Here is a 72,089-nt window from a genome sequence, read left to right as displayed (position 1 = left end):
CTTTGCCAAGAAAACCCCAAATAGGGTCATGAAAAGTCAGACATAATTGAAATAACGCAACAACAATAACAAAACATGCATCAGGCTACTTTAAACTCACCATTTGTTATTTCATTGATCTTTGAGACACCCACAATTTTGATTATTTAAAGATTGCAGGGGGCAGCTAGGTGGTGCAGTGAATAGAGCACCAGCCTTGAATTGAGGAGGTCCCAAGTTCAAATCTGGACTCAGACACTTAACACTTCCTAACTGTGTGACCCTGGGCAAGTCACTTAACTCTAGCCTAAAAAAAAAAATACAGCTTCTATTTTAATTAAAGGGGGGAGCTCAATGATTTCAATCAGAGTATAAATATTTTATATTTAATTTTCTATGTACATGCTATTTCCCTCAATAGAAAGTAAACCCATTGAGTACAAGGATATTTTGGTTTTTGTTCTTTTATCTTCAGCCCCTAGCACAGTGACTGGTATATAGTTGTGATAAATACTTCTTGAATTTAACCCAGTTAATCAAAAAGCACTTAGTAGGAAGTCTTCCCCAATCCTTCTTAATGTCTTCTAGTCTATCCTGTATTTAGATTGTTTTATATATTTTTGTTTGCCTGTTATCTCCACTAGCAAGGACTGTATTTTGATTCTTTTTGTATTCCCAGAACTTAGCACCAGACCTGGCATAGGGTAGATGCTTAATGTCGATTGATTAATTTATAGACAATTGATTTGCATTTATTAAGCATTTACTATATATCAGGCATTATGCTAAATCCTGGGAATATTAAAAATGTAAAAATAAAATTAATACCCCCAAGAAGTCCACATTCGAATGGGGAAGACAATATGTAAATAGCTTTGTAGGATAAGATATAGAATATAGATATGTATATGTATGCATGTGCATATTTTGTGTATATGTATGTGTGTATTATGTATACATACATCTGGTTGGTTGACCTTCATTCTCAAAGAGGAATATGTAGCTGACTATAGCTCAGATTAATTTGAGCTCAGCATGCTCTGCCACAGGTTGGACACAAATAGTCCCTAAGAACTCTCTAACTTTGTGCATCTTGTGTAAGCAATCTCAGGGACATTAGCAGTGAGAAGACAGAAAAAGCCTCCTGCAGAATTTGGCATCTGAGCTAAGCCTTGAAAGAAGCAGGGGAAGCAAGGGAGTTAAAGTGAGAAGGGAAAGCATTACAGCCATGGAGACAGGAGATGAAATGTTGTACATAGAGCAAGAAAGTTGATCATAGAATCATGTATAAGAAAACTGGAAAAGTAGGAAGGATCCTGCTTGGGACAGGCTTTAAAAGTCAAAAAGAGTATTTTATATTTATCCCTTAGGTAATGGAGAGGTATTAAAGTTTTTGAGTTGGCTATTGACATGGCCATGTCTGTCTATGCTATAGAAAAATAATTTGGGTAGCTACATGAAGGATGGAATGAAGCAAGGAGAGAAGTGGGGTAAGGAAGAGAAATCAAAAATCTATTGCAATAGTTCAAATGTGAGGCAATCCTTGTGGTGATTGATATGAATGGAGAAAAGGAGTTTTAATTGAGTTTTTGTAAAGATATAGACAAATGAAGACTTGGCAAATGATTGAATATATGTAAGTGAGCAATTGAGGAATTCATGTAGATTTTGAGCCTATGTGACCAGGAGGTTGACAGTAGTAGATTTTGGAAGAGAGAAGGGTTTTGAGGAAAAGATATTTATTTCTGTTTTAGATATCTTGAGTTGGCGATAACTATGGGAGATCTGGTATAAAATGTTCAGAAGATGGTTGGCTTTGTGAGACAAGAGCATAGGAGAAAAATTAGGGCTATTAAGCATTTATTATGTGTTTATAAACAATACTATGGATACAAAGATGAAAACAAAACAGTCCCAGACCTCTAGGAGCTTACATTCTAATGAGGAAGGCAATATATATATATATATATATATATATATATATATATATATATATATATATATATATATATATACAGGTTATTTTAAATTTCTTAGTGCAATTTTAAATTTTAATAGCTTAAATTATAAAAATGCTTTAATTAAATTATATAAGACTTTTGGTACACTGTATATAGGTATATACACAAAATATATACAAACTTCAGTAGTCACAGGGATCAGGAAAAGCCTCATGTAGAAAGTGGTGCTTGAGCTGTTTTGAGGAAATCAAGAATTTTAAGAGGCTGTGGTTCAGAGGGAGTCCATTTTAGCCACTGGATACTGCCAGTATACAGAATCAGACATATGAGATAAATTGTGGTGTGCAAGAAAAAGCAAGAAGGACCACAGAATACATAAAGGAAAATAATATTGATAAAGTTCGGGGTAGGATGAGGCCAGATTGTGAAGGGCTTTAAATGTCAAAGAATTTGTATTTGAGCCTTGGAAGAATATAGAGCTATAGTAGTTTATCAAGTAGAGGGTTGATATTATTAAACCTCTGTGTGTGTGTGGTATGTGTATATATATATATATATATATGTATATATATATATATATACATATATATATATATATATATGTATGTATGTGTGTGTATGTGTTAGTGGCTATGTAATAGATGGATTGGAGGGGAGAGACAAGGAAAATAATTGGAAGGCTATTGCTATCATGTAGGAGAAATATAATGAGGGGTAAGTTACTAAGTTACTAAGGTAACTGAGTAGAAAGAGGAAGATTTGTATGAGAGATGTTGTTGAGGTTGAAAAGGTAAGATTTAGCAAACATTGGCTATGTGTTATTGGGAAAAGTGAGAGGTCAAGGTTGACACCGAGGTTGAGAACCTGGGTGACTGGGAGGATAATGGTGCTCTCAACAGATATAAAGCACTGAATTAACTTAAGATCCCTGAGAGCATACTGGAATTGGAAAGATGGAGGTTTGTTTCTGGATAGCAGTTCGGCATCATTGGAAGCCCTGTGAAATTCCTCAAATGCAATCCTTCCACCAATCAATTCTGGGCACTTCATTGTTCATCCACTTCTTGACCAAGATATATGTACTTCATAAAATTGATTTAAACTTTGACAGGAATACAGGGGCATTGACAATAGAAGGCACTAGTTCATGCCCCTCTCCAACCCTTGTGCTTTGGATCAAGAGTTTTTAGTCTGTTGCCATCTCTCCTTTGTTTCCTATCTTTGTCAAAGTTACTTCACAAAATTGACATTGGTAATATGGAAATCTAGTGGTACTGTTGCCTTCTGTCTGATTACACAATAATCAGTCAATAAATAAGCACTTATTAAGCACCTACTATGTGCCAACCACTGTGCCATATGCTAGAGATACAAAAAATTTTTTTTTTGATTGTAAGAATTCACATTAATATATTAGTGAGTGACAGTATTTGTATATTTTTAAAGATTCCCATTAATCCATTACAAAGAAGGGAGAAAATGCTAGCCACGGAAAGGAAGTTAACCCTTACTGGGAATCAGCTCCTCACAGATGTTTCTGATTTGCAGTCTCATTCTGTCTTCTGTTTTGGGACTGACAGGTTAGAGATACAAAAATAAAAATAAACCAGTTCCTCTCTCCAAAAAGCTCACATTCTATTGACAAAAGAAGAGCCTGTGATGACCTCAAGTCTTCTAGGCTTCTGGGATACCTGGTGGGGCTTCAACACTGGCCCCCCTATCTTGTACTGATAGTACCAACAAGCTTCCAAGTAGGAACCAGGAGGATGACAAGCAGTACAATGCCTTGATGTACTAGGAACTAGATGGTCTTTAATCACTGAGAGCTGACTGTATATCAAATAACTGCTGACATTCAAAAAACCTTGCCTATTCTCTCATCTTGGGTTTCTAGCTGCCCGTCCTTGTCTTTGTTGATTTAAAATTGAACTGACTAAATTAATGGATGTATTTGCTGAGCAGCTGGACTATTTACATTTAACTTGAATGTAAAAGCATTAACCCACTGAATATGAATAAGAAAAATGTTTCATGTTACTTTTCTCTGAACAGAAAAAAATTCCATCAAATTAAATTCAAGATATCTGATTAAACCAAGGAGGGAAGCATGATATAAATCAGCACTGCAGGAGAAACACCATCAGAAATGAAAAAATAAATATATCAAGAGGTTTATTTTAATTCTAAATTTCAAGTGTGACTAGTAATGAAAATTAGCTTCTGATTGAGACTGATTTAGGGATACGCTAGCTGGAATCTAAGGAGGGAAAAATCAAACAGTAAATTGAACTACCATGAATTAGTCATCATATTTATACTTCACATACTGATTCACTAATTAATTATTAATTAATTGGTCCACTTAATAGCCCTGTAAGATGTTATTAATTTTTACATAAGATTACATTGGTATAGGGAATTCCCAATGAGGAAATTCCCCTAATGAACTGAGATTGTTACTTGTTCTACAATTTATAATTTTAGAGACTTGGCTTGTGGCGCTGAGAAGTTGGTTAAGTGATTTACTTGATTCCATACAAAACAGTATGTGTCCCAGTTAGCCCTTGAAACCAATCTTCCTGATCAGTTCCAAGATCAGTTCTTAATCCAGTACATCATAGAAGTATTAGCATTACCATGCTAACAAAAAGGAAGAAAGAGGAAGCATGGAGGATCTATGTAATGAATAAAGAACTGACCTCAAAACCAACAAGACTTGAGTTCAAGACTGCTCATAGTGGCCATGTGACCCCGGATCACATTATGCTCTGGGAAACTCTAAGACTCCAAGTTTATAAGAAGTTCTTAACTTGCATTGGTGAAAGGAGTTTCTTCTTCTGGGAGTTACCAATACCAATGAAAAACAAGTCTAGGCTCTATCCATAATAAGTCAAGTCTACAAGTATTTATTAATCACCTACTATATGCTCATACAGTGCTAGCTGCTGACAAGATGAACAAGAAGGAAACATGGCAATGGGAAATTAAATAATGTGCTTCAAGTCACAGATCATATAACCAGTTTCAAACTAGAAGGGACCTTAGAGATCATCTTAGAATGCAATTCCCTTCATATTACAGATGAGGAAACACGGCCAATGAGGTGAAGTGATTTGCCCAATATCACATAGGTAGTTAGTACCAGAGGAAGGATTTGAATCCAGGCCTCTGGCTCCAGTCTCTTTCTCTTCTACTATGCTTGTCCAAGGTAAGAGAGTTAATAAATGTTAAGGACAGCATTCAAATCCTGATCCTCTGACTCCAATTTTAGAATTATTTCCACTCACCCACATTACCTTTCCCAGAAGCAAGGACATAATTTAAGTCTTCATGACTGTTCTATACTTGGGCAGTCCCTCATTGCTGGCAAGGGCTATGTTTTGCCGCAGAAAGAGTTATTCAACTTAACATTAAGTGAGAAAGTTACTTTCACAATGTATTTTCAGAACAAACAGATGTAACTGCATATAATGTCTGGCTTCTGAAAGTCTTAAATATTTACAAAGGGCACCAAGAGGACAGAGAATAATAATTCAATGGAAAATATACACTGATCTTTATCTGCTGACTAGCTGCTCTTGAGCTGTTTATCTTCCAGTCTCTCACAAAGCTATCCCAGAGTTCAAAGTTAGAAACATATTTTCAAAGACCATGTAGGTGTTGCATTATTATTGTTGTATGCATTTTCGCAAACATTTTCTCTAAATATTTCTTTTTCTGAATACTCCCCTGAAAATGCCTTAACAATGTTTGGAATGTCAGGAACTGTATTAAGTGAACATTCTGGTGGAGATGAACATTCTGCTGTACTATAAAAGCTCTTTATTTCAGGATTAAGAAAACTGAAAAAAAAATAATCAGAATAAATCCAGAAAACTAAGGTATGAGCAATGTTCCTAATGAGTTGGCAGATAGACCATGAAATCCCATCTGAAGTGCTCAAGAAACATAGCTTAGCTGCTTTATCTTCATTCAAATTCATGGAAGAATAAACCAACGATGTTTGAAGCTGCTTGGAACAAATATGAATGTGACAGGCACTGGAGGAATTATTGGAGGGAAGAATTCAGCTTTGTGTGCTGGGTTTACCAAAATTCAGTTTATTCACTTTTGAACCATATAGGGAGAAAAGTATAAGCAGATGTTTCCTTTTTTTAAGTACATTTATAACAAGTATCACCAATGATTAAACATAATTGTACCTTGTATCCAGTACAAATTGCTGTTCTATTTTAAGTTTATGAATTCTTATGTAACTAATAACAACTTGGGTAAAGCACTTTTGTCCATTGATTTTTTTTTTTTTTTTTTTGCCGAGGCAATTGGGGTTAAATGACTTGCCCAGGGTCACACAGCTAGGAAGTGTTAAATGTCTGAGACCACATTTGAATTCGGGTCCTCCTGACTTCAGGGCTGGTGCTCTAACTACTGTGCCACTTAGGTGCCTCTTATCCATTGGTTCTTTAAAAACTGGGTTATCACAAAAGGAATTAGAATTTGCAGGAGCAATTTTACTTTTGACTACTATAGCAGGTTTGATGGAAATGTTCAGACCCTCGTCACAAAACAACTTTCAGCATTTCACAGGCAATCTTACAACCATGATTGTTCCATATATAGGCCCAGGAGTGTGCTGGGTAAGTGTTTAACATCTGACTCTGTGTTGGGGATTATACTCCCAAAATACTTTTAAGTTTAATCTCCTAGTAGTCATATTTTACCATCACTTTCTTAAAACTTGACAATAAATAAAACAAAAAATTAATCCCATATTGTAGCTTTTATGGATTTCTGAGGGATAAATGCTAAAAATGAAAATTTAACAATTGGTTCCTGGAAGCTGGTTTAAGCTGACTCTTGTACAAGCCTGTGTTAACTAAGTTTCATAGAGTTACTTGAAGATTTCACAGTTTGGGGGCAGAACTCCTTTCTTTGAGGATGGATATTTATGGGAAAGGGGAAAACCTTTAGCCTCTGCTAAAGATGCTTAATGCTATAGAAATGCATGGGCCCAGAATTCTGGGGCTCTCTAAAATTAAGCTTCAGTTTATCCTTTTATTCTTATCTCATATCACTCCCCATTACATACTTTAAGATCCAGCTAATATAGACACAATGATCTGCACATGAAATATTCTTTGCCCATTTTAATCAAATGAAATCTTTCCATACATAGTTAAAATGTTCCCATTCATAAAGTATTATCTGGTCCTTCACACTAAAAGGATTTTTTAAAAAAATCTGATCTCATAGCATTTTATGTTAAGAATTCATCATATTTTATTTTATCTTAATAATTTATTATGTTAATTTGTTCTAAACCCTCATGAAATGGGGCTCAGATCACAGGAATTTTTAAATGATTATTTACTTATATAATTAACTTTGCCTAGACCCACTTAGGAAACTGTGCTCTTGTGAAATAAACTTAAGTCAAGGCACTTAGACTCAGCATATTAATGGATCCAGTCATAGAATAGAAGGAAATATAAATGAAGAATAAAGCCACCAAAGACAAATTTAGCCAAGAGCAGGATGAGCAACTTCATTTCCCCTCAATGTAATTTATAATTCAAGCTACACCCAAAATTCTTAAGTAAATCATAATAGTCAAAATCTCAGTAACCTGAAGATATTTCCTCATTGGTTCCCAGACTGAAGATCATAGCAAAGGGCTAAGACCAAGCCTAAGCCATTAAGCACATGTTTAATGATTTCTGAAGTCTCCAAAGTACTACCTGGCCTAGTCTATCTGAGGCATTATTTGTTGCTCCCAGTTGTTCTCATAGTTTGCCAACTTTTGTATTCTCATTCCATTATGATGGATGCTCCAATAATCTTGGATTCCATGTTCTTGGATGTTACCATTGCCTCACAGTTATAAATCTGATAGAAAGCTTCATTCACACACACACACACACACACACACACACACACACACACACACACACATATATGTGAATGAAGCTTTCTATCTATATCTATATCTATCTATCTATCTATCTAGCTCTGTATCCATCTCTCTGACAAAATGAATCTATGCAGTGAGTACATATGGTCACCTGTTTCCCTGTCTATTTTGATATATAACTACACCAAATTACTTGTGTACATGTCCAGTCTTCTTTTATCAATATGAATGAGGTTCATCAGATGCTCTCTCCCCCTTCCTTCATATTTATATATTCTCATAACTGTATTCCAATTATGAGAAAAGTACAATTTCTCCTGCTTCTTTCTCCTTTCTATATTAGTGTATTCTTTTTATCTTGTCTTTTCTTTCCCCTCTTCAAACCCTCAGAACATAACCATTCTCCCCTCTAGAGGCTCTTTTTTTCTTATTTAACTCCCTCAATACCTTTTAAAGACATAAGATTCTAGACCAACACTTATTTATTCTCTTCCCCTCTTTCGCCAATTAGAATGGTAGTACTATATCATCTTACAGGTCCTTCAAATTTATCAAATATATTCATTCACCTTTCCAGATTTCTCTGGATCTACATTTATATTTCAGAGTCCCATCTCAGATCTGTTTTTTTGTCAGAAAAGTTTAAAAGTCCTTTCTTTCATTAAAGATTTATTCTTCCCCTAATAGTAGTTCCAGGGTAAGTTATTTTTGGAGGTAAGCCAAGATCTTCTCTCCTTTTTACTTGAAGCTGCCAGGACTTGTGTGATCCTGACTGATCATTGGAACTTGAACTGTTTTTAGATGTTTGCATTATTTTTTCTTTGAGCTCTGGATTTTTACACTTCTTGGACTTTTTTTTTTTTTGAAGGTTCCACTCAGGAATTCCTTTTAGGAGATCATTGATGCATTGTTTCCATCTTGACTTTGCTCTCTGGGAAGTCTTAATTTCTGATTTCTTGAAAAAAAAGTTAAAAAACTTTAAAAAAGTTTAAACTTTTTTAATAATGACTTTTATGAGGTCCAGTAATTCTTAAATGATAGCTTCTTGACTTGATATCTAGATTAGATGTTTCTAATATCAAATAGTTTACATTTTATTCTATTGTTTATGTCTATTGGAAAAAAAAAAACTTTTGATTTTGTTCTGATATTTCTTGTTGTCTTATTTAGTGCTATCTTATTTATTGATTCATGTTTTGTCTATTCCAGTTTCTACTCAATATCTTAGGTAAGGCTTACAACTTTCTTTTCTAAAGTATTTATTCTCCTAGTTTTTTTTCTCCAGTTCCCCCCCACATTAATATATTTTAATATTAATAATATATACCTATATAAATATTAATAATATATACATATATTGTGTGTATGGGTATATATGTATATATGTGTGTGTGTGTAGACAGATACACACACACATAAATGTGTGAAACTGCTTCATTTCTTCCATATATTGTTGTGGTCCTTATAGAAAAATCATTTTTTTTCATGTATTTATTTGTAATTGTTATAGTTACTTATTTTTTTCTTTTAGGGTATCTCTAGATTTTCACTGATTTTCCATATCAGCAATTTTTAAAAATTAACTAATCTTTCCAATTTAAGCTCCTGAATTAGAATTTTCTGCTAGAATTAGGTCAAATCTCTTGTTGAACTACAGAGTGGGATGATTGGCCTTGTTTGATCATATCTTGGGCTACTTGGGATTTAGGGATGATTTTCCAGCTCTGGTTCTAGGCCTCCTGGGTTCTTTGAGGTTTTATTCTGGATTTTCAGAGTGTATCAGGACAGAGCACACAGGATCTCAGAACTCTTGGCCTGGGCTGTCCCAGTATCAGTGCTACTATGTCATTACTTACTGATTGCTGCCTACTTCTCCAATCACCCACCTCCCTTATGGTTTCTAACCACCTTAGGATTTTCTCAGAAAAGCTTTCTGTTTGTGTTTCCTATAGACACAAAGCCATGAAGATTATATTTGTCCATCTCTGCTTCTACTGAGATTCTACTTTTTCCTTATGCTGATTTTGCTAACAGTCTCCTGTCTTCCCCTCCAGCTTCTGGCTGATTATTTGTGCAATTCTGGTGTGTAAGAAGTCATTTACTATGCCTTCTCATTGGATATGTTGAACATTATTTATTTTAGTGTTAATCTCAGGGTTTTCTTAAAATAGGTATGTGAGAACTCGATAGTATCTCTCCTTTTGAGGCAGTCAACTTGGCCAGAAGTTCTTTATTCTCTCAACGAGTTTTCCCATTTGGGGGCTTAGGTATCCTGAGAAATGTAGTCCTTTGCCCATCAGTCATGTCTATCATAACCTCTTATTATAGTATAATCTCTGTGAGGGAAAAATCAGTGTCTTAATTTTGTATCCTTCAGAATCTAGCACGTATTGTAAGTACAATAGTTGAATGTTGAATGAATAAAATTTTAATGCCTCTATATATTTGTATTTATTTTGTTGTTTTTCAACTCTTGGAACTCAGTTTGGGGATTATAGAAAAGATACAGATGTACATTCTCTTATCTTCTTATAATCTTGCCAGCTTTTTGGTTTTACTGTTCTCTTCCTTCCTTCCTCTCCTCTCATTCTCTCAAGTTCTTTTCATCTTTTTTCTAAAACCCAGCTGGCTTCTCTTGCATGGAGAAATCATATAGGAAACAGAGCAAAAACTCATTCACCTTCTTTACTACTAGAGTTTGAGAGCATAGTTTAATAGTAAGTAACTTTTCAGGTAATAGTTACCAAAGGCTCTGACAAGATTCAATAAAAGTCATCATGTATACTTCACATAAATTAGAGGCAAGTAGGATAAAATTCTGTACTCAGAGTCAGAAAAATTTGAATTCAAATCTAGCCTGAGACACTTGTTAGCTGTGTGATCCTGGGCAAGTCACTTAAGCTTTGCCTGCTTCAGTTTTCTAATCTGTAAAATGAAGATAGTAACAGTATCTACTTCCCAGGGTTGTTGTGAGGATAAAATTAAATAATAATTATAAAGTGTTTTGTGAACCTTAATTGTTACATAAATGATACATACATGCATAAATGATAATTATTATTATTGAAGCTGCCCAACAGTTCTCCAGAGAATAACTCCAGTTATTCCCCTAAGACACATAATTATTTTGTGTCTCAGAGAACCACAGAAAATAGAAATGGGAAACACTTATCCCATCACATCTGGCTCATTTCTTCACAGTTCATTTTCAAAAGATTGTTTTGTAGCTGCTAGGTATTTTTTTCTCTTATTAGAAAATAAAAAGGGGGGGTGGAGAATAGAGGTCATGAAAAGCTTCAGAATATCAAAAGATTTTTATTTTTATTTATTTGGATGGAATGAATGTTTTGCCCTCTCCTCTCTCTGCCAATGCAGATCACAATCTCTTCATGCTCAGCAGATGGCCTTTATGACTTGCTGACACCAAAAAAAAAATCATCTTTTCTAGTGGTTATCCTTCTGGTCCCTTTTCAAATTTAGCCAGGTTTGTCCTCAAATGATGGGGGTATATGGTAAGTTGCTGTCCTTTATTCAAAGTCTTTCTAGTTTGGTAGAACCTGACAAAACTTGCACTCCACTGGCATAGCCTTCTTGTTGTTATGCCACAGGAGGCATCAGAAAAGACTTAATGGACTACTACTACTACCACTACTACTCTATTAGGCTTATACCAAACCTTATGGTTACACAATGTTTTCTTATATGTTAACTCATTAGCTCTTCAAAACAAGGGTAAGAAATTATCAGTACAAACGTTGTTATTCCCATTTTACAGATGAAGAAAACAAGACTCAGAGAGGTGACCTTGAGTTCACATGGGCAAAACCATTAATACTCCTTTTTACTCTGAATTCTGACTTCAAAGCTTTACAATCTGTCTTTAGCCTAACTTTTTATACATTCTATATTATTCCCCTCATATATATCAAGTTCTAGACAAAATGGTCCATTTATTCTTTCCCAAATTCAGAAGCTCATTTACCATTTCCATGCTTTTGCATGGCTCCTAGAATCCCCAGATCTCTCTTAAATCTCTACCTCTTAGAATCCTTCACTTCTTCCAAGCTCAGCTAAGGTCCCATTTCTTACAAGTTGCCTTTTGTTTCTGCTACTCATTAGTGATTCTTTTTCCTACACATTATTTTGCATTTATTTACATATGTGTGTGTGTGTGTGTGTGTGTGTGTGTGTGTGTGTGTGTGTGTGTGTGTATCACATTCATATAATGCAGTTTAGGCTCCTGAACTCTTTTCTTATTATCTTCCAGCTCCTACTAGTATCCTGCACACAGTAGGCCCTTAATAAATAATAAAATAGTGCCTGCACATCATGAACCTGTAGGCAGCCACATGGTATAATGCATAAACGTAGAGTCAGGAAGATGTCAGTTCAAATTCTGCTTAAGGTATTTAATAGATTTCTGATTCACCTCACTTTACCTGACCTTCAGTTCTATCATGAATAAAATGATAATAATAATAGCACCCACCTCTAGGGTTTTGTGAGAATCACATGAGATAAAATGCCTTACAAAACTTAAAGGGCTATAGAAAAGCTTATAAAATGCCTATTCATGAATTGAATTGACTGAATCCTACAGACATAGAAATCTGAAAAGCTCACCAGTACTTAGACTGACTCTAGGGCTGGGCTATCTCCTTTCAGTAGTATTAGGTAATTATAATTTTTATCCTTTTTAATAGATTATCTTGCCATCAACGACATTTTATTTTTCCAATGTTCATTTGCATGAATATGCATTCAAATTCATGGCTTCATTCCTAGTTATTACACCGCACTCTCACCCCTGAGAAATCAGTTTTAACTAGAATAAGCAGCCAAGGAACGTCTAAGGGAGCCTTCTTTTGTGTCTGACTATTTCATTAGGACAGAGCTAGCTTACTGCATGCACTGTTAATCGTGCAATACAGGCATACTTTGGCAGCCCTTAGAGCTCCACCAATTTCAGCCTATCTGCCTTTTGCACCATTCAGCTTATACCACAGGGCACTGTCCTAGAGGGACCTGCAGAACTATTCTCCTTTCTTTCATTTCCATTTCATTACAGCAATATTTTGCAATTGATGACTTCTCATTATGGGCAGCATTTAATTTTTTTTTCTGCGCTTTCTCTCTCCTTTAGATACCATCCTTCTTCAAAGCATGTCTCCTACCTTTCTACAACTTCCCCAAGGATAAGGGTCTGTGGGCAGTGGGTACTTAATAAATAAAGCAGAAGGACGGTCATGGTCTCAGTTCCCTTTCCACTTTTCATCAGTCTGACCATCTGTAACTCCTCTGCTCTTTATTTTTGCTCTCTCTGTTTGAGCAGTCAGCATGGTGCAGTTTATTGAAATTGACAAGCATCCCATTGAGAGAGAGGGAAAGGGAGATTGCTTTAAATTTTTTATTTTAAAATCCTTTTTGCTGCCAGTACGAAGAAGTAGGACAAGTGCGGCACATACCGCTTATGAGATGCTTAGTTCTGTATGAGTGTCCTAAACACAGTAGGTGAAGACAGAGCTAGGGCTGGCAGCCAGTAATACAGTCTCTCCTGGCAATTGTCATCCTAGAGAGAAGTGAAAGATGCTGAAACCTCTTGCCACAGGTGAGGGAGGTAGCAAGAGGAGGAAAGCTAGGGAGGGAGGAGTACAAGGTGCTTCCATCTCCCTTTACTTCTCCCTGGTGTCTCACTTTCACTCTCTAACAGAGGCTCAGCACTCATGTACTGTGCTGCTCACTACACCGTCTGGATGATAGAAGTTAGATAATGAGAGCTCTTCACTGGGGAATAGTTCTCTATGGCTGCAAGAAATTATGTCTTTCCAACCTTATAATGAACTTTTAATAGAATTTTTTATACTATATATGCCCAGATGGGTTGTCTAAATATGTAGATGAAGCTAGGAGATGCCATGGGTTGACATGATCTAAAGTCTGGCTAGTTTCTACATAGAGAAGGGGAGCTAAGGGCCATGTTGGATGAAGGAAGGAGCAGGCAGGCAGTACCTGTAAGTCTGGGTTTTTTTTTTCCAGTCTCCAAAAGGTATAAAAAGATAGAAGTATATCTGAAAGCTCCCCCTCCCCCTCAAATTTTGCTATTCTAAGGCAGAGATGTCAAACACACAACTTGTGGACTGCCTGTAACTCGCAACATTCCCAAGTAAACATTGAACCACATTAAAATGTAATTGGGAAATATTTAATAAATAAATAAAAATATAACAAAACCGATAACATTACATTTAAAAACTGCATGAATGTGGCCTGCAGGAATCCTTATACACAGTTTAATGTCCTGTTTTTCTATCTCAGTTTAGCACCACTGGTCTAGGGGATGATGGGCTCTGAACAAAAGCTGCCTCTCTAATCACTCCAAAGAAAAGGAAGCCATTAACTTATACTCCTAGCTTAGCTACTTCTCATACTGGTTACACAAAAGACCATCACAAGTAACAATTACCAAATAAACCCACTTAACCAAGGAAAATAGAAAACAGAAATCTAAGAAAATATACAGATTAGAATAGACCAATATATACACAAGAGTGAATGAACTCTTTAGCTGGGAATAAGAAAAGCTCTCTCAGTTCAAATCAGGAGAAAACCTCACTTAGAGGCAATTCATTTCCATCAGACTTTAAAATTTCAATGAAATTTAAGGATGTGGTGGGGCTATTTTTTCAAGTATGTCATCTATTCCAAAATATAGATCTCTTGCTACTATCTTTCTGGAGCACCCTATGTCTATATATTTCTCCCAGGAATGTACATGAAACAGACCCAGTAAGTTCCTTACACAAGTCCTCAGTGTCATATTCAGCATCCTCCCTCTATATAAATAGCAGTATGTAAAATGTCCCAGGCTTTGGTGAAAGCTAAGTTACCTACTGAATCACAGAATTTTAGAGCTTGGGGACCCTAATTGTCATTTGGTTCATTTTAGAGATGAGAAAAATTGAGATTCTGAGTAGTTAAATGATTTATCCAAGATCATATAGGTAGCAAATAGTAGAAAGAAAATATGAATCAAGTCAGTCAACAAGAATTTTTTTAAGTAATGACAATGTGCCCTCATTTTGCTCAGCAGTGGAAACACAAAAATACAGAAAAGAAAAACAGTTCTTGCCCTCAAGGAGGTTATATGATAAGAGGAAGACAAACCATAAAAGAAAACTGAAAGGTGCCAGTGGGAATGAATGGGCATCCAGCTCAAGGGCATAGGAGAGAAAATCTGGTGTTCAGTCAGAGGAGGAGGTGTCAGGACCTAGGTGTTTTGACTCTAGCTCTAGAACTTTTCCTTCTACACCACTCTGGATAGCAATTTGTAATCTAATCTTCACTTCACAAAAGTAGCAAATAAGACCCAGAAAATTGGTTCTGTTACTGTCAATGTGACTTTGGACAAGTCATAACCTCTCTGAGGTTGTTTGATTAGTTTGTTCAGTTGTTTGATCAGACAAATGAAGAATTTGGGTTGGATCCTCTCCAAGGTCCCTTCCAACTCTAAAGCTTATGTTCTCCTTAAGTGACTTGCTTATTGTCACACAGCTGGTTAATGACTGCATTTTGTTTGTCAGACAAGAAGTTAAATGATTTTATTTTCCTTTAAATTTATCACCCATTAAAGTCCTACTGTGATGCCTCATTACAGTTTGGAGGTGACCCTGGGATTTCAAAGGCTATGCCAGCAGATCACAAACCTTGGCAGGTCATCCTAAATTGGAAAGACTTTAACTACAGCCTCTCCACCCCCAACCCTCAGTAATTGTGCTTCTTTTGCCTAAAGACCATTCTAGTTGAGCATGGAGGGGTATATTACCAGAAATCTAGACTCCATGTCATGAATTTCTGTAGCCTTGCATAATAAGTACCATCTATTAAGGTTTGGAGAGTTCATGGTTTCTGTTGGTTAAAAAAAAAAAAAAAAAAAAAAAAAAAAAAAAAAAAAAAAAAGAATATCTACATTGAAATCATTGGTCTTTTGAATTAAAAATACATGTGTATACATATCAAGCAAAAGGAATTTCCTGATTATCTACAAGGTGAAGGATGTAAATAAGAACTTCCGGTTTAGCAAAGCTATGATGAGAATTTTAGACTTTTTTTTAACTGACAAAACAGTTGACTGAAGTAGATGACAGGATCATAGAGAAATTGACAATTTAAATGATTTTCCAAAGATCATATATGTGATTAAGTGACAAAGCCAGTATTCAAATTCAAATAATTTGATAAGAGGATCATCATCTATAAAATGGAAATAATAAAAGGACCTACCTCACTATGGATGTGAGGAGCTAAGAAAGGAAACAAGCATTTATTGAGGGTCCACTATGTTCTAAGAAGTTTATAAATATCCCAGTTTATCTCACTCAACAACTCTGGGAGGTAGGTGCTATTGCTACAATACCCATTGTACAGCTGACATAACTGAAGCAACAGAAAGTGAAGGTTACACACTTAGTATGAATCAAAGGGCCATTTGAGCTCAAGATTTCTAGGTCCAGTGCTCTATTCACTTTGCCACTTAGCTGATTCTAAATGAGATATTGTATATATAGTGCTTTGCAAATCTTATTCTAAGATAGGAGAGATCTTAAAATTATGGAGCTAAAGGAAACTTTCAGACCTTTAATTCCTTATTTTATAGATTCAGAAAATGGGTTTGAGAGAATCAGAATGGGTTTAATTTGCACAGGAGTATATAATTATTAAATGTCTGATACAGGATTTGAATCCTCTCCAAGGGGGATGAGGCGTTAAGAGTAATTAAGAAGGTTTCATGGAGGAGGCAGGTTCTGAGCTTATCCATGAAAGATGTTTCAGAACTGTGTAAAATGAGAAGGCAGAGAAAGGGATTCAGGCATGGTAGTGCCAAAAGGAAGAATACACATGAGGCCATCATGCTTTTTCAAATGTGCTTTAGCTTGCTTCTTATTTCAAAGAGTTAGTGCCTCTCTTTTAGCTTCAAATTGTCCTCTTTTATCTTGCTACAGCTATAGTTTCTTCTGTTTTAAAGGAGAAGGGGTATGTTCTGGAATTACTGAAAGGTTTAAAAATATGATTTGTACAGTTTAGTTAACCATTTAGAGTAGAAAAATAGATCCTATTGAACTATACTCATCTTATATTTTGAAACAAGGAAGGTAACTATTTTTGCTCATTGTCAAAAACTAGATAAAAGGGATGTCGACAAAATTATGGATCCTAAAGAAACATAAGATGATAGCATTTCTCTTAGGGGTTTTTTCCTGGTTAAATCATCAACTTCTATCTCAAGAGTCTCCAGACACGAAGCTGGCATTTATTTATCTATAGAGTAGTTTTTATGGCCTTTCCTAGAAGGAAGGTCTACAGGCTTTTGTCATTTCCATGTTTCTTTCTCAGGCAAACTTTTCAGTGGAGAGGGTAATAAAGAAAGGGACCTAAACTAAAAAAAGCCCTTTTTTGTTCTGTGCACTTTATTCATTGTCAGTATCCCATTCCTAGTGAATGCAGGACTTCAAGGAAAAGGAAAAATAACTTTTCCCAAAAGGTTTGGGTGCCCTTATTGTGACAAACTCTTAAAAAGGTTTAAATGTGTGCAACTCTCCGTGCTAGGTGTTGAAAATATACAAACTTTAAATAAAACAGGGTCTCTGCCCTTATGAACCTTGTAAACTAGTGGGCATAAACTGATAACTAAAATAGACAATAATCTGTGTTACATGCATTAGGCAGATGTTTCATAATGTAGCATGTGGGGGTCAGATGAAGGAAATATCAAGGCCAATGGGGTGTGATGAGAGTGAATTCAGAGAATGCCTCACAGAGAAGGTGACATTTAAATTAAATTTTAAACTCTCTGAATGGGTAGGATGGGTAGAAATTCAACATGAAGGGGAAGGAACACATTCTGTGAAAAGAACAGTGGCAACAAAAGGAGTAGGTAGATAGATGATAGTTTAAGTAGTTTAAGGCTCTAATTTTATATATGTCTGTACTTTGACTTTTTCCTCAAAGCTACTTGCCCTTACTTCATATACTCTTCTCTAATTAGACCATGTTACTTTTAATGTCCCTTCCAAATCTAAATCTTTCATTCTATGAACTTTTCTGAGCCTCACTTTACTCATCTGCAAAATCAGGGATAAGAACAGGTTGATCTTCTGGATCCTTTATAGCCCTAAAATCTAGTATTTTAAGCTTTTTCCAAAGTTTCTATTGAAGTGACAAGGGAAATTATAAGTCATATTGATGTCTTCCATTTGCTCAAAACACAATTTCATTTTGAATTTTGCTCATTCAGCATTGAGGACAAAATTGGATAGCTACCCAATTTAAAGCTGAAAGCAGTCTACAATCAGAGGGTACCTTTCCAACAACAATAAAAGACCAGCCATCTAACTTAGTTTCCTACCACCAACTTGAATAAACTCAATGAATGTATTCTAAATGTTTTTGCCAAGGCAAGCTTTGGAAAGCTACTGTGATTGAAGTAACCCACATTCACCTTGAACAAACAGAACAGGAAGTACTAGTCTCATTTACATAATTGCCCTGGATCCCAAGACAGAGATGAATTCAGGGTTGTCCTGTCCAAACAAAATCTGCAATTCAAACTATGGCCTTCTGAATTTTTCCCTTCAAATTCTTTTTGATAAGAAACCAAGTTAAACTCTCCTGTCTCCTGTTGTCAAATCCTGTCTGAAAAAAAACTCTATACAAACCCAAGCATTCTCCTAAACGATTATTCCACACATCTCAAACTTTTAAGTAGAAGAAGTAATCTCTGTTTTATTGGCTTCAGAAATTTCCTCACTGAAGGAATTTGAAATGTCTGCCTAACATTAATCTTTCTTTCAGAACCCTAAAATATTTTCCATTTAAAGTAAACATAGAGAGGTAGTTTTATTTGCTTCAGTTGATTCTTAGATAAATGTCTCTCAAGGAGAAGATACCATAAGTTGCTTTCAAACTGGTCACTTTTACTTAGTCTCTAAAAATTCCCAGGGCACCTCAGGTTGTATACTATCCTGACTTAAAGGAGGCCACAGTCTCATTACTATAGCCTTTGCAACTCTTCCCATCTTACAAATAAAAAGTTCATGAAAGATCAGGAGGGTAAAAACATTAGCCTTCCTTACTTCTCTTACTTCTTCTCTAAAGACCCCAAAACTCAGTAAAAACAGTTAAACTAATGAAAAATTATAGGGCAGAGTTAAGTTTTATACAAATACAAAGTTCTCTCTTCTAGGAATCTTTAATCTTTAGAAATATGTGCCATAAAAATGAAATCCCTGGATTTCAGAAAGGCATTTGATGGACAATGTTGTACCACAGTTCCCTTTTATTGTCCTGCCTCAGTTCCTAATTGTTCTGCTCAATCCTGCAACACTACCCCTCCCTCCTAATCAACATGACCCATATAAGGAGAAAGGCCTTCTATCTTAGACTTCATGACTCTAGACCTTCCCTACTTATCAGAATATCCAGTGCCTCCCCTTGTTCTTCTTGATCCCAACTTATCCGAATGTCCGGTGCCTCCTCAGAACCAGATTGATAGTCTGTTCCTGCTCTCAGTGCTCTGACTCTGACCCTGCCTTGGTCTACCCCCTGGTAGCTTGGAGCCATGTGTATATATACTTCATGGGAAGCACACATTAGCTGCTGAATGCTTTGGACAGCAGCCCTGGGGGCAATATTCCCCCAGCACAATCAAATAAATTATTAAAAACTCTCTAATTTTGACTCAGTTTCTCCAGCATTACAAAACAACATAGTGATATGTATAAAATGATAATATAGTTAGGTGGATTCAGAACTTATTCATGTACCAAGACAAAATTTAATGGATTTCAGTCAACTTGGAACAGGATTACTAATTGAGTGTCCTTTGTAAGACACTGTAGGTGGCTCCATCATGTTCACTTTTTAAAAAATCAACAAAATGAACGAATGAAAATGTGACATAAATATGATGAATGACATAAAGCTATCAGAGCTATCTAACACTTTGGATGACATAGTCATGAACCAAACATTTCCTAACACAGAATGAAAAAAATTAATAGATATGCATGTAAAGTATTTCTCTTGGAATCAAAAAAGTATCTGTACAAGCACAGAATGGATGAGGTGTATGGCTAGGAATATGTACATTTGAAAAAGCTCTGATAGTTTCAATGGACTAAGACAATAAGACTTAAAGTCTAGTCAACAGACATTTATTTTTGTAATACAAATACAAGCAACAAGAAAGCTAGTTCTTGACCTCAAAGAGCTTACATTCTAACAAGGGAAGATAACACATAAAGAGCTGAAAAGCAGAGGGTTGGGGAAGAGATGAGGAAGGAGGAGGAGATGGTGGGAAAAGTTCAGAGGGTCAGAAAGAGCCTGGAGAAGAATAGAGATGTGGCTGGTTTGAAAATTTTACTTAAAATGGAGGTTCTAGAAGGAACTGACCAATCAAAGAAAGAAATTGCCGGGCCAGAGTAAACTTCCATCATGGAGAAGTTTAGCATGTCAGAGTAGAGAAAGTCAGGAGTGTCAGAAGTGAAGCTCACAGAAGAAAGAAGAAAAAGCCATGAGGAAATCAAGAAAAGTATGGATTGAAAGAATTGCCATTAGATTTGACAATTAAGTGATCACTGATAATTTGGGGGAGAGCAGTTGAAGTTTAATGATAAAACTGGAAACCAAATTTCAGAAGGTTAAGAAGAGAGTTAGAGGGAATGCTGTAGAGACACCAACTGTTTTTAGCCTTCTTAAGCTATTTAATCATGAAAGGCAGAGAATATAAAGCACATCTAGTCATACAGATATCACTTTGGTACAGTTCGTATGCTTTTGGCTTTTACAATAGCATTCTGGTTGGTTGGTTCCTCTTTTTCTTGTCTCTCATTACTATAACCCATCTTCTAATCCTATACCAAAGTGTTTTTTTTTTTTTTTTAAAGCACAGGTTTGTTCACATTACTCATATCCCTGATAACCAACATCCTTGGTTATCATCTCCAAGATAAAATATAAAATACACTGTTTGGCATATAAAACTCTTCAAACCTAGCTCCTTATATCTTTCCAGTAATCTTACACATGGCTCCTCTCCACATATTCTAAAATTCAGTTACTCTGGTCTATATGCTGGTCCTCACAATAAATGGAGAGTAGTTTGGGAGGGGGCATTAACAACTGAGGGAAATCAAGAAAGACATCTTGAAATAGGTCGTGTTTGAATAGTACATTGAAGGGACTCAGGGGCTCTTTGAAGTAGAAAATTAGGAAGAAGAGTATTCCAGGCATGGAGGGAGAGACAGTCAGTGCAAAGACATGAAGGTCAGAGATGGAATATTTTGTATGGGGAGCTAGAAGACTAAGTCAGCTGCAATATAAAGTACATCGAGGAGACTGATTTGTAATCAACCTGAAAAGTTAAGCTTGAATCATATTATGAAGAGTTTTTAATGTTAAACATAGGCTATATTTTATTCTAAAGGCGATGGGAAGCCAATTCAACTTCTTGTGGAGTAGAATGGAATATTCAAACCTGTATTTTAGGAATATCAATTTGGTATGTGGGTGGGAAGATGAAGGGAGATGCTAGTGTAGAGAGACCAATTATAATGGAATAGAAGAGAGAGAAGGAAGATCTGGACTGGGCTGATTATGGTAGGGATGTAGAAAAAGAAGATATTTGAGAGATATTAAAGACGTGGAATCTACAAGAGTGGGAAATGGACTGAATATAGTAGGGGATGAATGAGACTTATGAGTTAATTATGGCTTTTAGATTGTGGCAACCCATGGGTGACTGGAGAATGATGGTACCTCAACAAAAATAAATAAGTTAAGAGAAAGGATGGTTTTGTGGGGAAAGATTATGCCTTTTGTTTTAGAAATGTAAGTGGAACAATGAGTTGAAAGATCTATATCTTTCCATCCAGAAGATAGTTTGAAGTGTGGATTGAAGTTTAAGAGAGATGAAGGCTGGATATACATATCAGGAAGTTACCTGTATAATTGAATCCCTGGGAATTGACAAGATCACAGAAAGTATATAGAGAAGAGAGGAGAAAGTCCATAACAGAGCCCTCCACTCCTCATACCTGAGCAAATGGAGTGGAGGATGTGTGATGATCCTTCAAAGAGGATTGAAAAAGTTAAGTCTAACAGATAGAAAGAAAACCATGATAAAGCAGTTAGAGAAACTTAGGGAGGAAAAAATATCTAGAAGAGTAATTAATAGTGTCAAACATTTCAGCAAAGAACAAAAATAAAGATTTGGATTGAGAATAAGCTATTTTATATAAAAAAGAGAGAGAATAAGCTATTTTATTGAGTAAAAAAGCACTAGTGCATTTAGAGAAATTTAATCAAGTGACATGAATGGGAATCAGATGCTGAAGAGTTAAAAAGTAGGTAGGAGGTGAAAAAGTGGAGACAAGACATGCATAGACAATTTTTTCAAGGAACTTGATTGTGAAAAGGAGAGGAAATGTAAGATAAATGTTCAGGGCATTTGGAAAAAAAAAACATTTTTAGAACATGAAAGATTAGGAAATCTTTTTATTTTCTTTTCTTTTTAATTAAAGCTTTTTATTTACAAAACATATGCATGGGTAATTTTTCAACACTGACCTTTGCAAAGCCTTCTGTTCCAAATTCTTCCCTTCTTCCCCTCCACCCTCTCCCCTAGATGGCAGGTAGTCCAATACATGTTAAATATGTTAAATCCAATATATGTAAAAAGTTTTATACAGTTATCTTGCTGCACAAGAAAAGTCTGATCAATAAGGAAAAAAAACAACAACTGGGAAATAAAACAAAATGCTAGCAAACAACAACAGAAAGAGTGAGAATGCTATGTTGCGGTCCACACTCAGTTCTCATGGTTCTCTCTTTGGGTGTAGATGGCTCTATTCTGTACTAAACAATTGGAATTGGTTTGAATCATCTCATTGTTGAAGAGAGCCAGGTCTATCAAAAATAATCATAATAATAATAAATAATAATAATAAAAATAATCTTCTTGCTGTTTATAATGATCTCCTGGTTCTGCTCATTTCGTTCAGCATCAGTTCATGTAAGTCTCTCCAGGCCTTTTTGAAATCATCCTGCTGGTTGTTTCTTACAAAACAATAATATTCCATAATATTCATATACCATAATTTATTCAGCCATTCTCCAATTGATGGGCATCCATTTAGTTTACAGTTTCTGGCCATCACAAAAAGGGCCGTCACAAACATTTTTTCACATGTGGGTTCCTTTTACTCCTTTAAGATCTCTTTGGATACAGGCCCAGTAGAAACACTGATGGATCAAAGGATATGCACAGTTTGATAACTTTTTGAGCATAGTTCCACATTGCTTTCCAGAATAGTTGGATCCATTCACAGTTTCACCAACAATGTATCAGTGTTCCAGTTTTCCCACATCCCCTCCAATATTCATCATTATTTTTTCCTGTCATCTTAGCCAGAGGTTAGGGAATCTTTGAGGACAACAGGGAAAGAGTCAGTGGATAAAGAGAAAGTGGATATTATGGAGGGAAATAGGAATTATTGAAGAAATTAACTTATCAAATAAGACAAGTAGGGAAGGGATCCAGGAAACAAATAGAGGGACTGGAATTAGCATTAATTTTTTTTGATCTGTGTGTAAATGTGTATATATGTATGTACTAATACATAAATATGTAATATTTTGCAAACTTTAAAGAGCTATTTCAGAATCAATTGTTGTTATAACTATTTGCTAAGGATAGTGGACTAAATGGCCTCTGAGAACTTTTCCCTTTCTGACATACTATAATTCCATGAAATTCTATAATTTTAAGCAAGACAGTGAAGAAGGATGATAAGCCATTGTCTATGAGGGCTTGTTCTCTCCTTAAATAGAGTTTCAGTGCTTTGAAAATGCTAGAGGCCAGAAAATGTTTTCTATTTTTGTTTTTATCTCTTTCTCTTAACAAAAAACAATCATCTGATCACTAACACTTTGGGTCACAAGATACTCTAAACTTAGCCATTTTAGTCTTTGAATAGCAGACACACTCTGCAGTTTAGCCTGATCCCATTAAAAGCTTTTCCAGATCAGTTGAGTCTGCCAATGTGTCATTAGCTAGCATCACCTTTCATGGTGATGTTATACCTATTACATTCCCACCCTGCTCTTTTAAGGCTTCTCACAGTATGCTTTGTGACAAAGAAATAGTTAATAGTAGTTAGATGGATTTGCAATTGAGTTGAATGAACCCTAAGCACAGTCATTAATTGGTCAATGTCAACTTGGGAAGAAAATACTAACAGCTCAAAAAGCTATATGGGCATTGTGCTTTTCAACATTAGATTAATTTTTTTTAGATAAAAGCATAGAAGAGTCATCATATTTGCAAGTGATTCAAAATTAGAAGGGCTAAGTAACAGAATTAGTGACATAGTCCAAAAAGATCTCAATAAGCTAGAATAATAGGTCAGATGAAAGCAAAACATAACAGAGCCAGAATTGAATGGCTAAATGTTTTACAAACAGTTCTCCAGGGGAGAAAATGATGCAAGACAGACTTTTAAATTTAATCTACATTATTAATATTTTCTCCATTACTTTTTAAATCTAGACAATCTAAAAAGTAATAAATCAAGCCCTGGTTTGTAGTATTTGCTTATTTCTGAGGTTTAAGTGCTTAAGACCTTCCTTATACTGAAAATTTAACAATATGCTTGACCAAACAAGTTTGAACTATCTTGAGCTGACTCCAGAAATCTTTTGAATAGGACCAAATGTAAAGCTCTATATAGGTTTTTTTTAAACCGATTTCATATGTTTATTGTTGTTGTCCTTCATTCCCAGAAAGGACCTAAATCTCTGGAATAGGGCCAAATGTAGGAGTCAGATTACAGTGTGTAGGACTGTGGCTGATTAGACCAATATAAGCTCAGCAATGCTCCACCACAGGTTGGGACCATGTGAAAATTTAGAATGGATTCTCTAAATTTGTGAATCTCATTTTTCTTTTGAGCTACTTCAATTAGAGCACAGCATCTTCTCTGATAAGGGCACACCATGCTGGGTAGTCCTATGACAGTATCTCCTATGTAGCATAATCAATCCCAAAGTTCTTAAAAGAGACATTGAGGGTGTCCTTGTATAGCTTTTTTTGACCATCATGTGAGTTCACCATAAAATAATCTTTTTGGCAAGCATACATTTGGCATTTGAACAATGTAGCCAGCCCAATGGAATTGCACTCTCTCCAATAGAGTTGCAATGCCTGGCAGTTTAGTTTGAGAAAGGATCTCAGCATCTGGTATTTTATCCTGCCAGGTGATCTCCAGAATTTTCCCAAGACAATTCAAATGGAAGCAAATCAGTTTACTGACATGGTACTAGCACATTGTCCAGGTTTCACAGGAGTACAACAAGGAGGTCAGCACATGACTTTGTAACCTTCAGTTTGGTAGTCAAATACCTCTTCTCTCCCACAGTGTTTTCCAAACACTGAGCTAGCTCTGGCAATGCATGCCTCGACCTCATTATTAATGAGCACATCCCAGGAAAGTCTTATCCACAGTTTTCAAAACTTCTCCATTTGCTGTAACCACATGTGTTGCTGGCTGGTAGAGCACCTTTGTTTTCTTAGTGTTAATTATTAGGGCAAAGTTAGTATAAGTAGCAGAGAATTATCCATACTTTGTTGAATCTTCAGCTTCAGAACCTTCATTGAATAAATAATCCATCTACAAAGAAAAACATCAGGCACCATTCCCCCCTCCACTTTAGTCTTAGGTTGCAGCCTTTTCAAGTTAAACAATTTACTATTAGTGTGGTAGCTAACCTGGATTCTATATTCATCCTTACTGAAGATGTCTGACAACATTGCTGAAAGAATCATGCAAAAAAGCATGAAAGCAAGCACGGAGCTTTGGTGACTGGGAAAGCACAAGAGCATCATCCATTATTCAGAACTTGGGAAAACATGTCATTATGAAATTGATGTGAAATACTGATGAACTTCTTTAGGCAGCTAAGTTTTGACATAATTTTCCACAAGCCCTCACAATTGACTCTATCAAAGTCAATCTGGTCAGATTGATGAATATTGTATATAGATTTCTGCTCTCCTCCTGGCATTTCTCTTGAAGTTGTTGGGCAGTAAATATCACATTGACCATTCCTCAGTCCTGTCTGAAGCCATTCTGGCTCTTAGATAGATAACCAACTTCCAAATGAAGAATTAACCTATAAAAGAGGACTCTGGCAGAATCCAGACTAAGAGACCCGCCTTATACCGCTATCCATTCCACCTCATGATTATCAATTGAATAATCTTTTTTTTTTTTTTTTTTTTTTTTTTTAGTTTTCAAAGACTCCATATTTATGGAATTTTTATTTTTGAGTAATTTTATTCCTGTTCAACTCTTCTTTTTTCATTAATTTTATAATTATAATTTTTTTGACTACATATGCAAGGGTAATTTTTTTTTACATTATCCATTGTATTCACGTCTTTTCCAAATTTTCCCATCTCTCCCTCTACTCTCTCCCCTAGATGACAGGCAATCCCATACATGTTAAATGTGTTACAGCATATATACAATATATGCGTGTAAAACCAAATTTCTTGTTGCATGATAAGAATCGGATTCTGAAGGTAAAAGTGACCTGGGTAGAAAGACAATAATGCAAACAGTTTACACTCCTTTCCCAGTGTTCCTTCTGTGTGTGTAGCTGTTTCTGTCCATCATTGATCAACTGGAACTGAATTAGATCTTCTTTATGTTGAAGATATCCACTTCCCTCAGAATACATCCTCATACGGTATTATTGTTGAAGTGTATAATGATCTCCTGGTTCTGCTCATTTCATTCTCAACTGAATAATCTTTACCTTTATAGAGATGGACAATAGAAGCAAACTTGAACTCCTTGGGAATAATCTTCTCTTCTGATATAACCTGGAAATTTTCAATCATCTTTTGTATGAGCAATCCCCACTTCTTTCCCCTCCCACCACCTTGTAAAAATCAGCACCAGACACTTTGCCAAAGGAGAGGAGTCTACTGGCTCCAAAATCTCTTCTTTAGTTGGAAATCTGGCTAGAGAGGGATTAACTTCAAGCTGATGTAAATGATCAGTGGCTTCAGCATTGATTGATGGTGGCTTGTTGAAAATACTATTGGAAGTGTTTAGCCCATCTCTTCAGGATCATATCCTTATCATTGCATCCATGGTGCATCCATGAAATTTTATTGGGTTTAGGCAAATGGAAGACAGTGTTGCTTATGAGATGGTTAGGGAATGCACAAGTCTTCAGTAGTAAGTGACCATTGTTGTTGCTGTTTCCAGCTCCAGTCCTCTGAAGGACTCCCTGCCTTGTTTGATCATCTATGTCTGTTCTAGCACTAAAGTCATTTAGAATTATAAACTTGTCCTATTTTGGAACATTGATGAGGAGAGTCTCCAGATATTCATAATTTTTTTCTTTGATCTCATCAGGGTTTGTCATGGTTGGAGAATACTGAAGAAGTAAATAGAAGATTGTGGCATAGCAATTTCCTGCACGTGGAGATCCCATTGTCATTCACTCCTTTTGGTAGGCATGCAAGCTTGTTGACTAGATTTGTTTTAATTACAAAACCTACACCAACTTCATAGTGCTCCCATTTACTGTAGCCATTCCAGGAAAATGTGTATCCAGATCTGACTTCAGTAAGCTGACCTTCATTTGACATCTTTTTTACTCAAGGCTTCTATCTGGATGTAATTCTTACTGAGTTCTCTTGCAATGAGAGCTGTTCATCTTTTGGGTCTATTGGATTTTGTGCAGTCCAAAAGTGTGGGCACATTCCACATGCCAATGATGAGTGAAATCATCTTTGTAGAAGTCTTTGTACATTATTTTTGTGTTATAACCTCAGGGTGGGATCTGCACCTATTGCAGTGAACAGGTCAGGGTTGGGTAAGCAGACAATTTTTAGAGACCCTTTCTAGCCCCTTCCTCACATCCAGAGGTGAGCTATCTTTAAAAGTTCAGATGCTCAGGGGCAGCTGAATCCCACTGATGCTTCCAGTGAGAAGACAACCCTATGGCCATGGCTGTCTGTGTGCAAGATTGTGATTTCAACTCCCTTGGTATCCACACCTGCTGCTTCATCATTTGCCTATTGCCATAGGACTTAAAGATAGGTAAAATTGGTAAAATGGTATGGGTGATAGCTTTTGATTCATGCATAAATCAGATTAAAATGAGGCAAAGTTGCATGAAGTTACTGATTTAACTGCCTTTCCAGAATCGTCATCATCCAGAAGTAGAGCAGAGACAAGATGACTTGTGATGGCTCAAGATGTAGTGGATGACCTTAGTGTCTTCAGTGTGTGTAACCAAAAGCATATGAGGATATGCTTGGGATAGATACTACTCCCCCCACCCCCAAATCATTGAAAGGTTTGAGACCTTTTGAGTTATCTTCAACCTGTTTGCCAAAAAAAGGATGTGGCCACTATGATGCTACAGCTTCTTATAGTCACAGGTGAGAATTAAATGACTCAGACACCAAAGGTGGAAAGCAGTCTTGAAAAGGGCTCAGCAGCCTTTACCCCAAAAGTACCAGTCTTCCCTGAACACACCTACACCTCAATTTTACAAGTACAATGTGAAGGAGAAATAGCTAGACAACAATTTCTGGTATTCTTGATGAACTGCAAGATCAATATGAATTTTAAAAAATGTGACGTATGTGAGGTACATTCAGAAATACATTATTTAGAATGTGGGACATAATAATCCTATTCAGGTCATATTTGTAGTGTTCAGGTCTCACACCACATTTAAAAAATTGTCTTTTCTTCTAGTGAATAAATATTTATTTTCTTTCCCTTTTATATGCCCCCAATGATTGAAAAAAAAGAGATAAAATCATAATAAATATGTCCAGTCAAGCAAAACACATTCCCATATTCCACTTTGTTGGTTATGTCCAACAATGTACATTTCATTCTGTATTTTAATTCCATCACCTCCCTGGCAGAAGATTGATAGGTCTTTGGTCCTCTGAAATCTTGGTTTGTTACTTCTTTGATTCTAAAGTCTTTCAAAGATTTTTTTTTTCTTTATGAAGTTGCTGCCATTGTTTTCCCAGTTCTGCTCACTTCTTGGCTTTGTGTCGGTTAGTAATGATCTTCACAATTTCTTCTGAAACCTGGACACCAACATTGGAAAAGACAGAAGCTGGTACTCATTCAGAAGAAAGCCAACTAGTAGTGAGAGAACAGAAGAATATGCCATATAGAAACAAGCTGAAGGTACTAGAAAGTCTATGAAGAAGAAAAGACTGGCTGTAGTCAGGAGAATCTGAGTTCAAATCTTGCCTCAGACATATTTCACCTACTAGCTATATGATCCTGAGCAAGTAACTTAACACTGATTTTCTTGCAAATGAGGAATAAAAAGGAAGATGTTGAGAAGGTGAGGAAAGGAGGTTAAAGAAGGTAGAGAATGAGAAAGAGGAAGAGGAAGCAGAAAAAAGGAGAAAGAGGAAGAAGAAGAAGAAGAAGAAGAAGAAGAAGAAGAAGAAGAAGAAGAAGAAGAAGAAGAAGAAGAAGAAGAAGAAGAAGAAGAAGAAGAAGAAGAAGAAGAAGAAGAAGAAGAAGAAGAAGAAGAAGAAGAAGAAGGAGGAGGAGGAGGAGGAGGAGGAGGAGGAGGAGGAGGAGGAGGAGGAGGAGGAGGAGGAGGAGGAGGGAGGAGGAGGAGGAGGAGGAGGAGGAGGAGGAGGAGGAGGAGGAAGAGGAGGAAGAGGAGGAGGAGGAGGAGGAGGAGGGGGAAGAGGGGAAGGAGGGGAGGAGGAGGAGGGGGAAGAGGGGGAGGAGGGGAGGAGGAGGACAAAAAGGAGAAAGAAAAAGGAGAAAGAAGAAGAAAGAAGAAGAAAAAACTTAAAGGGCTGTTATGAGGAAGAGAGATTAGCTTCCTGCTTGGCCTTAGAGGGGAGAACTATATTCAGAGGATAGATACTTCAGAGAGGTAGATTTAGCCTAGATGGAAGGAAAAAAAAAAAATGCCAACAATTGAGTTAGCCTCACGTGGAATGAAATGTTTTATAAAGCAATGGGTTCTCTTTCATTGAAGGAATTCAAATAGATGAAGGACCACTTGTTGGGAATGTTATAAAGTGGATTCTTTGTTGAGGATAGGTTAAAATATGTGGCTTTTGAGATTCTTTCTAACACTTAGGTTTCATGTGATTTTGTAGGTTTCCATAGAATCACAGGTTTATAGATTTAGCATTGACAGGATCTTATACTTCATGGAGTCCAACTCCTCTTACTTTACATCTGGGAAAACCAAGGGTCAGAGAGGTTAAATGATTTGCCCACATAGGCAGTATGCAGAGATTGGATTTTAACTTATATTTTCTAATTAAAAACTCTTTTCCCTATATTGCACTGTTAAGGTCTGACTAAGTATATAAGTTTTGCCCAGCTTTTGAGGACTTTTGCCCTATGCCTTTAAATTCCATTTCTGTCAATAAATTTTTTTTAAATTTTGCTGGTCTGATGACCTTTATCTAAACTTATTTACAATTTCTTTATTTTAAGGAACATTTAATTTTCTAGAGATTTGGAATAGTACAGTGTTCAAAACCTAAAAAGCAACCCAGTAGGGAGTCAGGGTATTGACCTTTATAACAAAGATCAGATCCCATAATAGGTCATCAGAAAAATCACTTTGTTCTTCATCCATTCATATCAGCCCCAGGGCTCAGGGTCAGAAAGAACCTGTAGTGAGTTCTCCCAGGAAGAGCAAAGACTGTTATAAGCATCAATTTTCTCCATGATATTTTGCTCCCTAGATTCTCTCATGAGATTGGCATCTTATTTTTCTGAGTCTCCTGAGGGGATGGTATTTCCATGATGTTACTTTGGCGGATTTCAGTAGCAGACAAGCAATACAATATAGAACACTTAATCTAAACCACATGACAGTATCGAACAATCCCAATTTCAGTTCTTTTCATACCTTTTTCACTGCTTTAGATAAGCAATCAGTTTCCCCAAACCAGACACTGTATTGCTGCCTACCTTAATGGAACACATAGATTATTCCAGTCTTGTCTCAGACTATACCTTTCTTGGAGAGATATATCCTCCTGGTATATGTGAAGGTTGGGTCAGGCTTGTATATAATTCCCACATCAGAGGCAAAATCTGTTCTCATTTCTTTTTTCTTCTAAGCATTAAACCACAAAGAGAAAAACAGATCTTAGTGAAATGGATGGGAACAATTGCAGCTTTTTTGCTTTCAAAGTTTTTTTTTTCCCCCCTAGGTTTTATTGAGTCTTTAGCCAATGTAATTCTAACAATTCATGAAAAGATAAAACTTTGTTTTATATGGTGATTTGGTGCCCAACAATCATGCTTTGATTTGTTTAATGTTTGTTGTAAAAAATAATTTCACTGAACATAAATTTCTTATTGTAATCGCCACTTGGGGGAAGGAGGCATAAACAAACTGCATGTTGTACATTTTGTTACTTTATGTTATATAAATAAACCAAAATATTTATCCACCTCTGCTTTATGATGCATTCTCCTTTTAAACATTTCCCTTCCTCCAAACTACCACAGCAAGATATTGGAAATATTTAATAAGGCCAATAAAGCAAATACAGATAAGCCAGAAAATGTACGTGGGTCTGGGAGCTACAAAGATCTTCATCAATTCTCCTTATAATTCTAGTTCCATAGCAGAATTTCATTCCCAACTGTTTGCAGTCATATTTCTGTCACCCCCCAAAAGAAGCAAGCTTTATCATGATCAAGTATATGAAGCTTGGCTTGGCTAGAATATAATAATGCTGCCTCTAGGTTTGGCTCAATAAAAATAAACAAACAACCCGTCAAAGGAAAGTAAATCATAACTTTTTAAGTGAAACCAAAAAAACCAAGACCGTCAGAGACTTTAGGCCACTTATAAGGCTCTGAATATGTTTCTCCTCCTAGAACATACCTAACATGCTCATCTAGCATTTCCTCCAGTGTAGGAGCTTTTAAAACTATTTGGTTAATTTGATTAATACTCTTTAGAAGATACTAGCAAAGAGTACTCTAAACCAATTTCCCCTCCTGGATCATTGCTTTGCCATGATATAAGGGCTTGCATAGCTCAATGCAAACATGAGCTGTGGCATGTAGAGTTACCCAAGATGGACAGGTCAGAGTGGAGAGTTTTGACAAAAAGTGACCCATGGGAGATCCATACTACGCCAAGTATTTTTGCCAAGAAAATCCTGGGGAAAATAGTGGAATACATAAGGGCCTGTCTGGCATGCTATGGTCTATAGGGTCCTGCAAAGTCAGATGCACTAAATGATTAAATAACAACAAAATGAATTTACTATGTTCCTGTTCTGGGTGGACTTTTTGTTTCCTAGTGTAACACTGAGATCTCATTCATTTTTCAAGATGGAATTGATATATGAAATTCAGTCTGTGAAAGTAAGATTAGGTGATAGACATGGTTACAGTATGGGCTTAGACCATTTATTACTTATATGATGAGAACACCAATGCAATCCCCATTGGGAGAGAGTCTTTGTTAAATAGGTGAAACCCTTGAAATAAGTACAGTGTATTCTTTCTTTCTGCTTGTAAGTTGAGGCAATATATATTTTTTTTTGATAGAAGATTATATATCCATACTGACTCACTTCCCCCCCCCCCCCACATAGGACACAGGTTCTAGCTCCCTCTGCTTATTGAAAATCATAAATAGGTACAGACCACTGGACCTGATTAAATTGAGAAGTCCACATGGAATAAATAAATCTGGAGAGACACATTGAAAATAATTTGATTGCTGGTGGGATAAGTATGCTCCTGTATAAAAAACAAACCCCAGAGATAGGATGGTATCCAGATTCTATTTAATCCAATCCATATCTAAAAAAATCCCTTTTACACAATAACCAATGAATGATCAGCCAGCTGTTGCTTGAAGACCTCCAGAGAAGGGGAACTTACTACCTCCTGGGTAGCCTATTTTATTTTTATATAGCTTTTTCTTACACCAAATTTTCATCTGTAATACCAGAGAAACTGAGGCAAGATAGAGATTAGAGAGCTTTTAATATTTTATTTGAGAAGGAGAGAATGCTGGGGGCATGTTGTCCCCAGAGCTGATATCTCAAAGCACCCATCGAATATGAGTTCTCAATGACATATAAATGGCTCTAAGCTCAGAGCTGGAATCTCTAGGCAGGGACCATCAATCCAGTTCTAACAGGTGGGGGTAGGACCATTCTTACAAACTGGGAAGACTTAGGAGGTATCCTGGAAGTCTGAAACTTAGCGATATAGACAATGCCAATTAAGAATCTGAGATAGGACATCTGGAGTCTTATCTTCTGGAATGTCAGATCTTCACAGCCCTAATTATCTCAGTTCTCCAGCAGAAAAGGAAGGTTGCAATCAGAGGGATTGAGGCAGAACAATTCAAAAAACTGAGGCAGGACAATTTAGGGAAACTGAGGTAGAACAATAAAAGGGAACTGTGGAACAGCACATCTGCCTTGTCTCTTCTACCTATTGCTTTTAATTCTACTCTACTGTCAAACTGGAAAAGTTTGATCTGTCCATCATCCACATGATACCTTTTCAAATGTTGCAATCATGTCCCTTTAATGTTTTTTTCTCTTCTTTGAATTAAACATTCCTAGTTTCCTGAACTCATGTTTATGTGTCATGATGCCATTTTATTTGTTTTTCATCTGCATGTTTTCCAATTTTTCATTGTCCTTCTTAAAATGTGGCATTCAGGACTGCACCCATATGTTGCTTAACCAGGGCAGAGTAGAATGGGATTATCACTTCCCTATGCCTCTCTGAATGTAGTTTAGGATGGTATTATTTTACTTGGCTCCTATATCACATTGATGACTCATCTTGAGTTTGTCATCTACTAAAATTCCCTGAGTTTTTTTTTTTTTTTTTCCAGGTGAACTTCTATGTAACTAAGGTTCCTTCATTTTACACTGAGGAAGCTGACTCTTTGAGTCTAAGTGTAATGCCTTATTCAGTCCTCAATGCCAAGTCTGGAGGCAGTCCTAGAATTAAGCCACTTCCTTTCTATGGACCTCAGTTTCCTATTTATAAACTCAGTTAGATTCTATCACTTCTAATATCTGTTAGTTTTAAGATTTGAGACCCTATGAACATTAATGAATCCAATTGCAAATGCAACAGGTATTATAACTATCCCTGACTTGAACTGAAAACTTCACTCCTAAAATTGAGAAGAAGTGGACCCTTTTTGGAAAGTTAAGGAACTGGGGAAATGTAAAGGGAGGAAGAATGAGGCTGATCCAGCAAAAGGGATGGGTTAGTGCTAGAAGTAAATATCAAGAGTTCAAGGATAGAGAAATAAGAATCGAAAGGAAATGGCATCCAGTCACTAATCTTAACCCCATTTCTTTAGTCTGTCAAGCTGTCAGGACCTAAATAATGCCCAAATTGGAGTTTCAGAGAAATCATTGGTTGAGTTTAAAGTATGAAGGAACTTCACTGGGGAGGTTTGTAAAGTACTTTGTAAATTTCAAAACACTGTCTTAATGCTAGCTATCATTCCCCCAATAGAATATGTGTTCTTTGAGGGCAGGGATCATGGATTTGCCTTTCTATCTCCAGATTTTAGGAATATAGTTATGTATATAGTTTAAGAATATACTTTTTTTTATTATTATAGCTTTTTATTTGCCAGACATATGCATGGGTAATTTTACAGCATTGACAACTACCAAACCTTTTGTTCCAATTTTTCCCTCCTCCCCCCCCAGATGGCAGATTGACCAATACATGTTACATATGTTAGAGTATAAATTAAATACAATATATGTATACATGTCCAAACTATTGTTTTGCTGTACAAAAAGAGTCGGACTTTGAAATAGTGTACAATTAGCCTGTGAAGGAAATCCAAAATACAGGTGGACACAATTAGAGGGATTGGAAATTCTATGTAGTGGTTCATAGTCATCTCCCAGCGTTCTTCCACTGGGTGTAGCTGGTTTAGTTCATTACTGCTCTATTGGAACTGATTTGGTTCATCTCATTGTTGAAAATGACCACGTCCATCAGAATTGATCATCTTATAGTATTGTTGTTGAATCCCCTGGTCCTGCTCATTTCACTCAGCATCAGTTCATGTAAGTCTCTCCAGGCCCTTCTAAAATCATCCTGCTGGTCATTTCTTACAGAACAATAATATTCCATAACATTCATATACCACAATTTATTCAGCCATTCTCCAATTGATGGGCATCCACTCAGATTTTAGGAATATACTTAACCAATGCTCCTTGATCAACCAGTTTGAGTCAATGCACCAGGCTTGAGCCCTAGGCAACACTATTTTCCTATGTCCACATAATTAAGGTTCTTTGTTTAAAAATATGACAGTTTCTGGGAGGGTATTGAGGTTTCCTACTGGGATCACAGGTTTATTGTGTAAAAGAAACATTTGGAGTTAGAAGGGATTTTAGGGATCTAGTCATACCATTTATTTTACCCTGCTAGATTAAATCATTTACCCAAAATTACAAAGGAAGTAAATAGGATTAGAGTTGGGATTAAAAGCCAGATCCTCTGATTCAAGATAGAACAGTCATTCTGCTGCCTCACTTACTAGACTAATAAAATAAACTAGTAAGAGGGAAAACTGGGAGAACAGAAGGATGTTCTTGAAGAACCATAGAAAGCTTGGCAGTTTTCCAAATTTCCCTCTTGTGGTGGAGTGTATAAAACTCCCACACTAAATCTGAGATTTCCCAGTGGGTGTTTATTTTGGTGAAGTTCAGGGACCTATGGCCTAGCACCCCCACGTCCTAGCCTTATACAGGCCAATCTTGGGCTTATTCAAGAAATAACTTGGACTCTTTGGTTTATATTGCTCTGCCTCCCACCTCTGGCCCTACTCCAAAGTTTTTTGTGTTTGTTTTTTTTTTTCTGAGGCTGGGGTTAAGTGACTTGCCCAGGGTCACACAGCTAGGCAGTTAAGTGTCTGAGATCATATTTGAACTCCCGGAATTCAAGGCTGGTGCTCTATCCACTGCGCCACCTACCTGCCCCCCTACTCCAAAGTTTTAATATAATTCTTGCCTTAGACAGCCATATATGTGAGTCGAAAAGATTCCCCAAATTCTATATACTACACTGGCTAAGTTTTATGTAGTTTTAAAAGCAATTTGCACATGTTATCCCATTTGAGCCTTAAAATTACCCTGTGATATCAGCGCTCTTATTATCTCCATTGAGTCTGAATAATGGCCAGAGTAAGAAACCCGGACTTTTCAACTTCAAGGCTTTTACCCAGGACTCTCTCCCTGGTGGCAAGTGTTTGAAGCAGGTCTTCCCCACTCCATGTCAGGATCTTACCCGGATCTTCTACCCTGAATCAGGGCTTCTCAAACTACAGCCCGTGGGCCAGAGGCTGCTGCTGAGGAGGATTATGCGGCCAGCCGGGTTATGGCAAATGGGCTGGGGGCGGAGACAAAGTGTGAGGTTTTGTTTTTACTCTAGTCCGGCCCTCCCACAGCCTGAGGGACGGTGAACTGGCCCCTATTTAAAAAGTTTGAGGACCACTGTAATCATGGAGCTGCCTCTATTAGTGTTGTTCCTAAACTGTGAATGAAGTCCATCCTTCCTTTATTATCCAACAAAAGTCCTGTTTTCCCAACCCCTCTTAATCCAAGTGCCTTTTCTCTGTTTTTCCTGTTTTCTCTTGCTTTGTTTGCATGTTGTTTCTCCAGTGGGATTGTAAACTCCTTGAAGGTAGGAAATATCTTTTGCTTTTCTTATATATCCTCTGTGTTTAGTGTGGTTCCTGGCAATCAGTAATATTGAACAAATGGTTATTTGTTGATCGGCTAATAATACTAAATGCAGAATACAAAAAACAAAATGCAAAGTATTAAAAGGCATTCATCAATGATTCAGAAAGTGTATAAAAGACCCACGTCTCTCCGGGGAACTCCGGGAAAACACAAACAGGAGCGACCCTAACCCCAGGAGGTGTGTCCCTCTGAGGCGGTCCCTGACTGCATAGTCTGTACTGGTCAGTAAACATTTATTGGGCGCCTCCTGTGTGCCATAAACAGTGCTTAGTGTGGGGTAAAAAAGGGTAAACGTTCATCTCCGCTTTCAAAAAGCTTACAATCTACTGGAGAGCGATGATAACAAATAAACAAGTTCTTTGCTATTTGCTGTGAATACAGAGAAAGCAAAGGCACGGCTCTGGCTTTGGAGGTCACAGTCTAATCAGTAGTGGGGGGAGGGGCTTTTGCATACGAGGTAAATATGGGGAGGGGGAGGGGAAGGGCATGGGATGATCACTGATTAGAGGGTTTTAGGAAGAGGAAGGTGCTTTTGGACCCGATAGGTTGCAGCGCGGCCTGGAAGGATGGAGAGAATTTGTATGTGTAGAAAAGGGAGAGGGGGGACTGCAGGGCTCCAGCTGGCCTTTTATCTCTCAGTTTTTCGGTCCAGCACTTCGGGACCCCACTTGGGGTTTTCTGGAAAAGCTACTGAAGTGATTCGTCATTTCCTTCTCTGGCCCATTTTACAAATGAGGAAACTGAGGCAAACAGGACGACGCGACTTGTCCAAGGTCACACAGGTGTCTGCGGCCACATTTGACCTCTGGGAGTTACCAGGCGCTCTATCCCAGCTGCCCTTTTCTCTGCCATCATTCCCAACTCCCTGCACCCCAACCCATTAATCTACTGGAACGCAGCTCTCCCACCACGACGGGAAGCGCCACGTGCCTCGGTAGATCCACAGGCTAGCGGGAAATCGGCACAGTAGGCGCTCGATCTTTGCACGCGCTCAGCATCGGCGCTCGATTGAGTTTCCTGTCTCTCCATGTATTCCATTTCCGGTAATTCTCATTTCTCTTCCGGTGTTTCGGCGCGGAGTGAGCATTGCGAGAGGCAACCGAAGCCTTCTAGGTAGGACTTGGGACTGCTGTGGCGAGGACGCCCCTTCCTTTTGTCCTTTCTCTCCCGCTCCCGGGGCTGTCGCTGCTTCCCCGGGGTGCTGTCCTGTCACTTACCTCCCGGACTCACCAGCGTGGGGTCCGAGGAGGAGAGCCTGCGGGCGCTGCGCGCGCGGGGACGGAGGACCCTGGCCTTGGGGCAGGACGGGGGCCTCCTCCCGTGGGCGCCCTCCGTTTGGTCCGGCCGCTCTTGAGCTTTAGGGCCCCCTCTTTGGCCGGTTCTGCGCTAAGCCCGTCCCGAGGACCGAAAGAGGCGGAGGAGAGCTCCCGCCCACGGCCTGACGGGGGACGCCGTGAATCTCTGAGAGGGCCAGTGCGGGAGCACATTAACGTTTTCAGCTTGTCTGTGGTCTCTCTGTAGAACGTTTTTGAATTGATTTCGGTTTATGGGGGATACCGGCATCCAAGAAGGCGCCGCGCTGTAGGAATAATGCAGAGCTAAAGTAGCTCTAAGGGAAGCGAGTCACCCAGAGAGTCCGCTGGTCCCATGATTATTTGTGCCGGACGGGTAGTAAAGCATTCCACCGTGACACAACCGTGACGTCATTTGGGCCCTCCTGGGAACCGGGTGACAACCACTCACCCCAGCACATTCCTTGCCCCGTGGTCTAATTCCTAATAGAAACTTAGTAAATTCTGGTTGATTCATTGAGCAGAGCAGCGCATTAGAAAGAAGGATAGACAAGTGCCTCAGCACTTTAAACAGCCGATAACAGAATTTTTAAAAAAATGAATTTATTGTCTTTCTAGGCTTCTCTGAAATTTAATCCAAAACATGGATATCAGACCAAATCACACAATTTATATCAACAATATGAATGATAAAATCAAAAAAGAAGGTAAGCTTCTGCATAGCTGTTTGGCTCCCAGCAGTTAATAGTGAAATTGGTCAGTTAATAGTGAAATTGATTACCAAAAATAAACTGTTGAATAAAGTGTTTATTCGTTCATATGTGCCAAGTGAAATGACCTCACTTTAAAAAGTGTTTTGTTTCTGCCCTAGAATTTACGTTAACTAAATTTATTTAATATTTTGTTCTTGTTAGTCCTTAAAAAGAATGAATATATCAGTTAAATTAGCTGTGTTGTTTCAGTCTTTCTATATAATCATATATTTTAAATAGCACTGATTTAGACGTAGACAAATGATGCAAAAGTTTTCTGTAAGTAGCTTTCCCCTCCTTTACTCTAATTGCTTATTCCTATGGTTAAACTATTAGTTTAGATCACACGTCTGTTTTAATATTACTTTCATTTATGATTATATGATTATCCATTTAAGTAACTAAGATGGTAAAAGAAGAGAGGGGAAAAACAGCCAAACAACACCTCAGTCATGTATGACACTGTGCTAGCTGCACATCCATAGAACTCGACTTCTGTAAAAAGAGGCACGAAGTACATCAAACCTAATTTAAACAATTTGGAACAAACCTCCTGCTGATGCTATTTGAAGATTATAAGTGGAGAGACCACATTTCTTCTTTGTTACAAAATCTTTATGTTGTCTAGTTGGTTATAATGGCTCTTTTCTCAGTGGGAAAGTATTAATTGGCCTTGAAGCCAAAAAATGAGCAAAAGCTCAAAAGCAAAATTAAACCCTCATCACTTAAATTCTTTCTTTACCTGGAATAAAGGGTGGGATAGCATGAGGAAGATGTAATGGTGTTAGCTTTTTGCAGCATGCTGTTTTCATTTATGGTTAACTTGTTTCTCTCTTCATTTTGCATAGAACTGAAGAGATCGTTGTATGCACTCTTTTCTCAGTTTGGCCATGTAGTGGATATTGTGGCTTTAAAGACTATGAAGATGAGAGGGCAAGCATTTGTTATCTTTAAAGAACTTGGCTCATCTACAAATGCTTTGAGACAGTTACAAGGCTTTCCATTTTATGGTAAACCAATGGTGAGTTTTTTTTTAAGTCAGTGTTCTACATTTTCTGTTTATTTTTATTTTTATTTTTCATTTTCTCTATGAAGGGGCAGCACAATGTACTAGAGAAAGAGTGCTAGATCTGGATATTGTTAGATGTGGGAATAAATGCCTCCACACCCATGTATTAGTTGTATGATTGGGCAAGGCACTTTTCTTTGTTGTCTTAATTCCTCATTTTCAGAAGGAGAGTTGGAATTAAAAGACTGGTCTCTAAGGTCTCTTTCAGTTCTGGATATTCTATGATCTTAAAATTGTTATTATAGGTTTACATATACTAAAGTTTATCTTTATCTGAGAATGAAACTTTTATGTTTGAGACATAATTTTGAATGCTAGTTTGTCGTTTAATTTTCTTTGAAGAAAATAGTCACTAATAGCTACTGTTTTTCTCAACTGAGTAAATTTTAGTAAAGTTCAATAAATAAGGGAAATGATGGAGCTTTTCACGTTGCTTTAAGAGCACAAGTTAATATATTTTATAAAGCAACTTTACAACTAGATAAATTATTCCTTTTCAAAGAGAATAAGATAATGCCCAAAGTCTTCTTTTCTAATAAAATTGTGTGAGGGTCTTCCCACTGGGCTCTTGTGTCTCTGAGTCAGAGTCATCTTAGTAAAGTTTTGAGTAGTCACCTGCCAGTGATTTCCTTATGGGTGAGGAAATCATAGGATCATAAGATTTTTAACTAAAGATCCCCTAAAATCTTTTAAAAACATGTTCAGGGACCTCAAATTAAGAGCCTCTTATCTAAACAAACCTGCTGGTTTGTCAGAGAAGAAGACTAAGGCCTAGAAAGTGGGAGGTCACTTGCCAGAACTATAGGGCTGGTGTCAAAGGGAGTCCTGCCCTTGTGCTTGGAAGTCCCAAGATCAGGGATGGTAGTAGTATAGCTTTAGGAAGCAAGTGTCTTTAGCTTGCGCAAAATCAGTCAGCAAGTATTAAGTGTTTCTAGGTGCCAGCCTCTGCCAAGGCAAAGAAAAAGTGGCATTCTGGCTTTGTTCTCCAGAAACTGCTGTTCTAATGATCCGGACAGCAGTCCATCAGTTGTTAAATATGAGTTTTATCAGAGCAGATGCAAGGTAATCTTAGAGGAGAATCATTTGCAGCTTGGAGAAAGGGAAAGGTCTGTAGGAAGTATTACTTAAGCTGAATTTTGTAGGAATTGTGGGTTCTGAGAAGTTAAATGGAAAAAAATTTTGGACACATCGAAGAGAAATTGCAGAGGCATAGACATAAGAGAGGGAGCATCATGGCTGTTAGGAAGCAACAAGGGGAGCAGAAACACTAGACCATAGAGTGTATGTAAGGGAACAATTAGGAAAATCAAGACAAACTTGTCGAGGGGGGAAATAATAGCAGCCAAAGACAGAAGGGAGGCTGTGACAGTCATCTGGGCAAGAAGGGATAAAATCCTGAGGAAGGGAAATCATCCTGAGGGAGATGTTAAGCTTAGACCATGATGGGTGTGTGGGTAAGTGAGAGAAAGGGAGCAAGCTGAAACAGCTGTGCTTGCTCTAATGGCAGGGGCCCAGAATTCATATACCAGTTCTATCTGCCTGGGTAATCTTGGGCAAGTCAATGAAGCTCCTCGTTCGTCTCTGCATTTTCTCATCTGTAAAATCATCGGGTTAGACTTAAAGATCTCTAACAGCCCAGCTCCAAGTATGTTCTGTGGCTGATAGAATGGATAATGATTCAGATTCATTTCTACCAAAACTATCCCATGGATGGGTTTCCTGGAAATTGAGTGAACCAAGTATGTTAATTATGCTACTTGTTAATTTAAATGTCAAACTCTAAGACTGTTTTTTCACTACACTTCATGGGTAGCTTCTCTTGGCCATCTTGCTTTTCCTTTTTTCATATTTTCCCAGAGCTCTTTAGTTCTTTGCTTTCTTTCCTTCATTGCTTATTACCTGACCTGTATTATGCTTACCCTAGAATCTCAGAATGAGGAGGGGTCTCAGAAGCCACCAAGTCCAAATCATAGTTAAACAGAAATTTCTTCTACAACATAACCCTATTTTTCCCCCTGTGGTGAGAACACCACTGTCTCCTGAATCAGCCCAATCTACTTTTTAAAATCTCTTCATTGTTAGGCTGTTTGACTTGCCTTTTAACAACTTCTATCTCTTATTCCCAATGCTGCCTTCTTATGCCAAGGAAAATAAGTATCCAGGCCCTCCCCATTATCCTTAACCTATCTCACTTCTCTAGGCTAAAGATTCCTAGGTCTTTCAGCTGAGCCTCCCATCACCCATGCCTTTTATAGAATAACTTTCCTTAACTAGTTCCATGATCTTGGATGGGTCTCTCACTGAAGACAGAGCTAAATGATTTGAGATTCCCTGTAGATCTAATATTTTATGCTTCTCTGTGTCAATAAGCTTTCTTATATGAGGAGGAACAGAAGGCTATTTTATCTGTCTTACATTCTTCTAAAATAAACTATTATATAAATCTAATCTATATAATTATATTGCATAAATCTAAATTTAACTAATATGAACAATTAATAATAATAGTTCCAAGGATACTTAATCACACTGTTCTGGAAGTAAGGATAAATATCAGTTAGGTGATATAGTGAATAGAAAATTAGTCTTGGAGTTAGGAAGTCTTTAGTTCAAATGTGGCCTCAGACACAAAGTAGCTCTGGACAAGTAAATCATTTAACCTCTGTTTGCCTCAGATTCCTACCTTCCAAGGTTGTTGTGAAGATGAAATGAAATTATATTTGTAGCACAGTGCTGGCACATAGTATACATTATGTAAATATTAGTATTGTTATTATTATTATTAGATACTTGCAGAGGAGAATGAAGTATAAATATATAGAAAACTCACATCAAAGAAATTTAGGGACATAGAATCAGATTGTAGCCTAAAAGAATCTCTAATGACAAAGTTCAATGATTCTTTCTCAGACTTTTACTAAGTTCTTCTTGCTCAATTGTCCCACCAAAAAGATTACATTGATGTGAAAAAAGAAAATTTCTATTGTATGAGACTTCATCTTTGCTTTCTACTCCATTTTCATAGCAATGCCTTAACTTTTAAATTTCTCATCAACTTCTCAGACCAGAATAAAATTCTTGGCTTTTAAAAAGGCAGGTAGTGTTTCATAGGCAAAAAAGATAGCTATTAACTAGAAATACTTTGCCACTTTGAATGGGAAAAATAGTTTGTAAATACATGAGTAGGAATCTGGGGGGAGTAGTATAGTGAATATCTTCATGAATTCAAATGCAGCCTTCAAACATTTACTAGCTGTGTGATCATGAGCAATTCACTTAATCATGTCCATCTTAGTTTTCTTCTCTGTAAAATGAGCTGGAGATGGAAATCACTCCAGTATCTCTGCCAAGAAAACCCCAAAATCAGATCACAAAGAGTTATGAAACAATCCAGTAATAAGTAGGCACCTGTTTTCTCTGTACACTTAAATAATTAGATTAATTTCAACAAATAGAAAACATTTAATTGTTTACTGGGGAAACAAACAAAAAGGCAAAAAAATAATCCTTGCTCTCAAGGAGCATCCATTGTAATAGAAAAAAAATAGTATACAAATACATAGGTACATACAAGATGTATACAGAATAAACTAAAAGTAATCCAGAAAGGGAAGACTTTAGCAGCTGTAGGTCAAGGAAAATTTTCTTATCCCAATGTCTTTTGAATTAAGGCCTGGAAGAAGCTGACAATCCTTGGAGAGGTGACGGCATTTTAGAGTGTGTGGACATGGCATGTTGTTTTCCAGGAACTTTAATTAGGTCAATATCACTGTATCATAGAAAGTGGAGGGAGTTATTGGCTTAAGAAGGGGCCAGAATATAAAGAACTTTAATGCCAGAAAGAGAAGTTTATATTTGACCCCGAGAATAATAGGGAACCACTGAAGCTGTTTAAGTAGAGTGATAATGAACCTATGCTTTATAAAAATCATCTTGGCTGTTGAATAGAAAACAGAGGGATGAGACAGTGAAACTTAAGACAGAGAGAGGAATGAAAAACTAGTCTGAGCTATAATGGATACTGGAACTAGTGTTTATGGATGTATTGTAGAATACAAGACTAGTATTGGAGATGTGAAAGTAGAAATAAGATTTAGCAATGGAGTTTGGTGGTGGTGCCCTCTTTAGTAATAAGGATATGTGGAGAATTTGGGGAAAAGATAATGAGTTTTATTTTAGTAAACTATACTTAAATGCCTAAAGATGTCTGTGAGCAAACATAACTTGTTTATGTGAATTAAAGGCGTAAAGCAAAAATGCAATTCTAATTTTTTATGATTTTCTATGTTGTGTTGTCTAAAAAGACCATTAGGAACTATTTACGCATAAAGAAGAGTTATATAGGTAATCCAAGATTGTTTTGTTGGCATTTAACAAATATTTGATTGGTTATTCTATAGTTTTATTTTGAAATATATTTGTACTGTAACTTCATTTGATATAAGCCTAAAACATATATTTTAAATTGTGAACAGCAATGAAATTTCACATTGTCTAGCAAGAAAAAATTTTCTAATTGTAATATAGGTTTTCTTAAAAAATGTACTGATTAAATAAGCATGTGATATTTTATTTTAGCAAAGAAGCCTGAAATATTTATGACATTTAAAATAAACTCAATCTTTTTTTAAAAATTAAAACAGCGAATTCAATATGCAAAAACAGATTCCGATGTAATCTCTAAAATGCGTGGAACTTTTGCTGATAAGGAAAAGAAAAAAGAAAAGAAAAAGGCTAAATCTTTGGAGCAAACTGCTAATGCTGCAAACAAAAAACCTGGCCAGGTAAGCTGAGAAAAATGCATTTAAAACTTTGTAATGGTAATCATTTTTCATGTAAAATTTGCAGGGTTTTTTTTTTTTTTTTTGGTTAGCATTTTTGCCTCAGAGGATTTATATATTATTGTGTCTATGAAGAGTCATTTTAAAAAAGATTTATTGTTAATGTTCCAAGTATTGGAATTCTGAAAATTCAATAAAACTTGTGTCATAGCAAGTAAAAGACTCAAAAATAGGTATGCTAATTAACTGCATAGGTATTGACCTTAAAAATGTGTCAGCTAAATTATTTACATAACATTTCATTTCATCGATTTTAAGTGTATATTGCCATCTTACAAGCTGAGTGGCTGAAGTCTCAACTCTTATGATTCCCATTATATTATGATTTATATAAAGAAATCATTGACATTTTTAATACTAGAGAGACCAGAAGCATATTCACATAAAAAACAGATTTTTTAGCCTTTCTTTTATTTTCTAAATTTAAAAAAATGCGCTGTGTTAAGCAGCTTTATCCTTTGAAGTATTCTTAAGTTCTGGTCTTTTTACTGTTAATAAGAAATACTTTATCAAGACCCATTTCTGTGAATGTTTCATTACTTTAGTGGAAGATTTAAGGTAGTTTATGCAGCAGCACTTAAGATTATCTGAAAACAGCTATTGAAAATTTTAAGACCAAATTTCATTGGATGCAGGTTTTTTCCTTGGTCACATCCAGGTGGCTGTTTCTGAAAATGTCTTACCTTTTCTTTTATGACAAGGTTGTCCTTCTAATAAAAATAAAATTGAAACTTTTGATTGGGAAGTTTAAAACTTTAGAAACATCATTTTATGTAATATTTGTAAAGATCAGGATGAGACTTTTTAAAATAGGGATCATCCTTTTATGTTCATTAGAAAAAAGAAATTATCCTTATGTGTTTTAGATCTGGCATCAAAAGTTATATTCTTAATGGAACACAAAATATAATAGCTTCTTAAAGCTGTTATCGTATTTAAGTAATTATAAATTTGAACTCCTGCTGTTTGTGATGATGAGAAATTGTAATCTTGTTTTATGTTCTCTTTTTAGGCCACACCAAATTCAGCTAACACCCAAGGAAATTCAACTCCAAATCCTCAGGTAATTTTTTCTTTATAGAATCCTTTTATTAAAAAAAAAAGAAAAAGAAAAACTGCAAAGATAAATTCTAAGAAGATAGAAGATACTATGTCATATGTGACAAAAATTTTTTAGAGCAAAGACATTTCTAAAAGGCAGTAGGACACTTTTCCTTTTCAAGGGGAAGAAAATCAAACTGTAGAGTTAATGTTATCTTAGCTCACAGTTCAAGTCAATGTCAATATTAGGAATGTTACATTATAAGCACTTTTTAGAGATAAATCCTAAGTATGCAAAGAGCAGTGATATCAAATGCAAATAAAAATGGGGACCATTACATACCATACAGTATCTTTCTGGGCTTTATATTGACTAAGAAGACCACATATTAACATTATCTGGGTCCTGGTATATATTTTGTTAAATAAAATTTAAATTAAAATGTAATCTGGTTCCATGGCACTCTGTGTTTGATGCCTTTGATCTATATTTAGATGGAACTTAAGTTGTTTTTTACCTTTATTTTACAAATAAGAAAACTGAGGCCCCCTGAGGATGATTTGCCCAGGATCAAAAAGATAGCAAGGTTTCAGAGGTGATCTTTGAACTCAGCTTCTCTGATTTGAACCTTCTTCATCTCTGAGTTGCATATAAGGATTATTGATTAGATAGTGGCATAGTGGATAGTATATTAGTCTTATAGTTTAAAGTCCAGGATTTGAGTCTTGGTTCACCATCACCTTAAAAATTTTATGAACTTTAATAAATAACACCTTCAGTTTCATCTATTGAAAATAAGGATGATATCTAACCTATTTTTCTCATAGAGATGTGAAAGATAACTGAGATGATGTATGGAAAGTGTTATCTAAATAAGTGTAGTTATTGACATAAACTTTATATTTCCCTGTGGTACTTTATATTCAATAGGCACTCATTTTTTTTTAAATGAAATGGAATCTGAAACTGGTAGCTTTTTCATATAAGTAATCCCTAATAATTTTCTTTGATGAATGTAAACAGGGGTATGATAATTGTTTTCATTTGAAGGGTTATAATATAGAATTGTGATCAGACTTGTCATGCTTGGTACCAGGTAGTAGATTTTCCTAAACACAAGTTTGACCATGTCATAACCCACACTCTCTTATTTCCCACCCAAGTAAGCTCCAGTGGCTCCCAATCACCTCCAGGATCAAATAGAAAATCCTCTGTTTAATACTCATATAATCTTCTCCTCATCTTTGCCCTCCTCACATTTTCAGTCTTCTTACACTTTATTCTCAGCCAAGTACTCTTCAATCCTGTGACACTGTAGTCCTGATGTTTCCATTTAAAAAAAGCATAACATCAACTAGGCTTTGGGCATGTTCTTTGGCTGTCTCCTATACCTGAAGTACTCTTCTCCCTCTGCTCCAACCACTAACCTCTGATTTCCTTTTAAGTCCCACCTAAAATCCCATCTTTTACAGGAAGCCTTCCCCAATCTCCCTTTCCTCCCTTTTTGGTAATTTTAAAAATATATTTTAAGCTTAAATACAAAATGAGGGGGAATAATAAATATTGCCATGTATACAGCAGAACATGGGAGAGGATTCAGTATAAAACAGTAACTTTCCATTTCAAGAAAATACATTGTTTTCAAAACTGTCCAGCTTTTTCCTTGCCTCCTTGTTAGTTTTGTTTTGTTGTCTTCTAAGAGTGCACTTTTTACTTTATTTCTTTACCTTCCCTTCTCTTCTCTCTCTGCTTTAAGAAGGTTACAGTTAAACTCAGATATATATATGTGTGTGTGTGTGTGTGTGTACATATTGTGTACAGTTTAAGGGCCTGCATTTCTATTTCAGTTTGATATCATTGCTCTAGATATAGACTTATAGGTATCTATAAACACATAATGCACTCATACACATATAAGTAAGACCATATTATAATTATTTCCACTTGTCATCTGTTTCTCTGAAGATAGATAGCATCCTCCTTCACAAGTCCAGATCTTTCTATGTTTTCCCAAATCAATCTGAATCAATTTCTGGATCATCTTATCATTTCCTATACCATAGCTATATTGACTCAGTTGCATTATCAGTACTCATAACTGTCATAATTATTTGGGGAGCTTGAAAAAAAGACTTGGGTTGAGGTGAGTATGATGGGATGATTTCAAAAAAATAAAACTGTAGGGAGAGAGAGCTAAAAGATTATTTCATAGATATGAGGCCTAATAAGAAAGATAAATGTAGAAGCTAGTAATGTGGGAGGGCAGGTCGTGTTGGAAACTTACTTTCATTGGGAATGGTTAAAGAGGGAACAACATACATCTAAGAAGAATATAAAGTCTTCTAAATTCAGATAGAAAAAAAGTTAGGGAATGGGGCAAGGAGGGCAAGTGAGAGGCTCTTGGAAGGTTGGGTAGATTGAGGAATAGGAGGGCAAAGTTAGGTAGAAGTAAAAGCAGAAGAGTGGGGAAGGATGGACTAAATAGAGTGAGGATAGTGGAGAAAATTTAAAGATCAGAAAGTTTTCTCATCTACTCTACCATCTTCCCAGAATCGTCTCCTCCCAAGTCCTTTTAATTCCAATGCCTTCTCCCTATTCATTATTTCCTATTTGTCCTTGAAATAGCTTGTTTGTTTGTCTTTATTTACATGTTGTTTCTCCCATAAATTTTGAGTTACTTGAATATATGGATTGTCTTTTGTTGTTTTTTGGTATTCATAGAACTTAGCAAGGTGCCTGGTATAAATTAGAACCTTATTACTTATGTTTTATTGCTAGGCTGTGAACTAAGAGCAATGGATGAACATTGCACAGAGACATATTTAGACACAGTATAAGGAAAAAGTTGTCATAATTATTAATCCTCATAGAAAGGGGTTGCTTTGGGAAAGAGTACATTTCCTACCATTAAAGATTTCTAAGCAAAAGATAGAGAAATGCTGTAAACAGTGGTCTTGTTCAGACAGAATTTGAATTAGCTAAGTTATAGGGTCCTTTCTAATTCTTTAATCTTCTTTGGATACTAAAATATTACTAATATATTATATAACCATATATTCTAGAGAATTCTCTCTAGTAGAGGGAATTCTTTTTTGTCCTTTTTCCCTCACCTCTGCCCTCCCCTCCAAATATATAATGATTAAAAAAGCTGCCCATATTCTCTTGAAAACTCTCTTTTTCTTTGATAATTATTTTGATTATATTGAGAAGAAAAGGTTTTTTTCTCTTTGTTAATGAGGAAGGCTTTGGCACAATTTTCTGTGCAACAAAATCTGATGCCCTTTCCATCAGTAAAAATGTGAATATCTGAACTATTTATATAGTACATATTTTCTTCTCTGAATTCTAATGGCACTTATAGTATTAGAAATTTCTGAAGTTGTTGATTTCAGGTAAAACAAAGATTACAATTAGTTCTCTGCCTGGTGACCTAAATTTATTTTGTATTTTTCTAGGTGCCTGACTACCCACCGAATTATATTTTATTCTTAAATAACTTGCCAGAGGAGACTAATGAAATGATGTTATCTATGCTGTTTAATCAGTAAGTTTGTTTTGTTGTTGTGTTTTTTTTTTTTTTTTTAAATGAAGGAGTCTTTGCTTCTAATGAAAGCCCCCTGATAGAACAAATTATAATTTCCTGATTTTAATCTATCTGTTCATTACAGAACAGTTTTTTGCTGGTTTGCTGATTTGGTCTAGGATTATCACTTGAACATGAGAAAACATGAGACAAAGCTTTGATTAAATTTAATATATATATGTGCATATATTTCTATGTGTTTGCAGATATATACACATTTTTGTGTAGAGATAAATGGATAGATAGCTTTTTATAAAACTTGATTTTACAGCTTATTTTTGGTTTCGAGTAGTGTGTTTCGGGTCAGATACACAGAACTCTTTATCATTGTGTGCGGAGAAAAGGTTGCTAATTAATTTCTTTCATAATTGGTATCAGATATATTAACTTATTTTCTCTTTGCTCCATTCTTTTTAATTAAAGGTTTCCTGGTTTCAAAGAAGTACGGTTGGTACCTGGGAGACACGATATTGCTTTTGTGGAATTTGAAAATGATGGACAGGCTGGTGCTGCCAGAGATGCCTTACAAGGATTTAAGATCACACCATCCCATGCCATGAAGATTACATATGCCAAGAAATAGTTTTATGGACATTCTTTAAATGGCTTGGTTTTATTTATAGCTTCAATTCTTTGTTTTCCAAAAGATTGAATTCAGAAATTTTGAAGTTTTCTGAGGGCAATAGTGAAAGTAAAACATTTTGTGTAAACTTTTTTTTAAAAAACTCAGATTCTCCATTGTAACCTGCATATTTGCAATATTGCAACATGCAAGAGACATTTTGTACAATTAAAATGTATTTGTATTCAGTATGTAATGTTATGCCTCCCCACCCCCTTTTATCTGTTTGTTCTTTATTGCAATTTTTGCTATGGCCACATATTGTGTTTTCCTAATCACATTTATTTTGTAATGACCAAGGAAAGTTTTGAAATATCATTAAAAAACTAAAGATGTATTTGAGAGAAGAAATGAGTAAACAGCTTTTTCATGGTGGTGGAAAATGGTGATCTTAGTGAAAGAAAAGTATAGTAGCTATTTCCTATCTTTTGGAAGATAGGTGAAAAGTGAGTGATGCCTTTGAAATTCTTGAACTCTCAAGACTAAGAGATCTCACTGTCATCTGTGATACTCTTTAGAGAGGGTTGCACCTAAATAAGATAATTTTTTTTCAAACTTTATTTAAATTTTTAAAATTAATACCTTTTGTTTTTCAATTACCTTCAATTCCTACCCCTCTCCAATACTGAAAAAAAAAACAAGTTTCAAGCTTATTATCAAAAAGTCTCTAGGAAAGAAAATAACATTTTCCTTTTAAGCTTGATCAGATATTTTTCCCACTCCACTGGGCTTCAGGTATTCTCTCTGACCACTCACAGCTGCACTGGGCTTGTGTTGCCCTGTATGGGCATTCTCTACCCATACCATGTTCCAACCACACACAGCTGTCTGTTGTCGTGTGACAATTTTACCTAAGGCCAAACTCCTGCAATCAGTGATAATCTACCTACATTCATTCTTCAACCATTAATCTATTCCCAAATGGTCCTTTCCACTCCATCCCAGTGATTGTGATCCCATAGAGGGCCATTGTTTCTTGTTCCCCTCTTTACACTAATTCCCATCACTCTCTCCTCCCCCTTTTTTCCCTCTTTAGGGTATGCTCTATAGGTAACAAATTCGATTTCATCTTAATCTTGTTTCCTTTCTACTCCCTCTGACTTGCACTCACTGAAACCTAGGTCCCTCTGGATGGCGCAACTTTTCTGGCTGCCTATTACAGCACTGATGGCACTTAGATTCAGACACCCCAGTTCCCTAAACTCAGCAGGGCATTTTGATTACTCCTTCCTCATCATGACCACTTCAGACTCTGCTTCATTGATGTTCAAGTCATATTTATCACCTAATTCTTCTAGCTGTTATCTACTGACCTTCAGGATATTCTCCTCTTTCAAAGAGTTCAGTTTCTGGATCAGTTTTTCCTCCTTACCTCCTACCTTCCTACTAGGGAATTTCAACATATATTGATATCCCTCTTACTCCCAACTACTTCACCTTCCCATTTCCTCAACTTTCTCATTTCCCATGAGTTTTTCTATCTAACCCCAACTATGTAGACATAATTATTTCACTTGGAGATCTTAGCTCCCATGTATTTAATTAGTGCAGATGACTCACATGTATTTGTCCAAAATAACCTCTCCTGACTCTTAATCTTGTATCTCCAACTGCCTAATAGATGTGGCCACTTGAATATTGCATGAACATCCTAAATTCAACATGTACAAAACTGAACGTAATCTCCTCATCTCTATTCTCTCTTAATTTTCCTATTATTGTTGAAAGTACTTCCATTTTCCTGGTTATACTAGTTCAAAATCTGTTTCCTACTCACACCCCATGTTTGCCAGATCCTGACAGTTTTACCTTCTTAACACCTTTCATCTCTGACCCTTTTTTTCCCTCTGACACTCCCACCAATATTGTCCAGTCTCTTCTTTCACTCCAAGACTATTGCCATAACTTTTTGATTTGTTTCCCTCCTCATTTTCACTTCTACCTTCCCTGGCTTCCTTTTAAGTTTTAGCTGAAATGCCATCTACAAGAAACCTTTCTCAGTTCTTAATTTTGGTGTTTTTCCTCTGAGACTGTCTTCAATTTATCCTGTCTATATCTTGTTTGTATGCAGTTATTTGTATGTTGTCTCTCCTATTTGACTGATCTTGAGATTTAATAGCACTTTGAGGTTTGCAAAGCAGTTCGTAAATATTATCTCATTTTGTCTCCTCTCTCTTCCCTCCCTCAAATTCTGGGAGATAGGAACTATTATCCTCATTTTACAAATGAAACTGGCTAGGTGAGTTGGTCAGCCTAAGTGTATCCAAGGTTAGAATTGAATTCAGATCTTTCTGACCAGAGGCCTACTCTATCCATTGTTCTACCAAGCTATGTCTTAATAGAACATTAAACATTTATTTTCATCTTCTTTAGATAAGTTTCTTTCATATAATGGAGTTTTTTTTTCCCTCTAAATTTAGAGGAAAATTTTATTCAAATAGGAACCTTTGCTTTGCCACTACAGTTTTGTGAGGATTGCCAATTCCCATATGAGTTCTCAGTCTATAGCTGACTTCTGGGAGTCATTTTCCTGGGTACAGTATGACTAGAAAAAAAAGAATTGGATATATATTCAGCCAAACCACCTCCTATGAAATACTTAAAAAAGATAAGGCCATTGCCATGTTATGGTCATAAGTTTTTTTCCAAGAGTAAGGTTAATGACTGGAGTTTTAAGGGCAAGGAGGCGTGAAATTGGAAGTTTCTGTAAGTCTCGCTATTTTTCCATTTTTAAAATCTAAGCTTTCAGGTTTTTAAAGCTGTTTACTCTGGGGTCTAATAGATTATAACCAGGTTCCTTGCCCACATTCTACCAAAGAACATCAAATGTGAAGAATACTATGGTTAGGGACACATTTTTGGTTCTAGAGACAGTGGCAGACAGCATTTGGCATAGAAGCTGATTCTCTTAAGTGTGGAAGAAAAGTTTTGTGCTCGCAGGATATGGGAGGAAATCTGGAAGCTTCAGAGGAAGATGTTCAAGAGTCAATCTATAAATCACTAAAATAAATATAATTTGCCAAGACTATACTTCTGCTGGGGCTACAGCTCATTTGTCAGATTTCTTTCCATATATATGGATAGGAAATTCCAGATATTTTGCTCTACTTCTTTATAACCCATATCAGTATAAGTAAAACCAAACTCTTGTCTAATATCCAAATTCTGTATTCCACTTTTTTGGGGGATTGATCAGGGGCATGTGAACAATCATCTCTACAACTAAATCACTAACACCTTTCATCTATGACCCTTTTTTTTTCTCTTGGCCTTTTTTTTCTTGGCCTTCAGAGTTAAAATTTTGTTATTGTTTTTGTTAGCTAAAACACCCTTAGATAAAGTTTTGCTTGGTAATTCCATTGCCTATTTGTCACCTACATATTATCATCATTTCTAAAAGTACCTTTCAAAATAACAATCTTATATTTGTCAGACTTGCCTATAAATGTTAGGTTGAATAGGATAATTCATATTTTCATTTCTCTCCTGGATTTGCTTCTAGCTCAAAATCACCATGTCTGAGTTTACTTCTTATCCTGGAAGTTTCCTCTTTTCCTTGTAACTTTCTCATGTTGACATTCTTCTGCCTTACAACCCTCACCTCCCATTTGAGAGTTCCTCCAGAATCTCCATTTTGATGAAAATTCCAGACCAACCATTCTTTATTATTCTCCTGACTGGACATTAACAGCATTTCTCTCACCCATATTAGAATGTATATCCCTTGAGAACAAGAATTTAATTGTTTAAATTGTATCCCTGGCGCTATAGTGCTTGGCAACATAGTAAGCACTTAGAAAATGCTTGTTGACTAGGTTTCATGATTATTTAGATCTTTGTGGACAACCAGTTTATAGAAATGGAACTCACCTAGCCTGTTTCATTTGTAAAATGAGGATAATAGTCCCTATCTTCCAGAATTTGAAGTGGGGTAGGAAGAAGAAACAAACTGAGATAATATTTATGAATTGCTTTGCAAACCTCTAAGTGCTATAAAAATCTCAAGGAGATCAGTCTAATGGGAGAGACAACATATAATTAACTACATACTCTATCTAAAGATAGAGTAGTCAGCCTAGAGTCAGAGACCTGAATTCAAATCTACCCTTAGTTGCATATTAATTGTGTCACTGGATCTCCGTTTGCCTCAGTTTTCTTATCTGTTTAATAGTAGTAATAACAGCAATCTGTCTTCCAGGATTATTGTGAAGATCAAATGAGATAAAATTTGTGACGCCCTTAGCTCAGTGCCTAGTACATAGTAATTACTATGTAAACATTAGCTATTATTGCTATTATTTGTCCAGATACATGAAAGTTTGATTTATACTTTTTATCTCTACTTGTAGCTTAAAGAATTGCAAAATATCATGCTACAATACTGCTTTGTAGAATTCCTCTGACTACAGAAAGGTTTGGAAATATAAATTTTAAAATGCCCTAGGATAAGGGTCCTTTGTGTGTGTGTGTGTGTGTGTGTGTGTGTGTGTGTGTGTGTGTGTGTGTGTATGTCTTCATTTGAAACTTTTTCATCCCCTGAGATTGGAAGGAGGACACAATGGGAAATCTAGGCTGCCAGGAAGAGGAAGAACTAGATAAAAAGGAAAGGGTTACATACTTCAAGCCATTTTTCTTCCGTATAGTATAAGTATTTGGAATGCTAGCCTGCTCCAAGACTTCAGTCCCATCCTTGTAGTTTAGTATATTTCAAACTGTTTTTTTCAAAGGTTTCCAGAAATAAGGATAAAGCCAGAAACTGGGGTAAAGGGAGGTATTACTGACAGTTTCATGTGTTATAATTGGCTAACTGAAACCCTTGTCTTAGTTGTGAGGTGGAAAGAAGCACAGGATTTAGAATAAAATTCTCTGAGTTTAAAGACTGTTGAACACATGGGATCATGATGAATAAATCAGCTTCTCTGGACCTCAATTTCTGACTTTTTAAAGTATTAGGCTCCTACTTTATTTACGCTAGGTTCTGTGCTAAGTGCCCCCTGTTCAAGAACCAAGAAGGGGAGAGAAGTACATACATAGCAGGTGTTTCATAAATGTTTATTGATTGATTAGCAAATACAGCATAAATATAAAATGAATAAATATAAAGAAATATAAAATAGATACAAGATATATTGGGAGGGAAGACACTAGTAGTTGGGTGTAATCAGGAAAAGTGTCGTGAAGAATGTAGTATTTAAGCTACATCTTGAAAGAATAGAGGGATTTTGATGTAGGTGCAAGCAAGGTTGGAATTCATGGAACATCTAAGGCATGGAAATAAGTTATGGAGTATCTTATGGTAGAACTAGTAAGAAAAGTCCTGTTTGGATTGCAGTATGAAAGGAGAAGTAATGTCCAATGAGTCTGGAAGGATAGGTTAGGTCTTATAGGATTTAAAAGCTAAATATAGGAGTTTGTATTTTATTCTAAAGGCAATAGGAAGAAATAGACAGGAGGAGACCAAGTAGAGGAGTCACATGTTCACATCTGAACTTAAAAATTTTTTATTTTGGCAGCATTTTATAAGACAGACTGGAGGGGTAAGAAACTTGAGACATCAACTAGGGGACTTGCAATAATCTAGTAAAGAAGTGACAAGGACCTGAGCTGTGTCAGTAAAGAATAAGATGTGTAGATAGATGTGGAGATATGAAGACAGAAATGACAAGATTGAGCAACTGATCATAATGTGGGGGTAATGCTGAGGTAATGAACCTCATAAAGAATGGTGGGGACAAAACCAGCAAAGTTTAAAAGAAGCAAAGATTTGAGGGAAAAGATGATGAATGCAGTTTTAGACATTTTGAGTTGAAGAGGTCTCTAGGACATCCAATTTGAAATACATTGTATTTATTTCAGAAAGTTATAGATTTTTCCTGATCCCCTTTAATGCTAGTGCCTCTCTCAGAAATTATTTCCAATTTATCCCTTATATATCTTTGTACATAGTTGCTTGCATTTGTCTCACCCATTAGACTGTGAACTCCTTGAGGGTAAGACCTTTTTTTTTTTTTTGGTGGGGCCTTTCTTTCTATCTTTTAGTGCTAGGACAGTACTGGGCATAAAGTAAGTGATAAATAAATGCTTGCTGATTTGACATGATAACCTTAATTTGTTCAGTCATTTTATGTGTGCCCAACTCTTTGTGACTATATTTGGGGTTTTATTGTTAAAGTTACTGGAGTGGTTTGTCATTTCTTTCTCCAGTTCATTTTACATATATGAGGAACTGAAGCAAACGGCTAAGTGATTTACCTAGTGTCACATAGCTAGTAAATGTCTGAGGCTGTATTTGATGTCATGAAGATGAGTCTTCCTGATTCCAAACCCAGTGCTTTATCCACTGTATCACCTACATGTCCTAATGACTTTAAAGCACAATATAAATGAGTTAAGAATTATTGGAAGGCTAAACATTTTTTGTGACACATTACTGTCCTCCAATTTTAATTTAAGAACAACAATTCCAATTATATATTTTCACAATAAATTCATTTGAATGTAAGTAGCAGGTTGTAAAGAATTTAGGGCAAAATTGCTACTTTAATGCATATTTTAAAAATATTCAACCCCCTAAATAATATTCTAACTTTTCATGGTCATTTAACACTTTTTTAAAAATCACATATCTATGTAAAGAAAAGGTAGAGGAGATTATATTTTCTAAATAAGTCCACAGAGTTTAGCGTAAGCTAAGAAAGTAATGGAATGTTAGCCTCACATCCCATTGGTTGAGATTATTTATCCAGATGTCTAGATTTTGCATAAAAGAAAGGAGCTACTGAAGCTGATCCACATTTAATGGTGAGAGGTACTAGTAAAGACAATGGAAAGGATTATGACAAGGATATTTTTTCTCTTTCTTCTAGCAACTTGTAGTGTGCATGGAATTTTTATGGACAAACTTGCTACAAAGAAGCTCTGTGCTGATGAAGAGTGTGTCTGTAAGGATTATTTTGTGCCTTTCACATTATTGCACTATATAATTGAATGTGGATTTATTTGCATAAAATCTAATTGTATTTTCTAATGAAAAATGTCCAATGTATGCTTGGTTAGCATTTTTCTGACCTTTTAAATAGTTTCTCTCTTTTAGGGGATATATTTTGCTAAGTTTTCTGCCAAGTGAAGCTTTTTTTTTTCCTTTTAGTTATTTGTGATTTAAGCAGGATGTATAATGTAAATTCTGACCTATATTTGATATTTGTCAACTTAAGTTCAGTAGTATTTTAATACTACTTTGTATTTATTATAATATAATATATGCACTAAATGTATCCATGTTTTTTTTCCCCAGATACGATTTCCCTTGCTAAAGCTCAAGATGATTATAATGCCCCTGACTGTAGGTTCATTAACATTAAAAAGGGGCAGCAGATCTATGTTTATTCAAAACTAGTGAAGGAAAATGAAGCTGGAGAATTTTGGGCTGGAAGTGTAAGATGAGATTTTATTATACACAATCATGGATATGTAAGGTTGTTACTGTTTATTTTTGGTGAATTTGTCTAATTTTGATGAATTAAAAACTAATTATTTTTTAAACTATACTAACAACAGGATAAATGTCAATATTGAATGCTATCAGATTATTTCACAGAATGCAAAACCATTTTTCTTTGCATATTCATTACTATTCTATATAAAAGTATAGACAAATACAGAATCAAACTCAATATAGGTCTGTACTAAACTAGGGCCAGAGTGGATAAAATAGCATTTGTTTAGGGCAGAATGGTGAGGGAGTAGTGCAATGAGTTACACATCTTACAATTTTTATACTGGATGCATTTTTAATGCTAGATAATTCTACCCCCTCTTGTTTGTAGGTATTTATTTTGTGATAAATCAAGCTGCATATTTTATATGAGAATTCTCTCAGTCTGATGGATGGCAACCCCAGGGATTGAAATTTTAAACCTTTTCTGGGACACACAAATGTCTCTTCCCAGCTCATTCATTGTCTAGACAAAATTTTGTCAGGAAATATTAAACTGCTATATGTAGATATGAGTATTATTTATCAGCATGGGAAATCAGTGTACCCTTCTTGGTTTTGACTTTATTTCAAAAAGGTTGAAGAAGTTGATTGGTGCAGTCACTGGGGCAAGTCCCTAATTATATTTGGTTTCTATCCTAGCATATCTTTAGCATCAACTTTGAATCATAGACTCCTTCAATTTGAAGAATACCAGAGGCTATAATAAGAAGAATTGATATTTATGTAGTATTTTATGTGAGATACTTTGCATTCCTTATCTCCTTAATGAACAATACATATTACCTTATAAGATAGTTACCGCTAGTATTATTACAGCTATTTTACAGAGGAGAAAACTGAGGTTCAGAGAAATTATCCCTTACTTAGCATCACCCAACTAGTAAGTGACAGACTGGGATTTCCCAACAAAGGACTTCCCGACAGAAAAGGAATTCCTGAATCACAGTACAAAAAACTTTCTGTTATTCCATAATTTCTCTCAGTTTGACCTAAAAGTGACCCAAAATGTCCCCGTGCCATATAACCAAATAAATGATCATCTAACTTTTTCTTGGATATCTCCAGTGAGGGGACTATCTTCTAGGACAGCCTATTTTACTTAAGGATAACTCTAATGAACAGAAAGTTTCCCTCAAATCCTAAATTTATCTCCCTGGAATTTGAACTCAGTGTTTCTAGTTTTGCTCTTGAGCAGAACATAAAACCAATCCCTCTTGCAGAGGACAGTCCTTCAAACATGTGAAGACAGCTGTCATATTGCATGCACCAAAGGATACTCTTCTCTAGGTTAACCATCTTTGATGTCATGGGCTTATTGTCTACGATACCATATCACTCAGTTCTAGTTTTTTTTAAAGATTTTTAAAGCAGTAGAAAATTTCTGTGAAGATTCTTCAAAGAGTCTGCACCCAGACAAAATTGAAAACTAATGTTTTGAACCAAATCTATGGAGATATTTGTCCTTTTCTATCAAGCCAAATACTATTATCACAGTCCATTTTAGTATCAGATTCCAAAATACTGATTTTGATCGTAGGAAATGCCTACAATATAAGAGCCTTTTAAATGGGAGGGAAAAAGGCAAGTTAATTAATGTTAAAAGGAAAAGTCCTATAGTTTTAGCCAACAGATCTTGTTAATCATTTCAGTTGTGTGACTGTTATAGACACAGGGATACATGCTGCTAATTTCATGCATGCTACTTTGGGGAAATCTATCATTAGCCTTAGGACTCTAGATAAACTCCAATTGCCCTCTTTAGCTTTGCATCTACACATAAGGGAATGAATTGATTGAAATGTGAATACAAATAGAAGCAGCATGTATAATAATTATTGTCCTCAATATTCAGGTATATGGTGAACATTATGAAGAAGAAATGGGAATTGTAGGGTATTTTCCCAGCAGTTTGGTCAAAGAGCAACATGTCTACCAAGAGGCAACCAAAGAAATTCCAACAACGGTAAGCAACTTTCAAAAGTACATGTAGTTCTATGAAAATATAGTCATGTTAATGGCACAGATAGCCTTAGGTTCATAGTATTATCTCTACTTAATATTGTTTTGACAAAAATGTATATACTTTACCATATATACATATAAGACATATGTCCATAGATACAACGTGTATGTATGTATACTTGTACAAACATGGGATATTTTAACTATGCAATATTTTAACTATGAAAACTGTTTTTTCTAATGCTTAATTCTAATACTTATTCATATTGTATACACATATGACAAAGATATGATATTAGAAGTTCTACTGTTATCAACAAACATCATACCTTTAAGACCCATATCTAAATGCATATGCATATGTATTATTAATATAGATTAGAAAAAATTGTATGTTATAGTAGCTATGAGGACTGGCCTAAAAATTAGGCAAATCTAGAATGACTATGGGCAAGGTATTTAAACCCTTACTATCTCCAGACAACTCTCTAAGACTCAAATGGTATAGTGGAAAGAATATTGAATTGGAATTAGAACACTTGAAACTCATCCTCAGCTCTGCCAATTCTTAACTCAGTTCTCGCAAGACAATTCATGGCATTTCTCTGGACCTAATTTTCTCTATCTATAAAATGAACTTCTAAGTTTATCTGAGCTCAAAATCTATGATCTGTAAGATATAGGCAGGTTACCTATCTGATTCTGTATAGAGATTTCATACCTAGATTTCCTTACACCAATAAAATCACAGATTTAGACAAAAAAGGATAGTTTGCTGATACTATGAAAAAGCCACAAATAGCATTACATAAGCCATGTGTTCTGAAACAGGTCCAGTAGCTGGGTTTATTTATTTATGTGGATAGTGAAGGAAAAAGAAGTGATTAACCCACATACTGTATTTGAGAAAATTAAAGTATTTTGAAACCATCTGTGAATGCCTTATTTTGAGGCAGACAGACTCTGCTTTATGTATGAAATTACAGCTGTATCCCTTCCAGGGTCCCAGAGCCCAATAACCCAGTGGCAGGAATAAAAATCCTTTTCATTAACTCAGCAAGGTTGTTGTTTGGACACGGAGAAAGTCATTCTGCTGGCAGAGACTGGAAATGGGCTTCCCAGGAGGGAGCCTGCTGCTTGCTGGGCAGAGTAACTTAAGACCATTTTCTAATAATTCCAAGATTGCCTCTCACCTGTTGTTTGCTTTCAGTATTAAGCTAAGAGAAAGGGAGAGATCTGTGAAATAGGTAAGAAGGAAGGGAAACAAGCATTTATTTAGCTCTTACTATGTGTAAGCACTATGCTAACTCTTTACAATTATTATTTTCATAATATTTGGTGCTCATTTTATAGGTGAGAAAATGCAAGCAAACAGAGGTTAAGTGATTTGCTTGACATCACATAGATAGGAAGTGTCTGAGGTTAAATTTGAGCTTAGGTCTTCTTGATTCATGACCTAGTGCTCTATTCACTGTTATCACCTAATACTTACTAGAAAGCTTAAAATTTCTTTGAAAATTTTTATTATTGAATGTGAGAGGGACCTGTGATTCTCTACATTTGGAATCAGAAGACTATGAATTGAAGCCTGGCATTTTTGGTTTAACAATCTTCTAAAGAGCTTATTTTTTTAAACTTTATTTTTAAAATGAGTTCTATTATTTCTTTTTCAGGACATTGACTTCTTCTGCGAGTAGAAATTTACAGACATTGAAATTTCTGATGAGAAACACCATGGCCTCCTCAAACTAAATTAAATCCCCACATCCAACCCAGAGAATCTTCTCTTTCTTATTAATAAGTAAAAATATTTGTAAATCTATAATTATTTCTAAAGTTCAGATCAGTCTTCCTGGCTCTGTTTCTATTGATTTCTGTGTTTAGATAGATCGGACTTTTTGTTTTTCTGTAAAATGATCTCCATTCAGTTTTTTTAGAGGCCATATGGGAAGATAAATGAGACATTACCTAGTTGGGAATTTAAGTTCCCAGATGTACAACATATTGTAACTACTCTCTATTTAAAGGTGCTAATCAATGAGCATGGTTAACAATTGCTCTTTGAATTAGAAACTATTTCTACATATTAATTTTATTTGAATAGCCCTGTCTTTTAAACTATTATGTTTTTCCTTTTTAGATTTTAAATCCTTTAAAAAGTGAGACTTTTAGGAATTTTATAGTTGTGTTTTATGACTGGATGTCTTAATTTGGGGGAAGAGTGTTTTATGTAAGAAGTCATAGCATATAGGTTCTATCTTAATTTATTAGTCTTATTTCACATTGCTTCAAGTGTTTCATGGACTTTCTGTTTAAACTAGTCAGGATTACTAGGTTTTCTCTCTCTCCTCTGTCTTCCCCCAATCCTGGAATATATTCCCTCATCTCTGATGGTCAAAATCCTTTTCTTTTAATGAGAAATCCTACCTCTTCCAAGAAGCCTTCTTACTTTGTCCTCTCATCACCCTGTTCTTTATTAGTGGAATATTTTCTCTGTCTTCAAAATTCTCTATAGTGTTTTATCTCTTATTATTTTTATCATTATTTGGATGCATATCATTCAGGTTTTCCCCTTTTAAACTATAAACTCTTAAAAAGCAGGAACTGTGTGTGTGTGTGGTTTTTTTTTTTCTCTTTGTATGCACAGAACCAAGCCCAGGGCTGGAACATTAAATGGTCTTAACATGCTCTGTCACTGTTTCTGTTGAATTGAATTGAATCATTGAATATATATCTTGCATGCCAATTTTTTTCACCAGCTTTTCCATTTTTTTTATTTTGAGTTCAATGTATATAGTCTTATATTCTGAAATAATATGATTTGCATAAATTTCCCTTTCATGTACAAAATACCTTTAGTCATTCAATGATGCATCGGAAATCTTCAATGGTTCTATTAGAATATACATTTCTTTCCATATTGAATTTTTGGTTGCTTTTGTTGACTTGTAGCATAAATATAACTTTTTTAAAAATATGGTTGTGATTTAATTATTTACATACAATTAAAGTGCCTATGCTTCTTTTTAAAAAATCAGTAGTTTTTGTGCTTTGGAAGCATTTAGATGTGGAAAAGTTAATAAAGTTTTTAATATAATAGCATATTGTCCTTTGCGGTTTTCAAAGTATCTTTTCCACAACTCTGTAAGGAGTATGGTACAAATATTTTTATGCCCTTTTCACAGCTGAGAAAAGTGGGTCTCTGACTGCATATCAGAGAGTTGGTATGTCTCAGAAGCAGGATTTGATGCCAGTCTCTGGACTCCAAGTCCAGCATTCTTTTTTTCTCTTATTGATGTCTGTGTGCCCTTACTAAAGTATAATCTTAATTTAGTTATGTTCTCTGCTTGTTTATATTCTACATGTAAAAGAGAAAATTTGGCCATGCTGCTATGTATATTGTTATTATATAATTTTTCTAGTGTTACCGCTGCTTTCTAAGTATTAAAAGACAATCACAATTTTTCTGGTGTCTAAAGTGTGCCTAAATAGCTGAGATGATTTTTAGTGCCACCCCTCTCCCCTCATGTTCTTGAGGCCCTAAGTAAAGGACAAAGCCTTAAAAATTTGTTCTTAGCATTCTCTCTCCCCCTCCTGCTCTACCTTTTGGCACCCCATCTCCTCCAATCCCTTAAATACCAAGTATCTTTATGTGTTTCCTTAAATGTCTAAATTCTGCCTTCTCTCCCAGCCCCCACTCCTTCCACCTTCCCTGGTCTTGTCCCTTGAAGCTGTCTTATATTTCAAAATTAGCCTTTCCTTCCTTTCCCTTATTCAATTCCCAATCAAAATTCTCATTTCCTCTGTGTGGCTATCACCTGTTATTAAATTCTTATTAAAGCAATCAGCTTTCTAGTGTGAATAGTCATTTTAATAGTAAGTTTAACCCTCTCAGCATATTTGTACTTTGAAAGAGGAAATTGTTATCTGGAGAATCTCTAATGAGAGGAATGGGGCTGGCAGAAATCATTTCTGCTTAGCAGAAAATGCTTCTTGGTTATTAAAACAACTTCCTTCTCTTCTGTTCCTCTTTTCCCCTGCCCCCCAAACCTTAAAGTTTGTTTTGAAAGAAGCTAAGAATGATGAACACAGAGGTTGATCAGTACCTTGGTTAACTACTTTGGAAATGCTATCTACTTTTAATCTAAAGGAGTTCTGTATCAGAATGAATAGTCACTCAATAAATACTTATTAAAGATTTATTGACATGCCAGGCTACAAAGTTATGGAAGAAAGGCATATGCACCATCCCTGTTGTCAGGATTTCACATTCTAATGGGCTAGACCTCATGCAAACAATTATGTACATACAAGATATATACTGAATAGATGGATGGTTGTCTCAAAGAGAAGGCACCAGTGGGAGGAGTAGGGAGGAACAGGAAAGCCTAGAATTCCTAGGTAACTCTACTGCTGATTTTTGCATCCTCTTCCCAAGACTGTGTATGCATTATCTTATATTGGGAAGCCTTGACAGTAAAACAATGGGCTTTTCAATTCCTGTGTCTCTTTGAACTCTGTTGCCTTGGCAACAGTATAGTACAATGCCTAGAGAATACTACCTGTTGAAACAAAGGCAAAGACTTCATTCCCAGTTTGTAAGTTACCAAGTGTACCTTGCAGGTCCTATGATTATTGCGGATGTCAGAAACTTGATTAAATACCATTAAAAAGAAAAAGACCCACCATTATGTCTTGTAGCATGAGACAGCCAGTCAATCATAAACATTTAGTATGTGTCCAGGATTATTGTAAATTCTATCTCAAAATACAGAACTTTTGGATGGTTTCTACAGTCAAGGAAATTATGGTCTTACCTGAATGACAAGACAAATATATGAACAACATAAAGCTTCAGCACCAAAATGGATAATTTGTGGTATGGGAGGAGGAGATCAATCAGGCTTATGCAGTCAAGAAAATCTTCCAAATGGGACTTGAAATTGGCCTTGTAGGCAAGTAGGTAGGCAGCAAAGATGGAGAGGACCTTGAAGGAAGAGGAGCAGCATGAGTAATGTGTGAAGGCAAGAATGAGTAATACATAGCTCACAGCAGTCTGGAAAGCCAACTCTCCAAACATCATAGCATAGAAAAATGTTTTCCAAACATTTTGAATTGTCATGGAATTTCAGAGTTAGAAAGGGTTAGTCTTTGAGTCCATCTGATACCTCAAATTCCTACCATATCAAAACTTAAAAGTAGTTGTCTAGTTTTTGCTTAAACACCCCTAGAAAGGAAAAACCCATTAACTTCTGATGCAGTCCATTTTACTTTTGGATAGCTTCAGTTGTTAGAAAGTTTCATCTTAATCAAGTTTAAATTTGTTTTGTTTTGTTTTCTTTTCTTTTCTTTTTGGCTACTTCCATGGCGTCCTGCTGTCAGGCATCATGTAAAACAAATCTTATCTCTCTTCCTTATGACAACCTTTCAATTATCTGAAGAAATCTATAACCACCTCCACCTTCAGTTTGCCTATAATCTTCTTTTTCTCCAGCTAAAGATTTCCAGCCTTTCAGCCAATCCTCATGTGGCATGGGCTTGAAACCCTTCTCCTTTCTGATAATCTTCTACTAGATATTCTTTACCTTATCAATGTTTTACCCAGAATGCAGTACACGAAAGAGATGTTGTTTGATGCAGAATACAATGGGACTATCACCTCCCTTATCTCTAAAAACTACACTTAGCATTTTTGACTTCCAAATCATAACATTGAGTTGTATTGAGCTTGCACATCCAAAGTGTCCAGATTCCCTGCCCCCAATCTTCTGAAAATACACGTGTAAGACTTCATGTTTATTCCTATTAAATTTATCTTACTACATCCAGACCAATGTTCCATCTTGTCAAAAATCTTTGATTTGCCTCTGTCATAAAGTATACTGCTTTTCCTTCCCAATTTGTGACATCTGATAAACAATAGACATGCTATCTGTATCTTTATCTAAGTCATTGATAAAAATGTTCAACAGCACATGAAAAAATGCAGAATCTGAGATTCTACTGCACATATGCTTCTAAGCTGTCACCAAATCATCAATGACTATTTTTGGATTCTGCTGTTCAAACAATTCTGAATGTATGCTTGTTTTACTATTTTCTGGTTCTCATCCCTCTGTCTTTTCCATAAGAAAAACATGAGATTGTCTCTCAAATACTTGATAAAATCTAGGTAAACTTTATAGCATTCTCTTGTCCTTCTAGTTGAATACCATTGTGAAAAAGGTATTAAGATCAGTCTGGCATAACTTGTTTTGTAGGTATTAGTAACCATCTTTTAAATAATTTGTTATAGCATTACTAGGAATTCAAGAGAGCTTACTGGCCTACAGCTTACTGATTTCATTTTTTTTCCCTTCCCCCTCCATTTTTTTGAGAATGGAGCAGCACTCACCCATCTGCAATTTTGTAGTACCTTCAGGGTATTGTGAGGCTCAAATGAGATAATAGATGTTAGAGCTACATAAATGCCAGTTATTATTACTATCATCATCCTCATCATCATTCTTAGCTTCTAGTCACTATCTGGTGATGACTTCATTTTCTCAGCCTCTTTCCATCCTCCTCCAGAGTTCAACCAAGGTTTATAGAGCAATATGGGGTGTACTGATATATCTCTAACAACCAGGTTCTTTGAGAAAGAATGTATTCATGCAGGCTTTAAAAAAACTTTAAAATCTATATATATTTAAACATTTTATTAAGTTACAAAAACAACAAAACAACAAAGGAAATCCTGATTTGTTGATTTTGCCAATTGCTGAGGTATAACTGTTCTCTCTGAAAACTGAACAATAACTTTTGAAAGCCAGCTAGACCTGGCCCTTGCACACCAACAAAGACTTCCCTTGTTCTCTACCATGTATTGGACATTACTGAAAAAACTTCAGTAATTGTGTTGACCAGTTTGTCAAATACCAAAGCAGAAGTACACCTGGGCTCCATAACTTGAATTCATCAAGCATGGCAAGGAGTTCTTGAATGTCTCTTCAGCCATTTTGTTCTGTTCTTTCTATTCGAAAGATCATTCTCCTTGGGAGGCAGAACAGAAACAAAATAATGACTGGGCACCTGTCTTCTTGGTTTTTAGGTAACATTATCCTATCTACTTTGAGCAATGGTCCTAGTTTTTTTAACTTTGGTCCTCCTCTTCTATCCAATGTATTTTGGAACAAACAAACAAACTACCTTTTAGTCTTTGATTTCCTTGACAATTTCAACTCATTGAATGGATAAATTTAAAAAATTATAAAATATTTATTACAAGCAAAATACTCTGCTACAAACTGGGCAATATAATTCTTGCTCTCAAGGAACTCACATTCCAATAAAGGAAGCAACACCTATAGGAGGTATAGCTTCAAGTCAGATGGAAAGGTAGTATGCTATTTAGAGAACCAAAGAAAACCATGTAATGCATATTATTTTAGTGTCATTTTTTGCTGATAAAACCATATTTGTTTTTGATATTGAACCAATTGACATTGCCAAAGACATTGGTGGAAGGAATTTTGTTTTTCTGAGTCTTTTTAGTAGTTGAGCTTCTGAGGAAGTAGGGTTCATTAACCTTTTAGAAGCAGTTTTTGGGTCATATTTCCACAGAAGTTGCTTCTTGGGATCACGGCAGTAGGATCTAGGCTGGAATTTGGGGCAGTAATCTAAGAGGCGCTGATATTTTCAAGATTAATGGGTTTAGGTCTAGGGCTATCTCATAAGAAAGATGATGGTAGAGGTTTGATTCCCTTGGTATGTACTACCTCATGTCTCTCAGGGTGTCTTATTGCTTCGGTGAGGTTTGCTTCCTCTCATGGAAGTGACAGTTCATGGAAATGTCTGGCTTCTTCTCTCCAGGAGCTTTCCTGGATGACATCTTTAAAGGCTGGGTTGGAAGTATTATGAACTTTATCATTCCTGATATTATTCTTATGAAAGCATGACATGCCTTTGTTCAAAGAACTCTGTTTAGGTGTCAAACAATTTCATAGAACTCCTCTCTCCTTTCCTCTTCCTACTTTATGTAATAATTGGTAGATAGTTGGTAAACATTGATTGAAAAATACATAAATAAATGAAAATGCATGGTAACTGTATGAATTCACAGATCCATTAAAATAAGTTAAAATCTCCTAATATAGAACAATCATATAATCAAAATGCACAGTATCTTTTAGTCTAATCTGTGTTCATTTATCTTTCTTCCAATCTTGCTAGGCATTCCATGGAGTTTGCAGAATACAAAGGAGTCATAAAATCTTTTATTTGGGCAGACTCAAAACAGGGTATAGTCAGACCTGGGACAAGCAGCTTGAAGTATACTCTCACTTGAAAGAAAGGCTTCTGATAGAGAAACAAAGAACTCAAACATAAAATATCTGTTAGGAGACTGCTTTAGGTATATAATATCAGAGAATGCAGAGGAAGGTAGAGAGCCTAATTCTATTTTAACTAATGATTTTTGCTAATTAGCTACTAAATTCCATTGTTTTTAATCTGTTGAAGGATTGTAGTTGCTTTTAGGACATTTGTTGCCTTTGACATTTGATTCCTTGGGGGAAAGTCCCACCATAATTCTAACTCTGCATTTGAAGATAGATTCTCAACCAAATCCACAAACCCTCAGGATGAGGGAGAGCAAAAATAGTCAGGAGAGAGAGCACTCATTTTACTCTATAAATAGAATCTTGAATTTAGTGTTGCATCAATTTGAGGATCACGAATTTGTTTGCTTGTTTATTTCTCTCTTTCTTTGTAGGCCATTGAGGTTAAATGACATGCACAGGATCACACTTCAGGGCTGGTGCTCTATGCACTGCACCATTTAACTGCCCTGTTATTTCTATAAACCTTATTATTGCTCATTCTCCAGTAAAGGGAGAGAGAGAGAGTAGGGGGGACAGGGACAGGAGAGGGAGAGGGACAGGGAGAAGGTGATTGACAGTCTCTGACAATGTTAAAGAGGAAAAGAAAAATAAGGATTGAGAAAATGCCATTAAGATCTGGCAATTTAGAAACCAATGATAACTTTTAGTCAAATGATGAAATAGGAAACCAGACTGCAGAAAGTTAAAAAGAAAATGAGGGAAGATGGTGAAGGCACTGATTATAGAAACACAAAAGGGAGAAGAGAGATAGAATGATAAATCCATCTCTTGGAGCATATGTGTTATCTTCCTTATGAATCACATTTAATACAAAAGAATATTAAGTCTATTTATGCGGCACTTAGAAAAAAATTCCCATTTGGGTTATTATAAGTATATATATGTATATATATATATATGTATATATATATATATGTATGTATAAAGAGGGATAAGAATGCACAGCTAGGACTGAATATAATCTTGTTTTTTTTTTTTTTTTTTTCAAAAAATATCCTGGTGTTATCAGATTCTGCAAAAATACTATTGAGCTAATAGCAAACCATATTTTGTCCTTGAAAATATATATTTCCTGAAATATAAGCCTGTAGTGCAACACTGCCTCCTCTTTCACAGACTCCAGTATTTTAATATTATGTCAATAATCTTATAATGAAAGTGACATGCTCAAATGATTCTGTGGACATTCCTTCCAACCATGCAGATTGAAACCTATTCATGCCTGCCCATCCTGTGCTGCTCTTCTTGTCCGTATCCTCTCATGACATTGTCCCCAAAGGTCTACCTTCCTCAATTTCTTTTGACATTGTAAGGCAGCCACTGAAGCCAGCTGATTGTCCATCAGTCCTTTTGCTTTTGTCTTACAACCAGACCATCTTTTTGGCTCTAACATTTCTTTGATGACATTCTTTTACATTGTTTCTATTTTATAATTCCTTGCTTGAAATGTGTTGCCATCTGCTCCTGTCTCCCATATGCCTTCCTATTGTCTTTTGGATAATCTTTAATTTCAATTCTTTAAAGATTGTAGCGTCCTCTGACTTTAAGCCACATACGGACACTAGGAGAATATTGATATGAGAAACAATGGGCCATTGTTCAGGGAAAAGCTTGGAGCCATTAGAAAAAACTTCGTAATAAAGGCAATCCAACTCAAGTTCATAGAATTTCTTGACCTCTTTCTCCTCTTGCAACTATTTTTGATGCATCAACTTCAAGTATTTTTTCCATAGTCTTTTTTGCATATATGTGAGCACTGCAATACAAGACAGCTAGAAACCTCATGAAATAATATTAATTGTTGTCTTTTGTATCCCCAGATCCTAGTACTAGATGCCACTTAAAATGCTGTTGAATTAAATTGAAATGAAACAGGTTCCTACCCTAAAATTGTTTAAGGGAGAAACGATACTTAAGCATATGTAAATATAGACTATCCCCAAAGTCTTAGAACAGTTCAAAGTTATTAAAGATTAAAATACTAAGATTTTTGGGATATCTTGCATAGTTATAATGTAGAATGGAATATAAAAATAGAGGCAAGATACAAAGAGCTAGCAGAATTCTTAGGAAGGAAGGATTGTTTTTGCTTGGAGAGATCAGGTAGGTCACATGGAGTTTGTGAAATTTTCTTTGGGCTCCAAATGGATATCCAGATGGCTCTGTACAAAACTAGACTGATTTCTTCATATTACTGAAAGTTCATGTTGTGCAGCAGCTGGGTGCATGTTTTCTTCAAAGCAGGTTTCCTGTTCTAGACAATGGAGAAATATCATAGCTAACCAATTCACACACCTCATCCCATTTTTTAAAGTGAGAGCTGGTCCAGAAAGTCTGACTTACTTTAAAAAGGTAAGAAAACTGAGTGATTGGGTATTTGGATTCAAAATACTTATAGGATGTTAAACTTGGAAGGCACTTTGCCAATATAGGTCAACACCTAAGTTTTAAGGGAACTACCTACAAGCCTTTAGAGAAATTCAGTGTGGTTCCTAAGAGGCTTTGGAGTCTAGTAGGGAAACCGAGACCCAGAGAAATGAAGTCATTTATTGAATGACCTGGTTTGCAGATACCAAAGATGAGATTCAAATCTAGATTTAGTTTTGCCAGAATTGTTGCAACAAGTAATATAGGGTGAGAGGAGCGTGCCATCTGTGATGATGGCTTCTGATTTCCACTTTGCTGGGATAGAGTCTGAGAGGAAACTGTTCTTTCTTGTGAAGGTGGAAGTGTTTTGAGCGTGGCGATAGGCAGACTTCAGTGAGACTAGAGTGACACCCAGTGGCTACAGAAACAAATTTTCTCCAAAGCAGAAGCAACCCAAGGTATGGCGTGGGATCCATGAAAATTATAACTGATACTCTTTTAAAGAATTTCCCAAATGTTGATTTACTATTTTTCTAGAAGCCTTTAAATGGATGCTTATTAAACACATTGCAAGTGTGTGCAGATATTCTTTTTACTATGGAACTTCTGAGGAAAGCAGATGGATTGCTAGAGGCATTAGTGCCCAGGTGAAAAGAGGAAATTTCACTATTAACACAGTCTTGCACAATAGGCCTTTGAAATGGAATCCTGAGGAGTTTTACAGGAGGTTTCACATCACCAGATTTCTATAATGGAATGCAACAATACAACCCGGAGCCAATAACATAAATAGCCCTCTGTGGTCCCCTGTGTCTGGATCACACTTCCTCCTCACCTCTGCCTGATTGAATCTCTAACTTTCTTCAAAGCATGGCTCAAGTGTCAACATATTGGCTGAATTCTAAAATTAGCTTAGTCTAGCTGAGTCAAATTTTTAAAGAATTTAAAAACTATTTTAATGACTGAATTATTTAATTATTAACCTAGTGTCTGTGGATTGATTTTGGGATCCCATGAATTTGGATTGGGGAAAATTACATCTTTATTATTACTAACCTCAAATTGAAATTTAGCAATTTTGAATTACAATTCAATTTCAAATTAAAAAATATATATATTCTGAGAAAGGGTCCATGGGCTTAGCCAAAGTGGTCCAAGACCCCCCAAAAGGTAAAAAAGCCCTGAATTGACCATTAAAGGAACAATAATCCAGTATTCCCCTCGGGGAAATGTGATGAAAGGGCCATTCTCTTTCTTCTTTCCACTTCAGAGAAGATACAGATGACCTGTGACTGTTTCCTCTCAGACATGATGACATTTTCAATTACCTACCAAGACAGAATGATGTGGATATACATTCCATAATACACATGTACACAATATATATATATATATATGTATATATATATATATATGTAAATAATTTGTGGTACTGTATTTTGTGACCCAGCTTTAGCCTTCTGTCCACATTTTCCTGTTAACCTACCAAATGGCTTTAGGTTCATAAGTTATTTTATATTCTCTCCTCTTCTTTCCCAGCAAACTCTATGTCTTTGATCCTCTTCCTGCCTCCTCCAATAAAAACTAAGGTCTGGGGTTCTTTGTTCTTATTTCTATAAACAGGGTCTTGTACATTAATAGGCATTTGTTGAACTGTTGAGTTGAATAACTAACTCTTTCATAACTATTAGCAGGAAACATTCTATTTAAATTACAACCTTCAAGGTAGAAAGAACCCTGGTTAGGAAATCTGGGGACCTGGATTCTAATTTCACTTCTACCATTAGCTAGTTACATTAATCTTTCAGAACCTCAGTCTCCTTATCTCTAAAATGAGAAAATTAGACTTGATGGATTGCTGAGGTCCTGTCTAACTCTTACATTCCATAGGTTGCTTGATAATAACAAATAGTAATAAAGCCAGGATTTATAGGCTTGTTAAGGAAATGCGAAGGAGACATA

General features: G+C 36.0%; 2 protein-coding genes across 2 annotated transcripts; both read left to right on the top strand.

Moving 5' to 3' along the window:
• The first annotated feature begins 37,737 nt into the window (after positions 1-37,737).
• SNRPB2 (small nuclear ribonucleoprotein polypeptide B2) lies at positions 37,738-50,270 on the top strand. The gene is made up of 7 exons (XM_074287813.1): positions 37,738-37,831; positions 38,629-38,717; positions 39,611-39,783; positions 44,475-44,615; positions 45,685-45,735; positions 49,170-49,258; positions 49,721-50,270. The coding sequence occupies exons 2-7, from the start codon at positions 38,654-38,656 to the stop codon at positions 49,878-49,880; spliced, it is 678 nt and encodes a 225-aa protein (XP_074143914.1). The 5' UTR covers positions 37,738-37,831; positions 38,629-38,653; the 3' UTR covers positions 49,881-50,270.
• A 6,392-nt stretch (positions 50,271-56,662) lies between these two features.
• Positions 56,663-61,186, top strand: OTOR (otoraplin). The gene is made up of 4 exons (XM_074285049.1): positions 56,663-56,860; positions 57,214-57,353; positions 59,270-59,380; positions 61,053-61,186. Exons 1-4 carry the CDS (start codon positions 56,743-56,745, stop codon positions 61,074-61,076), a joined length of 393 nt encoding a protein of 130 aa, XP_074141150.1. The 5' UTR covers positions 56,663-56,742; the 3' UTR covers positions 61,077-61,186.
• The last annotated feature ends 10,903 nt before the right edge of the window (positions 61,187-72,089 follow it).

This window comes from Sminthopsis crassicaudata, chromosome 2, assembly GCF_048593235.1.
Source record: "Sminthopsis crassicaudata isolate SCR6 chromosome 2, ASM4859323v1, whole genome shotgun sequence".
NCBI classification, from domain to species: Eukaryota; Metazoa; Chordata; class Mammalia; order Dasyuromorphia; family Dasyuridae; genus Sminthopsis; species Sminthopsis crassicaudata.
Note: the sequence above shows the minus strand (reverse complement) of the source record. Positions and strands in the feature narration are given on the sequence as shown.

What these genes read in the sequence shown, in the direction of transcription:
- OTOR (XM_074285049.1), top strand. Translation starts at nt 56,743, where the DNA reads ATGGAAAGGATTATGACAAGGATATTTTTTCTCTTTCTTCTAGCAACT. An exon ending in GAGAATTTTGGGCTGGAAGT is followed by an intron (nt 57,354 to 59,269) that starts GTAAGATGAGAT and finishes CTCAATATTCAG; the next exon opens with GTATATGGTGAACATTATGA. An exon ending in CCAAAGAAATTCCAACAACG is followed by an intron (nt 59,381 to 61,052) that starts GTAAGCAACTTT and finishes TTTCTTTTTCAG; the next exon opens with GACATTGACTTCTTCTGCGA.
- SNRPB2 (XM_074287813.1), top strand. Translation starts at nt 38,654, where the DNA reads ATGGATATCAGACCAAATCACACAATTTATATCAACAATATGAATGAT. An exon ending in TGATAAAATCAAAAAAGAAG is followed by an intron (nt 38,718 to 39,610) that starts GTAAGCTTCTGC and finishes CATTTTGCATAG; the next exon opens with AACTGAAGAGATCGTTGTAT. An exon ending in TTATCTATGCTGTTTAATCA is followed by an intron (nt 49,259 to 49,720) that starts GTAAGTTTGTTT and finishes TTTTAATTAAAG; the next exon opens with GTTTCCTGGTTTCAAAGAAG.